The sequence below is a fragment of the Miscanthus floridulus genome, chromosome 9 (genome assembly GCF_019320115.1).
Source record: "Miscanthus floridulus cultivar M001 chromosome 9, ASM1932011v1, whole genome shotgun sequence".
NCBI lineage: Eukaryota > Viridiplantae > Streptophyta > Magnoliopsida > Poales > Poaceae > Miscanthus > Miscanthus floridulus.
Genome location: NC_089588.1, coordinates 10,853,854 through 10,925,942, shown reverse-complemented (window position 1 = coordinate 10,925,942; position 72,089 = coordinate 10,853,854). Strand labels below are relative to the sequence as shown.

Sequence of the window (72,089 nt, the reverse complement as noted above, 5' to 3'; positions counted from 1 at the left end):
CCTGGCATACTCCACCCCTCCTTCCGAGCGAAAAGGATGCGTGAGGGCCGCACAAAAAAGACAGGGAAACTCCTGACCATCCTCTTGCTCCGAGCAGAGGCTCGAGGGCTCTTCCTGCGACCAAGCTGAGGCCAGCGACCCAAACTCGCACTTAGGAGCTCGGCATAAGGAACTGGGCACCGAGCCCGTTACGGTACAGGGGTTCGAAGGCTGGGCCCCCGAGGGTCTCGACAGCCGCCCCAGGACAAACAGAGTCAAGGATGACTAAGGGCGAGCCCGTACATGGCCGAGGCCCAAGCAAGCAGTTGCTTGGGATGCCCTAAGTCACGTCCGAGACCGGCAGGGAGGTCTCTGAATGGGATCCCACCGTAGGGAGGCACCGAGCCCCCAAGGCCAATCGAACATCCCTGGGACCAACTAGAGAAGCCCTCTGGTACTTTTGGAGCACGTCTCTGGACCGCTAGCCAGCCCCTATCGAATGGGGCACGGGCCTCCACTTAGACTTACCCATTAATAGCTCACCAGAGGTGTCATTGCTCACCCACCGAGGGTAGCCTGGCATACTCCACCCCTCCTTCCGAGCGAAAAGGATGCATGAGGGCCGCGCAAAAAAGACAAGGAAACTCCTGACCGCCCTCTTGCTCTGAGAAGAGGCTCAGGGGCTCTTCCTATGACCAAGCTGAGGCCAGCGACCCAAACTCGCACTCAGGGGCTCGGCATAAGGAACTGGGCACCGAGCGCGTTACGGTCCAGGGGTTCGAAGGCTAGGCCCCCGAGGGTCTCGACAGCTGCCCTAGGACAAACAGAGTTAGGGATGACTAAGGGCAAGCCCGTACATGGCTAAGGCCCAAGAAAGCAGTTGCTTGGGATGCCCTAAGTCATGTCTGAGACCGGCAGGAAGGTCTCTGAATGGGATCCCACCATAGGGAGGCACCGAGCCCCCAGGGCTAATCGAACGGCCCTGGGACCCACTAGAGAAGCCTTCTGGTACTTTTGGAGTGCGTCTCTGGACTGCTAGCCGACCCCTATTGAATGGGGCATGGGCCTCCACTTGGACTTACCCATTAACAGCTCACCAGAGGTGTCACTGCTCGCCCGCCGAGGGTAGCCTAGCATACTCCACCCCTCCTTCCGAGCGAAAAGGATGTGCGAGGGCCACACAAAAAAGACAAGGAAACTCCTGACCGCCCTCTTGCTCTGAGCAGACGCTCGAGGGCTCTTCCTACGACCAAACCGAGGCCAGCGACCCGAACTCGCACTCGGGGGCTCGACATAAGGAACTAGGCACCGAGCCCATTACGGTCCAGGGGTTCGAAGGCTGGGCCCCCAAGGGTCTCGACAGCCACCCTAGGACAAACAGAGTCAGGGATGACTAAGGGCAAGACCGTACATGGCCGAGGCCCAAGCAAGCAGTTGCTTGGGATGCCCTAAGTCGTGTCTGAGACCGACATGGAGGTCTCTGAATGGGATCCCACCGTAGGGAGGCACTGAGCCCCCAGGGCCCATCGAACAGCCCTAGGACCCACTAGAGAAGCCCTCTGGTACTTTTGGTGCGTGTCTTTGGACCGCTAGCCGACCCCTATCGAATGGGGCATGGGCCTCCACTTGGACTTACCCATTAACAGTTCACTAGAGGTGTCACTGCTCGCCCGCCGAGGGTAGCCTAGCATACTCCAACCCTCCTTTTGAGCAAAAAGGATGCACGAGGGCTGCGCAAAAAAGACAGGGAAACTCCTGACCGCCCTCTTGCTCCGAGCAGAGTCTCGGGGGCTCTTCCTGCGACCAAGCCAAGGCCCAGCGACCCAAACTCGCACTCGGGGGCTCGGCAAATGCAACAAACCCCCCCACTCAACAGGGAAAAAGCCCCTAGAGGAATAAATCCACTCCTCCAGGGCCTCGGGGGCTACACCCGACGGGTGCACTCGCGCGCACCCACCGGAGCCTCGAGCACAAAACACAATCCCAACGGGAGCTGCTGCGAGCCAAGTCTCATCAAAACCTCAGAGAGAGTGCTCACACTCCCCCCACGGCTCGGGGGCTACTGTCGGATACCATAAAAAGGGGTACCCTAAGCAAGAACCCAAAAAATTGCTTAGACCTTGTAAATAACAAAACGAAATTACAACCGCAGGCAAACCCACCACATCCGAGGCCCGGCTGGACCGCCCGGCCCACCTCAAACAAATATCCGGGCTCGACTAAGGCCCCACATCGCAAGGCCTCGGACGAGGTACTGGCTCGCCCGAGGCCCCACGCCGCAAGGCCTCGGACGAGGTATCGATTCTCCGACTCGCCCGAGGCCCCGCGCCACGAGGCCTCGGACGAGCACCCAGTTACCGACTCACTTGAGGCTGCCTCGGCATCAACCCCGTCACCACCGCCTTGATCGACTTCTCTGACGAGACGTCACATCCAACTAACATGTTCAACCACTCCCGCAACGTCAGCCACACGATGGCATGGTACAGCGGAGTGGCCGATGAGACGGAAGTCACATCGACCCCATGCTATTCGAGACAGGACGGGGCAGGGGTTACTGGCCGCTGTGCTCAGTGCTGTGCCCACGATGGACACCCATGCCATGTTGTGCTGCCTAATCCCTGCCTAGGCATGGAAAGTCACGTCCGGGTCCCTGTAGCCTCAGAAACGACATGCAAGGCCAACTGCTCCCTCCGAGCCTCGACTACCCGCTTTCGGGCTCCTATAGCCTCGGGACTCACGCCGGCCGAGCCCCCCACGATGGTCCAGCCTCTGCATCGAACTGGGCCTCATCTCTCTACGTTGTCAGCGCTCTGGGACCGGCACGTCGCCCGCAGTACGTGCCATGCTCTGCATCGGGCTGTAGGAGTTCCCACGTCATGCACAGGGCCTAGCTCCTGTAGCCTTGGAATCAGCATACCCACGCCATCGCATCAACCTGGTCTCGGCACTCCGCGCTGGTCAAACATACAGTGACCAGCACGCCTCCAACAGAAGAAGGCACGCCTGCCACCATAGGAGCTCCCACGTCACACAGGATCAGGCATGACCGGTGCATCGCTCTAGTGCACGAAGGACAAGACCGCTCCACCGACCGCGCCGCCACAGTGACAAGCTACAGGGCTCGAACATGCCGCCCCTGCCGAAGAACGCCACATAGCAAATATATGTACCGCCCCCGTGCCTCCCCTTGACTATAAAAGGGAGTGACTCGGGACGCTTCTAGGGAGGAGAAAACCAGGGCAAGCCACGCACAACACTCTGTAACACACACACTCCTTCACTGCAAGAGATCAACATCTCAAGCAACACACACTGCAATTTACAGAGACCTGGGGCTAGCTCCCTCTCTCGCCCAGCTTGTAAGCCCCTACTACAAGCACCTCGGTGCAAGGAATATAAGATCGCTCCCTCAGACTGGACGTAGGGCACCTATTGCCTGAACCAGTATAAACCTTGTGTCTCTTTGCATCACCATCCGGGATTAGGAACACGCAGTACACTTTCACTAGTCGGTTGAGGACCCCCCGGTCCAAAACACCGACATACTTGCTGTCAAAAAATGATATTGCTAGCTAGTATTTCTACTAGCCTAGAAATTGCAGATTAAAATCAAGTTTAGCTCAAAAACTTAGAAAATTTCCAAGTTTGTCAACAGCTAGACATTGCTATGTTTAGCAAATTATTTTGAGAGATTGAGCTAAGGGGTGGTGTAGTGTTATAGCTCAATTTGGTAGTCTCATATGCCCTCTTGAGCATGGTGATGATGGTTTGGCTCCTGAAGCAACTGTTTAGTTTTTATAGGTGCTTTAAAATTCATGCACGACTCGGTCTCGGGCTGGTTGGCCGCGTGGGCGCGGTCACCATGCTCGGGAGCTCGGCGTCATCACGTTGGTCGCGCATGCATGGGCTGCCACACACGGCCGACCGTTGCTGCATCTGGCCTAGCTGTGGCTCGGCTGCCGCTAGGCTCGCCATGCAGAGCCGATGCCGCCCGCCCGCACCACGACGAAGCCACTATCGGCGCTATCACCTCGCCGTCGCATCCGCCCACTACTGCCTCACGTCATGATGCTGCCGCTGCTGTCGCATCGTCATCACGTCTGCGCCTGTCCATTGTACCCTCTGCACCGCTGTCGGCCTAGTTCAAGGCTACCACTGTCGTGCGCACGTGGCCGAGCTCGCTGTCGCCTTGTCATTTAAGACATTGCGGCCGCACAGGCCATGCCGGTCGAAAGCCTACGCACGTGGGCCTCCATGATCTCACCGACCGCATCCCACCAAGGTGAGGATGAGCCAAGCCACCTGCCTTGCCCCATCTCTTTCTTTCTATCTTCCTCCCTCTGCTGCCACTACTGAGCCGCGCCATCAATTTCCCTACGAGCGATCACTTCCATTCAATTCAGCGCATCCACGTCTTCACCATCATGTCCTCTTGCTGCCTAACCCCACCTAGCTTTGAAGAGAGCATGACCAAGCTCCAATTTATAGTTTCTTCTGCCACCATGCCGATAAGGCCGTGTCCGGCCGCAGATGTGGGCAGCCCTCCCACCGTCCCTCCCGAGCCAATTCACCTGCACCACTAGCGTTGCCTTGACTCCCTCTTCACCCTGCGTGCCTTAGCCGAACCGCTACCGCCTCCCCTTCATCACTAACACGACCGTGCCGCCACGGTCCGCCACATGGCTCGGCCCCACATGGCCAGCCTTCCTCCGTCATCCTCTGCCCCAACCGTCACCTTGGACTAGTCCAAGGTAGCCTCCTGATGCTCATAAGCTAACCAATTAGGCTTGTAGCTACCCCATCCCACCGAAACAGTGGCGCTGCCATCATGGATGGCCATGCGCCGCTGCACCCTTCCCTAGCCAGTCGTGTCACACTACACTACCGCTTAGCGTAGCCGCTCGGGTCAGAGATGGTGATCGACCCATTAGGTGGGCCCGCGCAGGTCCCGGGTGGTCGGCGTAAGCGCCCAGTGCCGTCGCTCACCGTGTCGCCATGCACTGAGTCACCGGGGGTGCATGTGGGTGAATTAGGGAAAGGCCAGGAGGTTAAGTGAGAAGTTCTGTCGGTGCGAAAAGTGACCAACAAGTAAATATTTGTAGTTTTGCCTTGCATTGTGATCTGATGTGGCCTAACACGCGATGACACATGATTTATATTGGTTCAGGCAACGTGCCCTACATCCAGTTTTGGTCAGTCGATGACTTTATTCCTAAGCCCAGGTGCTCAAAGTTTGCTGTGGGGTTATAAACGAGTAGGAATGAGAAGGGGGTGTTAAAGGATCGGTCAGACTCTGAACCAAATGACTGAGAGTGATAGGTGCTCTAACGTGCGCTAAGTATTGGAGAGTATGCTCTGTGTAGCTGTTGAGTTCTAGGGCTATTGAGGTGTTTGAGTCCACAGGTCGTCGAGTCCTCGAGTCATCTAGCCTCTTTTCTTTCTGAGAGAGAGCTTTTAGGAGAGAGCTAATCCCCTTTTATAGTTGAAGGAGATGGCCTTACAAGTCAGAGAGAGAGAGAGAGTATACATGTGTGACCTAGTCTTGTTGCCCACGCTGTCGGGTACGAGACGGTTATCAGCGCTCACAATACTGTTTATGTTCAAACGCATCTAGCAGGCTCTACCATGTTCTCCTGGTACGGCAAACGTCGGTGCCTACAATATTGTTTGTGCTCTGACATGTCTGGAAGGTTGTATAGTGCATGTCTAGCATGGCCTGGTGGCACCATCCTATAGGTGCGCAGGGCATGGTAGGGTATGGTCCTCGATATTGTGGTTGACTTGAGTGCCTTACCTTATCTACTCCGCCTGATCCTCAAGCCCTCACTAAGCGGGCGTCCCCGGTCGGTCGTTCCTAGTCTGGCCCGACCATGTCGATCGGAAAAGAGCAGTGAGTAGAGGTCTAGTGTATCCTTGGTCGAAGAAGGAGGTCGAAGCTAGACTGTGGTCCCACCTTGGCTAAGCCTTCCAGTCGGTGACCGGATCATTGTCCTAGCCTATCATTATGTATCTGGGCCAGCCCAGGCGTGCATTGTCGTTGCGCCGCCTGTTGGGATGGGTTTTGTAGGGAAGCGGGTCCATTGGGGACCTCGGGTTTACGAACCTAACAGGAGCCCCCAAGCCCCTTTGGGACTTCTATGAAGTCGTGAAGGGGTTGTTTACATTTGTTCCATGAGTGCACCCGATAGGTGTAAGGTTGCAGGTCGCCATCGGACGTGACGGAGCGTGAACCCAAGGCGTCGGGCGAGACGGAGCCCACAGCGTAGCCGGCTGTGGGGTCAGGCAAGATGGAGTGCGAACCCAAGGCTTAGGCATGGCCAAGGGGTCAGGCGCGATGAAGCCCCCGGCCTAACGAAGTGCAAACCCAAGGGTCAAGCACGACTGAGGGGGTTAGGCGAGATAGAGCGTGAACCCAAGGGTCAGGCATGGCCGAGGGGAGCGTAGCCTCCAAGCCTACAGCTGGCTAGAGAGTCGGTCGGAGGCTGAGCACCTTGGAACTCTTTTCTAGGGCTACAAACTCTTGTGTTCCTTCCGGTCGGGGTGTTCGCCTGTGTCCGTTCTGACCGCAACCTGTGCGGTCGGTCGGGTTCCTAAGTAGGGACTGTTGACACAGAATTTCGTCCCGTGCCGAGGTCACACGCAGCAAGCCAGAAGGGTCCGCTCGATGGAGCAGATCCGTCTAGCTTCAGCGCAAGGGTGGTCGATCCTGCGCAATCCTCCTGAGACGTGCCAGTCAATTTGACCCTACAATTGACAAGGAGAGAAACTCTATCAGTAATTAAGGGTAGAACATGCCGGTGTTGCCAGACAGTCCCGAATGTGTGGCTCTGAGAGCCGATATGAGAGGAGATCGACTAAATAGTCGATTCCAGCATATTCATAAGAATAAATCGGTTAAAGCTTATGGGGTTGTGTAAGAAGAATCGGTTATTATTCAGAACAAATATTATTTAAGCAATCATTAATCAATGGCAATAAGATATCAATGATAATTGGTTTGTACTGAGCCAATGATTACAAGTAACCGAACTCCTATTTATGTAAAGATACAATTCAACACCACTTAACCATCTAATAAAGATAAATCTAATGAACATGTTAGATGTCATCTATCGCCATGACCAGTGGGGCATGAGGCAGAATCATGCAGGCCGTAGAAACAACAATAGATTCGACGACCCTAACTCATTACTAATATCAGTGGGGCATGAGGCAGAATCATGCAGGCCGTAATACAATAACAAGATCATGGAGCTAAGATATCTTTCAACTTATCTCTACTTCAATGGTCTCGTAATGTGATATGTTCGTGAGAGCGCTCGATATCGGCTAAATAGCCGATTCAGGCATAGCGCACAGTTAAGGTCATGCCTTCTCAGGAACGGATCTATCAACTAACGATCCCCACTCCATGGTGCTAACAGTGGGGTGAGAGGCAGAATCCCACAGGCCGTGATAACGGGCCATGGAATAGTTCTCGCTAACCAATAGATCTACTCAAGATCGAACATGCCTTAACCGCACACTATGCATAATTAAGATTGATATAAAACAACCGATAAAAACATAACTCATCGTTTAAGATGTAGGTTAGATCAATTTTAGATTAGCAAATGATGGGTTAAATAAGATATAAGGCCGATCCAGATCAATCTCAATTGGGCAGAGTGATATTGCTGTAATTAGATAAACAATGAAAGTAATAAGCAATATCGGTAACTTAATGAATCTACCAAAGACTGCCATTCAAAGGTAGCACCGATAACTTGACCTTGATCTAGTTCAAGCAGTGGGGTGTGAGGCAGAATCACACAGGCCATACTTGAACTAGGCAAGAGTCGATAACTAGCCTATACCAGAGTCACGGTGGGGGTCGACCGGATCGATGCAGCCATACGAACAGAGGTATAAACCATGATGGTACTTACAGACAAGCAGTGGAGGTAGACCGGATCGATGCAGCCGTACTTGCTGAAGAACTCGCCGAGATCTACTCTACTCCTACTCCTAAGGGGTGGCCGGAGCCAAAAAAGTAAATTGACTTGTATTTGATTGATTATTGTCCCTTACAATAGCCGGGGTTTGATATTTATACCCGGAGTCTAGACATGAATCCTATTCGAGCACGATTTGTTACAATTTTTGGCATAAAACAAAAACATTCCTAATTTAAGATAACTTGGACTCTAATCTTTCCCTTTTTGTAGAGTCCAACATGTCTCGTCCCAGCGCCGATCATAGCCTCTGTCGTTATCTGCTGGCGCTATCTGGGGAAAGCCGATTCTAGTGCTGCATCCGAATCAACAGGTTTTGATTTACACGCAATTGATCCCTTGCTGACATGACTTTGGGAGCTCTCGAGCCTCTAAAATCCTTGTTCCAAATTCTGGTGTAAACACATGCCCCCCAATTTTGGGATAAAGGTGATTTTATTCCAAAATTATCATGTCTTCATCTTCGATGGGTTTGCAGTCACGAGCAGAGAATCTTGATTTGGGGTCTACTATTTATCGCCGCCTATGTCAGCTCACGAGCCCATGCTGTACAACTTTTACGAGAGCATCATTGCTTCACGGGCACCTGGATTCATCTTCCCGGGCTGGCTATAAAACACTTATCCGACCCTAGTGAGAGCAACTCACTACTTCAGTCATGTTTCTCTTCCATCCGTCTTTCCGAGTGCTCCCAACTCCGCTGGACCCTCCATGGCCTATCTCTTTGCAATAAAGATATTGAGCGGTTAGAAGAACTCTTGTGCATAGGGTGATCGTGTCGCTCATTCTAGCACCTTGTCGAGCAAGAGAATCAGCTATTGCGGCTAGAAGAAGTCTTGTGATACCACCTGAGTCTTCTCTCCATGCTCGCAAAGCTATTCTGGTGTTTGCAAGGGCTAAAATGTGTGGACACCTTTCCCTCGTTTGCTTCATCAAACGCCCACTTGGAGAGCCATAGGCTTCTTTCCCACAGTTGCCAGTCACTGAGAAACTAGTTAGGCGTCTGTTAAGCGGGCGGCCTTTCCCCTTCTTCTGATATTAGTTTGTTAATTGGCTGATGTGACTTAATTCATGATAACCTTTGGCCTCGTGGGGATCTAGACTCCCTTCAATCCAAAGAAGTCTTGGGGGGTTAATTTCTGGTCAATGTAAATTCTTTGTACCCATCCCACGACATTTCGTAATCTAGGGAAGCAATAAGTCCGAATCTGTTATCTCTTTGTTATCTATCCCCTAAAATCCCAGAGTGCCGATTTGTTTCCGTATCTGTTTTCAGTTTTCACACCCTCGGTGAAATCCATCTCCTTGCCTCCCTGGGCTATATATACAGACCACGACTAGGGCTCATAAAGCTACCCGTCTCGTCCCAAACCTTCTGTGGCCTTAGTATAGTTCCTGCTCTTCTGTAGGTTCAAGATCATGGAGAACAGCAAGAGGCCTACTGAGGAGGCTCTTAACGGGCCTGCATCATCACGCCAACGCCTTCATCGCTAGGAAGGTGCCACTCGAGATGTCCCCATTGCTTCAGAGCATAGGGCCACCCTGGCTCAGCCTTCGGGACCATCCTCAACACTGATTCGTCATCAGCTCCCTAATTATGCGAGGATGCAGATTGATAATGTCGATCTAATCGCTTCCATCAATTGGACTGATCAGAGCCTATCCGACTGCCTTTCCCTCGTGGAATCGGCTCTGGCCATGATTCAAATCCGGTCGTCCTTCGAGGCTAACCTAAGGGAATGGTTGGCCAGGGCTAAAGCCAGAATCATATGTGAGACGGCTACCACAATCTCCTTAGCTTTTCTTAACTTTGCTTTCGAGATTTTCTGATCATCCCTTCCTTTGAATTTTTAGATCTAACTGCTCAGTTGGAAAGCCTTCGATCAGCCGTAGATCACACGGCGGGATTTGTCAATGCCAGGGGCGCTGTTTTGGTAGTCCGTTTACATGACATTCCAAACCGCGTCAGGGAGGTTGCTCTCCATGGTGTTCACCATGGCGCTGCCACAGCGTTGGCCACTACGCAAGCTCGCTCTGGCCACAATCTTTAGCTTCTTCCTCACGGTTTCCCGGATGCAGTGCCCCTCGGGGATCATGAGTGTTTGGTTGAGGAATTCTTTAGCGCCGCCAACTCCGTAGCTTTCAATACTCTAGCCGATGATGTAGTGAGCAAATTGTTCTCCAACCCGTAGCTTGTAATAAGTGATTTTTTAGCAAACAAATCCCTCGTCCTGAATGATATTTCTTTGTTTTGCGCTTCATATTATGCGTGTTACTTCATCCATGTTTGCTTTCCCCCTATAGGCGATACGCATCGTACCGGCCTTTGTCCCTTTGGGTTCATTTTTGCACTAAAGGCGATACCTTTCTGATATCGGCTATTAGAGCTGTCAACCGAACAAATCGGCTATTTAAGTGTTAATCCAAATGCTGGGATAATATTTCTTCAGATATTTCCCATTGATTGCTTGGACAAACTCTTCTTCTCCTCCTAGTGTCTCCATAATATACGCATTACCAGGAGCACAACGTTTGATCCGATAAGGCCCTTCCCAATTGGGTGACCATTTGCCGAACTTACTGTCCTTTGACCTGATCGGCAATTTAACTTTCTAGACCAAATCTCCTTCAAAAAATTGCTTATTCTTGACTTTTTTATTGTAATATTTTGCGACTCTCAGTTTATTGGCTTCAATATTTTCAAGAGCGCGCATCCGAAGGCAACTTAAATCTTCTAAGCCATCCATCATAAGATTTTTGTAGACTTCGGCTGTCAAATCATTCTGTAACATAACACGCCTCGATCCAGTCTGAACTTCCCAAGGAAGGACTGCGTTATGGCCATACACAAGTTCATAAGGTGACGTTTTAATTGATCCATGGTAGGCCATCCGGTATGCACATAATGCCTCATTAAGCATCGAATGCCACTTGGCTGTTCCTCAATTTTCTTTTTGATCAGCTTAATCATAATTTGATTGGATGCCTCTGCCTGACCATTAGCCTGAGCATAGTAAGGAGACGAATTTAGCAGTTTGATCCCCATACTGGTAGCAAAATCTTTGAATTCCTCTGATGTGAACATGGTTCCTTGATCAGTAGTGATGGTTTGAGGAATCCCAAAACGATACACGATATGCTCCTTGACAAAATCAACCATATTTTTTGAAGTTATCGTTTTTAGGGGAACTACCTCAACCCACTTGGTGAAGTAGTCTGTTGCTAACAATATGAACTTATGTCCTTTGCTCGAGGGTGGAAAGATCTGGCCAATCAAATCAATTCCCCAGCGCCGAAACGGCCATGGCTTGATTATTGGGTTCATGGATGATGTAGGCGATTTCTGGACATTACCAAAACGTTGACAATCTTGGCATCCTTTGTAGTATTCAAAACAGTCTTCTAATATTGTTGGTCAGAAATATCCAGTTCTACGAATAATCCATTTCATCTTATAAGCCGATTGATGAGCCCCACATATCCCTTCATGCACTTCGCCTATCAAAACCTTGGATTCTTCTTGATTCAGGCATTTGAGTAATACCCCATTGATTGTTTTGTAATACAGCTGATCATCCAGTAAAGCATACTTAGTCGATTTATACCTTAGCTTTCGGGTAACCTTTTGTGATGGATTTCTAAGGTAGTCGACTATCTCAATTCTCCAATCATTATCCGAGGCTTCATTATTTAGGATTTCTTGAATCACTCGATAACCTGATGCACTTTGAGCCAAACGGTTAGCTTCTTGATTCTGCGCCCTCGGAATATGTTGAAATGAGACATGGGAAAATTACCTGAGCAACCTTTGGCACTCGTCATAATATCTCCTCGGAGTATCCTCTTTGCACACATACAGGCCGATCAACTGATTAATAATTAACTGTGAGTCTCCAAATATTTCAATCACTTTGGCCTTTACCTCATGAAGAAGTTGAATCCCTTTGAGAACAGCCTCATATTCTGCTTGATTGTTGGTAACCATTGGTTTGGTCGGAAAAGCAAACTCAAAATTTGCCCCCCAAGGCGAAATAATAACAACACCAATGCCACCACCTTGCTTACATGATGACCCATCGAAAAACAACGTCTAGGGAACTGGCTCCACATGATTCATGCTTGACTTGTGATGCTGGGTGATGAAATCAGCTATTACCTGCCCTTTAACTGCTTTAGCCGATTTGTACCTCAAGTCAAATTCTAATAACGCAAGAATCCATTTTCCTACTCTCCCATTTAGTATCGGCATCGATAACATGTGCTTGATCACATCAGCCTTGGAAATAACCGTGCACTCAGCCGATAATAAGTAATGCCGTAACTTGGTGCAAGAGAAGTATAAGCACAAGCATAACTTTTCGGTGGGAGAATATCTTGTTTTCGGATCTAGAAGCCTCCTACTTAGAAAGAAAACCACTCGCTCTTTTCCTTCAAACTCTTGTATCAAGGCCGACCCAATCATTTTGTCATCGGCTGATATATACAACCTGAAAGGCTTACCCTGCTGAGGAGGGACCAACACGGGCAGACGCTTCATATATTCTTTTATCTCCTCAAACGCCTTCTGTTGTACGTCACCCCATTTAAATTCTTAATCATTCTTTAATTTCAACAAGGGAGAAAACGGCAGAACCCTTTATGACAAATTCTAAATAAACCTTCTGATGAAATTAATCTTGCCAAGCAAAGATTGCAACTCTGTCTTAGTAGTTGGGGGCACTGCGTCATCAATTGCTTTCATGCTCTTCTGACCAACTTCGACTCCTCTCTCATGGACCATAAAACCCAAGAATTGTCCAGCTGACACTCGAAAAGCACACTTATTAGGATTCATCTTCAGACCATGTTTTCTTGTGCATTCCAGAGTCTCCCGCAAATCAGCTAGATGCTCTTTGTATCCTTTTGATTTTACCATCACATCATCAATGTAGATCTCAACAATCCTGTCGATCAACTTATGAAAGATATAATTCATTGCCCTTTGATAAGTGGCACCAGCATTCTTTAGACCGAAGGTCATCACAACCCACTCGAACAAGCCGATTGCGCCGGGGCACCTGAAGGCGATTTTCGCTATGTCCTCCTCAGCCATGAAAATTTGATTATACCCTGCGTTGCCATCCATGAAGCTAATAACCTTGTGTCCGGCTGCTGTATCTACTAACATATTGGCTATCGGCATCGGATAACCATCCATGGGTGTGGCTTTATTCAGACCCCTGAAATCAATGCAGACCCTTAGTTTTCCATTCTTTTTGTATACAGCGACAACATTCGATATCCATTCTGCATATCGGCATGGTCGGATAAACTTTGCCTCCAGTAGCCTTTCAGTCTCCTTTTTAATATCGTCAAGCACATTCGGATTGAATCTCCTTGGAGCTTGCTTAAATGGCCGATATCCAGGTTTGATTGGCAACCGATGTTCAACAATTGACCGGTCCAAACCAGGCATCTCGTAGTATTCCCAAGCAAAGCAGTCTTTAAATTCTTTTAATAAATCAATTAATTCTCGCTTATACTTCGGATCCAATTTAGCACTTACGTACGTCGGCCTAGGCCTGTCTCCAGAACCAATATCCACTTCTTCCAATTCATCGACCGACATGAAGCCATGTCCTAGTTTACCATCTATACCACCTATTGGATTATTTATTAAACCACATTTTCAAAGCCGACTGCTTGGATCGGCTATTGGCTTTCGCCATCGATTCTGAATTCTGATGGCAACAGAAAAGCCATTTGAACATTAGCCGATGGTTGCTTTCTATCGGCTATTTGCTTGGTACGCCACACTTGAGTTTTACTGGATGACTGAGCTAGTTCCATCTCTTTATTCCTTAGGCGTTGCACCCTTCTTTTTGGCTTCTTGTCAATCCTCCGGGGCACCATTGGCCTTCCTACCATACATGCTCCCTTTGGTTGCTTCCTTCTTCATGATCGGCCCAGTCTTGGTCAATAACTCTTTTTCCCAGCCGATCATGAATACTTTTATTTTTTAAGCGCCGATCCATGTTATTATGATGATATGCATCCTAGGCATGGATAGACCAGCAGTTGATCTGAGATTGCCTAAACTCCCAATATTGATTGCTGCATTTTGGACAGTCATGTCTAGTGGGCAATTTCAAACCTTCATTCCAGCAGTATCTGAAGAAAGGATAATTCCAATGCGATTTGGCTTGCCTCCTTTCATACCTCTCTTCTTCTAGTTGACGCTGGTATTCTTGATCCTCTAACCATCGCTGATAATCTTTTTCCTTCTATCGCTGCCACTTATTCAACAAAATTCGAGATGTAACTTGCGGCTTTGTCGCTCCATCATTTAATGCTTCCCCCTGTTCATATCGGCTCTTTTGCTGATCATGACGTTTTCTAATCTCTCTGTATTCATCAGTCGATATTTGCATCTTGGGATCAACTGTTCCAGCTTCTCTTGATTTGGCCAATGTTAGAACCTTAGTTTTTCCTTTGAATAGCCCAACATCAACCATATTTTGATCTCCTGGGAAAGAATTATCATCAACTTTCATCTTCTGAGGCGTATTGAACTTGAGCATCCCTTGCTAAACTTGAGCATTATAAAACTTGTAGAACTTCTTATTCTTTAATTGTTCAGGGGGCAACATAACATGATTGTCCGGCAATTTGATCTGGCCCTTCTCAAGTAAGAAGTCAAAGAGCTTGTCCGATTTTGTGACATCAAAGTCATAGCTCTCCTCGACTCCTCTTCCCCAAGGATTTGGCACCATCACTGTCTTTTTGCCCCAATTCTATTCAGCTACAGCAACCTCTTCCTCTTCATCTTCATAGCCATCATCAATCGAATATGGATTATAAGCTTCGGCTACTGTGGTACTTTTCTGGAATCGGGTATCCTGGCGCATACTCTGGAATTAGCTATTGAGCACTGTCACTCGTTGAGCCAACTGACCCAAGTTGTCAAACTCTTGCCCTAGCAACTTTTCTTTCCACATTGGTAGCATTCCCTAGACGGCTAAAGCAGCTAACTGATCATCTGCCAAGCTCAATGAGAAGCACAGGTTCCTAGTCTCTCGGAATCTCTGAAGAAACTCAGTGTCCGATTCATTAGTCCTCTGTCTCATGGTTGTCAAATTGGTTGTCTTCTTTTCTCTAGTCCTAGTGTAAAAATATGTATGAAACTTCTTCTCTAGGTTAGCCCAATTGGCAATGGAGTTGACTGGTAGTGACGAGAACCAAGTGAAGGCTGGCCCTAACAGGGATAAGGAGAAGAAACGAACTCGATGGGCATCCTCAACTGATGCTTCGCCCAATTATGTAAGATACCGACTGACATGTTCTATTGTGCTTGTAATGTCTTGACCAATGAACTTGGCGAACTCTAGGAGCCTGTAATTTGTAGGAAGAGCAACCAAATCATACCACTCTGGATATGGGCATTTGTATGAAAAGGTCAGCCCTTTTGGCTTCAGGCCGAACTAATTTTTCATCATCTCGGTCACCTTCAGCAACAACTCGTTAGCTTGCGGATTTGGATTCCTCGGTATTTGCTGACCAATCTGTGGATTGAAATCCCATGTGCCTTGATACCCTAGATTCGGTATCATGTGGAGAGGTTTATAATCTGTGCCATAGTGATACCCTTGTGGAATCTCAGTCTGTTGGGTCCTCTGCTGGCTTGCTACTTGAAGTCTCTGATTGTAGACATAAGGATCTATATCTCTACGGATCCTTTGAACTGATGGTGCTATTTTTTGAGCCAATGATGGTATGTGGCCTGATGTGCCAAAATTGATCACTTGGTTCTGACTTTGCCCCGTCAGCTATTGCACATGCTGTACTGGTGGTCCAGAATTGTACTGTGTCTGATTCGCAGCAGTTCCTTGAGTTTGTTCAGGTGATCCCTGAACTGTCTGGACATCACCACTACCAGCTGGTACTGCTTCTTAATGGCTGGTACCGACTTGATTAGTCCCTTGGGTAGATAGATCTGGAATATTGTAATAAATCGGTCCACCTTGACCAACTGGGAATCCATGAATCGCTTCTTTCATTGCATTGTGGAATACGTCAATGAAAGCTTCATTGCGGCTTGATAGAGCATCACGAACAGATTTGTCTATGGCTTCCGTAAAGAAACGCCTGTCTTCAGCTTCGACTGTATCTGTCTGTCCATGTAGTAGAACTCTTGGTAGTGGAAATTTCCGAATAATTGTGTTGTCACGTGTTTTGGTGTAGGACAACAAACACTTCTTCTAAAACTCTTTCGTAGCTTTGTTGATGGTATCCTTATCTTCATCAGGTAGGTCTTCATAATGTACAATAAGGATGTTGTCATTGTTGTGAACCGCCATGACGATTGTTGTTGTCCCACCAGCCGTGCCAGAAACATGTGTCAACATAGAATTTTGTCTCATGCCGAGGACACATGCAGCAAGCCGGAAGGGTCCGCTCGATGGAGCAGTTCCACCTAGCTTCAGCGCAAGGGTGGTTGATCCTGCGCAATCATCCCGAAACGTGCCAGTCAATTTGACCCTGCAATTAACAAGGAGAGAAAGTTTATCAGTAATTAAGGGTGAAACATGCCGGTGTTGCCAGACAGTCCCGATTGTGCGGCTCTGAGAGCCGATATGAGAGGAGATCGACTAAATAGTCGATTCTAGCATATTCATAAGAATAAATCAGTTAAAGCTTATGGGGTTGTGTAAGAAGAATCGGTTATTATTCAGAACAAATATTATTTAAGCAATCATTAATCAATGGCAATAAGATATCAATGATAATCGGTTTGTACTGAGCCAATGATTACAAGTAACCGAACTCCTGTTTATGTAAAGAAACAATTCAACACCACTTAACCATCTAATAAAGATAAATATAATGAACATGTTAGATCTCATCTATCGCCATGACCAGTGGGGCATGAAGCAGAATCATGCAGGTCGTAGAAACAACAATAGACTCGACGACCCTAACTCATTACTAATATCAGTGGGGCATGAGGTAGAATCATGCAGGCCATAATACAATAACAAGATCATGGGGCTAACATATCTTTCAACTTATCTCTACTTCAATGGTCTCGTAATGTGATCTGTTCGTGAGAGCGCTCGATATCGGCTAAACAGCCGATTCAGGCATAGCGCACAGTTAAGGTCATGCCTTCTCAGGAACGGATCTATCAACTAACTATCCCCACTCCATAGTGCTAACAGTGGGGTGAGAGGCAGAATCCCACAGGCCGTGATAACAGGCCATGGAACGATTTTCATTAGTCAATAGATCTATTCGAGACCAGACATGCCTTAACTGCACACTATGCAGATCAAGATTGACATAAAACAACCGATAAAACATAACTCATCGTTCAAGATGTAGATTAGATCAGTTTAGATTAAAAAACGATGGGTTAAATAGGATATAAGGCCGATCTAGATCAATCCCAATCGGGCGAAGTGATATTGTTGTAATTAAATAAATAATGAAAGCAATAAGCAATATTGGTAACTTGATGAATCTATCCGAAGGACGCCACCCTTAGATAGAGCCGATAACTTAACCTTAATCTAGTTCGAGCAGTGAAGGTCGACCGGATCGATGCAGCCGTGCGAACAGAAGTATAGGCCATGATGGTACTTACAGACAAGCTGGAGGTCGACTGGACCAATGCAGCCCTGCTCACTAAAGAACTCGCCGAGATCTACTCTACTCCTACTCCTAAGGGGTGGCCGGAGCCAAAAAAAGTAAGGAACTTGTATTTCATTGATTGTGTGTCCTCTTACAATAGCCGGGGTCCAATATTTAAACCCGGAGCCTAAACATGAATCCTACTCGAGCACAACTCATTACAATCTTCGGCATAGAAGAAAACATTCCTAATTAAGATAACTTGGACCCTAATCTTTCCCTTTTTGTAGAGTCCGATATGTAGTTTCCTGGCGCCAATCGTAGCTCATCATCGCTATCTGTTGACGTCATCCAAAGAGATCCGATTCTAGAGTCGTATCTTAATCAGTTGATATCGATCCTTATGCAATCGATTCCTTGATCGACACAATTTTGGAAGCCTCAAGTTCCCGCGTTTTTCTCTCCAAATTTTGGTGTAAACACATGCCCCCAATTTTGGGATAAAAGTGATTTTATTCCAAAATTCCTATTTATTTGTTTACCACGCTGCACCAGTTTTGCTCCGAGATATACGCGCGACTCCTGACTTCCCAGGCTAAGTCTTATATAATGTCCCAATAGTATCTTTTTTGACTCACTCGGCCTGTTTACTTTCCCCTTCTTTCTGAGCAAATCTCAACAGCCGACGCCGCTATCGCCAAAGCTTCAACTCTAGCAAATCTTCTGCCCCATCAAGCTCTTATTCAAGCGGTCTTCTTTAGATTCACATCTGTCTCAATGGTAATGGTGACCAGCGACCATGTTCCCGAGGTATGCTTTCAAGCTTCTATTCCCCAAGTACCGGCTGCTACCCTGAATTTCCTTCCCTCTTAAATTTATTTCATCCGATTTCTAGGAAATGAAGAATGAAATCTTGATTCCATCAACTGTCGCTTCTAATGCCTATTTTCTTGGACCTATGGGTGACCCTGATCCATCTAATTTCATTCATCAAGAAACCAACCAAATCCCCTTCAAATAGTCTGTAGTGGACTCATCCTCCTGGAATATCAAAACCCCCTTCAGAAACTGGCCTAAAATGCCCAAGGGTTGGAGAAATTGGTTTCGTAGAGTATTTAAGAAAAAGGGTGGAGATTGGGAGGTGTATGATTTGAATCAATGTTTGACACTCTCATTGTCCGAGATGGAGAGGAATGATTCACTCTTCATTTCCGCATCCTATTTCTGGTCCAATGCCCTGAATGCTTTTGTCTTTGGTCATGGCCTGATGACTATTACCCTGACCGATGTTTACATGTTGACTGGCCTTAGGATAACTGGGTCAGTGCATCCTTATGAGTACTTGAGTGTTGGCTCCAAGAAATTAGCCAAAATATCAGACAACACAGGATGGGCAAGTTATATTCTAAACCATATCGGAGACGAATCGACTCTTAGTGAAAGGGAATATATGACCTTTCTGAATATGTGGTTAGAGAGATTCGTCTTCTGTGGGTCATCTTATGGTCCAACTTATAATCACAAACTCATGGCAGACAATCTAGTAGTAGGCAAGGACATCCCTCTTGGAAAGTATCTGCTAGGAGCTGCTTATCATCTTATGTACCAGGTAGCCACACAATTACTGAAGAATGAGCCAGTGCATACCATCAGTGGCCCTTGGTGGTTGATACAAATGTGGCACAACTTGTATATGCATAAGATTGTAAGGTCTAATCTTAGAAGCCTGAGTTTCCCTTCCTCAAACTTTGATGAGGAATATAGAGGTGAAGAAGGAAGAACTCAGCAATGCATGAGCTATGGTGAGGCTGCATCGGCCATAACAATTGATATCGATATTGGCCATCTTTTCAAGAAGTTTTACAGAGGGTTTGATGTAGACATCCTAACTTGGCTACCATATGATGATAATGAGAATGATGAGCTGATCTTCCCATTCAAATTTTGATTTGAGTCAGGCTGTTCGGATGAGGCGGCGACTGCAATTTTTTATTCCTTCATCAAGCCCTGCATCCTTCCTGCCGAATTTTGTCATGGTCGTGGCAAAATGGCTATAGGCCCTTCCCTTCTAGGCAACCTCCCAACTTATGAGTTCTACAATCCATCTTTCGTAGCCCGTCAGTTTGGCTTTGGCCAGCTCCCCCCTCAATTGTTCTTCAAAAACATATTGAAGCCAAGAGAAGACATCAGTGAGGTGATGGAGGCCTCCAAAGTTTTTCAATTGGGGTTAGATCTTCCTTCCCTCTGCTTGCATGACTGGGTTAGAGTCAGCTTCTCTTCCACTCTCTTTGACTCCTAGTGGCAAGAATGACACTCTCATCTTTTCTGTGGGTTGGTTCACCCTTTGTGTATAGCTCTGAATGGGGAATTTGCTTCTGACAAAGAGATAACTTGCCATTTCTTTTCAATAAAACTGCTTGACAAATTCCTTTGCCAACTATTCTAATTGACCTTTTCAGGATGCTGAATTTGATTACCAGCCACCATTCCCAGTTTTAGAATGGGATCGGCTGCGCCTTCACTGAAGAAATTGATGAAAACTCTTGCTGCCTCCACTATTGTAACATATCATTCTTCAAAGCACAAGGCAACTCAAGGAACAACCCAGAAAACCATTACTGGGAAGAGGCTCTGCAGAACGAGACCATCAGCTGCTCAGGTAAACAATTCATTTCCTTCTCAAAATGTTGTTCAACTGCTGATCCCGTTCCTTCATAGTTATCGAGCATTGCGTCCCAACCTGCTCTAGGTGCGGGACTGCTATCCCAGGCATTTGACTTAGCACCAACAGAACCCCCATTGGCTGATCCTCAAAAGGAGCCGATTTTGGTTGAAATAACCGATGCTTCCATAACAGCAGAAAATGTGAGTTTAATCCTTGATGCTTGTCAGAGTATTTTCTTTGACTTTTTGATTTACTCGTTCTCCATCCTTCACCTGGCTTCTTACCATGCCAGATACTTCCTGAGGAAACACCCACGCAAGAGCAGAAGCCTGATAGTCCACTTAATGATCCAGTCAGCGTCGAAGGTGATCCTATTGATTCCCCAGCTCAGCATGCAACTGACGGTAAGGAAGTTATACATCCCTTTTATTCTTCTGCAATAATTATGAACTAAAATTTGACATGGCAGATACCAATGTTGAAAGCTCAGAGCCAATTCAACCAGATGCTATTGGTGCATCATCAGTTGTTCCTTCTTTTCAGATAGAGGCTACTGCAGAGAAGGTATTGTATCCTCTTTGACATCCATTTGTTATAAACTGATTTAAACCTCCTAATCAAGATTTCCTTATACACAGGCACTCAATCTTCTAGCCCTGAGTTACTCTTTCAATCTTGAGGAGTATCTTGATAAGGATGAAATCAGTTCATCAGCCACCTCCTCCGAGGAAACCTTGCTAGAAGAGACCAAGAATTAGCTAAGAGATGTTCTACCAATGTTTGAAAAGAATATAGCCGATTTGGTCCAAGACAATGATCCAATACACAGAGTTTCCTTGGCCATTAAGGGTAATCCATCCCTAGCCCTCTCCAGAGTCTTGTCTCCTTTATCTATCTTTGAAGATCAGGTCCTGAAGGTGAAACAGGCTCAGAGGAATCTGTTTGATCATGAAACTTTGTTGGCCAAGGGGAACTCTAACAGGCAAGAGGCTAAAGAGCTGACACGATCGATTGATCATTTGAAGAATTCCTCTCTCAGCATTGACCCAAAATTGTCTCAACTGGAAGCCAGGTGTGCAGAACTTGAGAAGGAGCCAGAAAACATGAAAGCTGCCATTGATCGTCATAAGTCCACCCTGGCTCAAATACCCGATGCCATCAAGCAAAAGAAACAAGAACTGCTGGCCAAAGTCAGAGAAGGCAGTGCCATCCGAAGTAGCCTCGAGAACATTCCTAGGTCAGCCGAAGGAGATAAGCAACAGATCGCAGAAGCTAATGCTATCCGGCTAGAAGTACTGAAAGCAATCTAGGATGTTCTAGATTTGTAATTCAAGTATCATATATCTTGTGTAGAATCAATGACAGCCACATTCTCTGTTGTCTCATTATATTTCTTGTTTCGGCTAAAGAGCCGATTTGAAAATAGCCGATTCTAGACTTCCATCCTTAATCCAAACAAGTCTAAAAACATAGCCTTTTTTATTAAGAGAACCCTTCGATCTTCCATCCTTAGTCACCCAGCGTCGTATTCTCTTCGGTATTAGTGAGGTGGCGCTTCGCCTTCTATTAATTGCGGTTGCCTTTTGCACGTCCCGAGGCATCCACCCCTTCGCTCCGTGGCTTCAAATACCAGCCGAGGGCTCCGGCCTCGAACACATCTATACTTGCAACTACTCCTGTTCCTTTGCACTTCTTCGCGCTCGCAGAACTCTGTAGTGGCCTTCCTCCCTTCTCATAGATTCGATCAATTTCATGGCCTGCGAGGACAACCGCGGCAAGCGTGCGGCAGAGGAGGTCCTGGTGGAGAATATGCCGGTGAACCAGCGCCTTCGACGCATGAGGTGAGATCGACATCTTCTACTTGTGACAACGAACTCTTCTGATTTGTCTATAGATTCATTTTGAATGACAGTCTCCGTCCTCTTCCAAGGGCTGGTGAGCCCTCAGACACTGCATCTTCCACGCCGGCCTTGTCATCGGATTCTTCTGACTCGTACAACGGCGACGATGCCCAGAGCTTCTTTTGAGAGCGGAGGGCGGCCTAGGATCGCTATTCTGAGGCGACTCAGAAAAACGGCCAGCTTGAGATCCGTCTTGAGGTTTTCCAAGTAGCCCTTCATGCGGCTGAGGAGGAAGCTAGTGCCGTTTGAGCGCGGCTAGCCGAGTTTGATGCCATGGTGGTGGGTAAGACGAGCTCCATGAATGCTTCTATTCTGATTTTCACTGCCTTTATCTTGATAGTTTTTCTATTTCTATGATTGCCAGCCCTGATGGTGCAGTTGGAGTCTCTCCAACTGGCGGCGAATGCGATCGTGGACGCTGTCAATGCTCGGGGTTCCTTCTTCAACGCTCGCCTCCAAGACATCCCAGCCCACGTTCAAGAGATCACCCTCCATGGTGTTTGTCATGGCACGTCGGTGGCGCTGACCGTGGTGCAAGTCCAGACAGGGTATGAGCTCCATGCCATGGAGACTAGCTTCCCGATAGGCGATGGCCCCGAGGAGCATGAGGACCTGATGGAAGAATTCATCGTAGCGGCGGAGGCCATCATGGACATCACATCTGCTCAGGATGTGGTGAACAAGGTCTTTGATTAGTCTGTACTTAGGGCAAACTAAGGATTGAAACCTTCTGTTCTTTCATGAATGTATCTCAGTGCAATGCCCTGTATGTCTCATGAATGTCTTTGTTTTTGTTTTTTTCTCTATAGGCGATACGTATCGTATCGGCTTTTTCACATCTTCAGGCTTATTTTGAACTAGAGGCGATACCCTTATGGTACCGGCTATTAGAGCCGATGACTAAACGAATCGACTATCAAGTGTTGATCAAATGTTAGGATAATATTCCTTCAAATATGTTTCGTCGATTGCTATTGTTAGGTTGCACCAGAACTTTTCATACCAAAGGTTAAACGATCGATCAATCCAGGCCAGGCATCTCAATAAGTGAAACAGAACTTCCTTTAATAGATCTATCCACTCTGAATTGCACTTATGACTCGACTTAGCATTCACATACATCGGCCTAAGCCCATCTCCAGGTCTAGCGCTTATTCTTCCTTAATCCAATGGCTAACGTGGAGCCATGACTATTTACTAAAACAAACTCTCAGAGCCGATTGCTTGCATCGGCTGTTGGCTGTCATTGCTGATTTTAATGAAGCCTCCTTCCCATAACTTTCTAGAAAAGCATTCAAAGTCTCCTAGTTCCCAAAAGACTGGATCGGCTGTTGCGATGCTCACAGACTCATCAGCATGAACCAGTTCGACATCATCTCCATGCCATTGAATCAAACACTGATGCATGGTCGATGGTACACAATAGTTCGCATGAATCCAATCACGACCAAGGAGCAAATAGTATGACCCTTTTCCATCGATGACGAAGAATGTGGTGAGCAGAGTCTTACTCCCGATTGTTAGCTCAACGTTCATTGCCCCCCGGGTCTTAGACGCATTACCCCCAAAGTCCTTAAGCATCATGTCAGTCTCAATCAGATCTCCTGGTCCCTTGCCAAGTTTGTGAAAAGTGGTGTAAGGCATGAGATTGACAGAAGTACCTCCATCTACCAACATCTTGTTCATCGGCTTCCCATCAACCAAACCTTTTACATATAAAGCCTTTAAGTGCCGATGCTTGACTGGTTTATCAAATATAGCTTACTGTATAACCGTCAGCTTGGCAACTATCTCTTCATACTCTAATTCATCGAAATCCGAATAAACTTCTTGATCTGCCGGAGCTCTGAATTCTGATGGCAACAGAAAAGCCATTTGAATATTAGCCGATGGATGCTTTCTATCGGCTGTTTGCTTAGTATGCCATACTTGAGGTTTACCGGATGCCTGAGCCTGTTCCAACTCTCTATTCCTTAGGCGTTGCACCCTTCTCTTTTGGCTTCTTGTCAAACCTCTTGGACACCATTGGCCTTCCTGCCAAACATATTTGTCTCGTTACTTTCTTCTTCATAATCTGCCCAGTCTTGATCAACAACTCTTTTTCCAAGCCGATTATGAACATTTCCATTTTTTAAGCGCCGATCTATGTTATTATGATGATACGCATCTTGAGCATGAATAGACCGGTGGTTGGCTTGAGATTGCCTAAACTCCCAATATTGATCGCTGCACTCTGGACAGTCATTCCTGGTAGGCAACTTCAAACCTTTGTTCCAGCAATGTCTGAAGAAAGGACAGTTCCAATGTGATTCAGCTTGCTTTCTTTCACACCTCTCTTTTTTCTGTTGACGCTGGTATTCTTGCTTTTCTAACCAAGCTGATAATCCTTTTCCTTCTATCACTGCCATTTATTCAACAGAATTCGAGATGTAACTCGCAGCTTTGTCGCCCCTTCTTTTGATGTTTCTCCCTGCTCATATCGGCTCTTTTGCTTGTCGCGACGTCTTTTAATTTCCCTATATTCGTCGGCTGATATTTGCCTCTCGGGATCGACTGTTCTAGCTTCTCTTGATTTGGTTGATGTTAGGACCTTAGTCTTTCCTCTGAGCAGCCTAGCATCGACCATATTTTGATCTCCTGGGAAAGGGTTATCATCAACTTTCATTTTCCGAGGTGTATCAAATTTGAGTCATCCTTGCTGAATAGCCCTCTGTATATGTTGCCAAAAAATTCTACATTCATTAATGGAATGAGAAGTAGCGTTATGGAACTTGTAGAACTTCTTATTCTTGAACTAATCAGGGGGCAACATAACATGATTATCGGGCAACTTAATATGTCCCTTCTCAAGCAAGAAATCGAAGAGCTTGTCTGATTTTGTGATGTCAAAGTCATAGCTCTCCTCGACTCCTCTTCCCCAAGGATTTGGCACCATTACTATCTTTTTGCCCCAATTCTATTCAGCCACAGCAACCTCTTCTTCTTCATCTTCATAGTCATCATCAACTGAGTATGGATTATAAGCTTCGGCCACTGTGGTACTCTTCTAGAATCGGGTACCTCTGTGCATACTCTAGAATTGGCTATTGAGCGCCGCCACTCGTTGAGCCAATTGACTCAGGTTGTCAAATTCTTGTCCCAGCAGCTTTTCTTTCCATGTTGGCAGCATTCCTTGAACGGCCAAAGCAGCTAGTTGATCATCAGCCAAGTTTAATGAGAAGCACAAATTCCTAGTTTCTCAGAATCTCTGAAGAAACTCAGTGCCCGATTCGTTAGTTTTCTGCCTTATAGTTGTCAAATCGGTAATCTTCTTTTCCCCAGTCCCAATATAAAAATATGTATGAAATTTCTTTTCTAGGTCAGCCCAATTAGCAATGGAGTTGACTGGCAGTGATGAAAACCAAGTGAAGGCTGGCCCTAACAGTGACAGGGAGAAGAAACGAACTCGATGGGCCTCCTCAACTGATGCCTTGCCCAATTGTGTAAAATACTAACTGACATGTTCTATTGTGCTTGTGCCATCTTGGCCAGTGAACTTAGCAAACTCTAGAAGCCTGTAATTTGCAGGAAGAGTGACCAAATCATACTATTTTGGATATGGGAGTTTGTACGAAAAGGTCAGCCCTTTTGGCTTCAGACCGAACTAATTCTTCATCATCTCGGTCACCTTTAGCAACAACTCATCAGATTTCTCTGCACCTACTGACCCATCTGTGGATTGAAATGCCGTGTGCCTTGATATCCTGGATTCAAAATCATGTGAAGGGTGTTATAATATGTGCCATAATGATACCCTTGTGGAATTTCTATCTGCTGGGTCCTTTACTGGTTTGTTGATTGAAGTCCCTGATTATAGACATGAGGATCTATATCTCTACGGATCCTTTGAATTGATGGTGCTATTTTTTGAGCCGACGACGTTATGTGGCCTGATGTGCCAAAATTAATCACCTGGTTCTAACCTTGCCCCGCTGGCTGTTGCACATGCTGCACTGATGATCTAGGATTATACTATATCTGATTCATAGTAGTACCTTGAGCTTGTTTAGATGAACTCTGAACTGCCTGAACATCATCATTACCAGCTGATGCTGCTTCTTGATGGCTGGTATAGACTTGATTAGTCCCTTGGGTCGACGAATGTGGAATGTTTTAATAAACCGGTCCAACCTGACCAACTGGAAACCCATGAAACACCTCTTTCATGGCGTTGTGGAATGTGTCCAAGAAAGGTTCGTTATGGCTTGATATGGCATCACGAACAGATTTGTTTACAGTTTCCGTGAAGAAATGCCTGTCTTCAACTTCATCTGCATCTGTCTGCCCGTGCAATAGAACTCTTGGTAGTGGATATTTTTGAACAACTGTATTGTCACATGTTTTGGTGTAGGACAACAAACACTTGTTCTAAAATTCTTCTATAGCTTTGCTGATGACATCTTTATCTCCATCAGGTAGGTCTTCGTAATGTACCATAACGATGTCGTTGTTGTTATGAATCGCCATGACGATTGTGGGGTCCCACCGGACATGCCAGAAACGTGTGTCGGCACAAAATTTCGTCCAGTGCCGAGGGCACACGAGCAAGCTAGAAGGGTCTGCTCGATGGAGCTATAGATCCGCCTGACTTCAACACAGGGGTGGTTGATCCTGCATACTCCTCTCGAGATGTGCCAGTCAATTTGACCCTGCAATTGACAAGGAGAGAAAGCTAATCAGTAATTTAAGGCGGAACATGCCCTATAAGGAATAGATCTACCAAATAACGATCCCCACTCCATGGTGCTAACAGTGGGGTGTGAGGTAGAATCACACAGGCCGTGATAACGGGCCATGGAACAGTTTTTGTTAGTTAATAGATCTATTCGAGACCAGACATGCCTTAACCGCACACTATGCACGATCCAGATTGACATAAAACAGTCGATAAAACATAACTCATCGTTCAAGATGCATATTAGATCAGTTTAGATTAACAAACGATGCGTTAAACAGGATATAAGGCCGATCTAGATCAATCCCAATCGGGCGAAGTGATATTGCTGTAATTAAATAAATAATAAAAGCAATAAGCAATATCGGTAACTTGATGAATCTATCCAAAGGACGCCACCCTTATATAGAGCCGATAACTTGATCTTAATCTAGTTCGAGCAGTGGAGGTCGACCGAATCGATGCAGCCGTACTTGAACTAAATAAGAGTCAATAACTAGCTTATACCAGAGTCGCAGTGGAGGTCGACTGGATCGATGTAGCCATACGAACAGAGGTATAAGCAACGACGGTACTTATAGACAAGCAGTGGAGGTCAACCGGATCGATGCAGTCGTTCTTGCTGAAGAACTCGCCAAGATCTACTCTACTCTTACTCCTAAGGGGTGGCCGGAGCCAAAAAAGTAAATAACTTGTATTGGATTGATTGTGTGTCTTTTACAATCGCCGGGGTTTGATATTTATACCCGGGACCTACGCATGACTCCTATCTAAGCACGATCGGATCGATGCAGCCATACGAACATACGTATAAGCCATGACGGTACTTACTGACAAGCCGGAGGTCGGTCGGACCGATGTAGCCCTGCTCGCTGAAGAACTCGTCGAGATCTACTCTACTCCTACTCCTAAGGGGTGGCTGGAGCCAAAAAAAAGTAAGGAACTTGTATTTAATTGATTGTGTGTCCTCTTACAATAGCCAGGGTCCAATATTTATACCCAGAGCCTAAACATGAATCCTACTCGAGCACGACTCGTTACAATCTTCGGCATAAACGAAAACATTCCTAATTTAAGATAACTTGGACCCTAATCTTTCCCTTTTTGAAGAGTCCGTTATGTAGTTTCCTAGTGCCAACCGTAGCTCATCATCGCTATCTGCTGATGTCATCCAAAGAGATCCAATTCCAAAGTCATATCTAAATCAGTTGATATCGATCCTTATGCAATCGATTCCTTGATCGACACAATTTTGGAAGCTTTGAGTTCGTGGGTTTTTCTCTCCAAATTTTGCTATAAACACTGTCTCGCCCGACGGAGGAGCACACGATTCGCCTGCCTGGTCAAAGCTAGAGGGGTCCGGAGGAGCCATGGCCAGGCTGGAGGTAGAGTAGCCGCCGACAAGCCATGGAATCCTGGTGGTGGACATCCCCTTCGTCGGTGAGGAAGACACCGGGGTGGAGCCACCAGCCGTCCCGCCGTCTTGGGAGTTGGTGATGATCCGGTTGTCGCACAATAATGCGATGGCTGGATCTTCCAGAGGGTCTAGGGTGACCCGTGAGCTGGTGTGGCCTTGCCTTGGTGAGCCGGGAAAGGCCCAGTTCATCCTTCATGATGTGGAGGAGGTGAAGCTCTGGCACCTGCTCGAGGAGAGAGGACTATTGATGGAGTCCAATCTCGCCCTTACCAAGGCGAGGCTCAAGGAGGCCTCGGAGAGGGTTGAGCTCGACCATTAGGCCATGATTGTTGACCTACCATGTGTTGCAGAGGTGAGTTTTATATGTTTTTGGTGTTGTTTTTGATTCTTTGGCTTTTAAATGGTTGTCTCAGCACGCCTGCTTCTTGTGTCACAGGACCTGGAGATGATGTCGATCCGTAAGTCCCGATTTCTTTGGGAGGAGCATGGTCGGATGGAGCAAGAAGCAGTGGCATTGTGGTGGGTCGATGAGCTCAGGCACCAGCTAGAGTTCGCCTGTCATGAGTCCTAAGATCGGGCGGCCGAGGTGACGGGAGCACGGGCGGCGGAACAGCGTGCGGTCGAGCAGGCGACTGCTGCCGAGCGGGAACTTGACGTGGCGAGGGTCCACTTGGTGGAGACCGAGGCGGTGCTCTAGAAGTCCTTGGAGGCTCTGGAGTCAGAGAGGAAGGCCCGGTCGGACGCCGAGCAAGAAGTGGTTGCGCTCCGGGGGCAGATGCTTAGGGCAGAGGAGTCGAACGCTCGACTACTCGAACGGATGACTCGGCAAGAGGAAGGGCTCTCCATTCTTGAAAGCGCCCGCCTTGGTACATACCTATTCTGCCTTCAGTTGATGCCTTGAACTTTTCTTTTTCTTGCTTCATAATTTGTCATCTGTTTCCAGAGCTAGGCGGAAAGATCGGCTCTCTGGAGCAAGAGCTGGAGACAGTCAAGGCAACGGTTGGTCGGGGCGCGGAGGTGCTAGCCTAGTTCCTTGAGGAGCGATGCACTCTTGAGGGAGAGCTTGAACAGATTCGCAATATTGTGCAGGTGGTGGTCTCCGAGGTGTACGGGTCGGGACTAAGCACGAGTACGCTTGTCATCCAGCTGGCGGAGGTCCCGAATGAAGTTCAGCACTCATCTTCGATGGCATGTTCTACAAGATGTCGGGGGTGCTAACTTTGGTGGTGACCCATCACCCTAATCTATACTTCATGGCCATCTGTAAAGGATACGTAGATAGGTGGATACGTAGATGGGTGATGCACAAATGGTCGCTGAGTAGGTCACCACCCAGTGGGTGAGGGAGGCTTGCCATTCGACCATGGCCGTAGACATGCGCCGGGAAGATGTCGTCCAGCTCGTGGAGGGAGTGGAGGCTGGGTCGGAGGCGAGCGTCGTCCCGACCATAGCCGTGCTGCCTTCGTCCTCGCCAACCGCACGATCAACCGACGCCACCGGGGGGCCACAATAGAGTTAGAGTAGAAATAGTCAGTTTATGTAAAACATGAATTCGTGGGGGAGCCCCTGTGAGAATAGTTTACATTCGTGAATACTTTAAGTTTGTTTTGTGATGAAATCACTCATGAGGGGAGGCTTGTCCTGTCCGCCCTTGTTTTTATCCTTGCGTAATTTTGTCTTTTGTCCTTTCTTTTTTGTACCTGCCCGTTGACCCGTAGGCTACAACCTTAAGAACCCAGGCGTGGCCCGCGAGGCTCAGCTGCTCATAACCGTAGGTCATGGCGTGGCATGATCGGTCGGGAAGTTAAAGCACAAGTTACATAGGATAATCAAAGGAATGGAATGCCCTTTCATTTGGGCGATGCCCTTTCATTTGGGCGAAAAGTATTACTACATGATAGTAAAGAAAGGATGGTGGTATCGCACCCCCATGGAGCCCCCGAGCGACCCAAGCCGAGAGTGCTCAGGCTGGGGCACCATAGGAGCAAACGTTGAATGGAAATAAGCGATAAGACCGAGCTTTAGGGAAAGAAACGACATAATGGTTCGATGTTCCATGTGTTGGTGAGAACATTGCCGTTGTCATCCTTTAAGCAGTAGGTGCCCTGTCGGATCACCTCGGCCACCACGTATGGTCCTTCCCATGGCAGAGAGAGCTTATGTTTGTCCTTGGTTGACTAGGTCCTCCTTAGTACAAGATCATCGACCTCGAGGGTTCTCCCCCTAATTTTTCTTTCATGGTACCTACGGAGAGTTTGCTGGTAACGAGCAGAGCATATGACGATCATCTCACGAGCCTCCTCGACTAGGTCGACCGCGTCCTGCTGAGCCTCCATGGCTCAGTCTCAGTCGAAGGCCTTTACTCTCAAGGCACCGTGATCGAGGTCGAATGGCAACACTGCTTTGGCTTTGTATGCCAGGAAGAAAGGGGTGAACCCCATGGATCGGTTTGGGGTCATTCTTAGGCTCTAGAGGATCACTAGGACCTCTACAACCCATCGCCCAGCATATTTTTTGAGTCAATTGAAGATGTGACTCTTGAGTCCTTGGAGGACCATGCCATAAGCCCGCTCGACATGACCGTTAGTACGTGGGTGACCAACCGAGGCCCAATCTATCCTGATGCCGTATCCATCATAGAAGTCCAGGAACTTCTTCTCGGTGAAGTTTGTTCCATGGTTGGTGATGATACAGTTAGGAACACCAAACCGATAGATGATGTCAAGGAAGAACTTGACCGCCTCTTCTGAGTGGATATTGGTAATGGGCTTCGCCTCTATCCACTTGGTGAACTTGTCCACCACCACGAGTAGGTGAGTGAAGCCACCCGGGGCCTTTTTGAGGGGTCCAACCATGCTGAGTCCCCAGACCACGAATGGCCAGGTGATGGGGATGGTCTGAAGTTCATGCGTCGATAGATGAGTATGCCGAGCGTAGAACTAGCATCCTTCACATCTGCGGACCACCTCCTCTGCATCTCGCAGCGCAGTGCGCCAGTAAAAACCTTAGTGAAAGGCTTTCCCGACCAGCGACCGTGGGGCCGCGTGATGTCCGTAGATTCTAGAATGGACTTCGAGGAGGAACTATTTCCCATGGTCTATTGGGATGCACTTCATGAGTACTCCCGACAGACTCCGTTTGTAAAGTTCATCACCGATGGCGATGAACGTCTTGGCACGTCGAGTGATTCATCGCCCTTCAGTCCTTTCTGGCGGGAGAACCTCCTCGAGGAAGTAGGCGAGCAGTGGTGCTCTCTAGTCGACCGGATCGAGTGCAATCACGGCGATGTCGGCAGGCGACATTGCCATGGAGGCACCAATGTTGGAGCCCCGAGCACTTGGTCAGGGTCGGGGCATGTCAGGGGGTCAGAGCCCCCGGGTACCATATTGGTGTTGGAGTGGGTCAGGGTCAAATCATATAGAACGTGGGTAGATGGCTCATGGAGATCGTTGATGAAGACCCCATCTAGAGACGGAACCCACCTGGCAGCCAATTTTGCAAGGAAGTCGGTGGCATTATTATCCTTTCGGGGGACATGATGTAGTTTGATCCCTCAGAATTTGTCCTCGAGCTTGCGCACCTCCTGGCAGTATGCTGCCATGAGAGGGATCTTGCAGGAGGACTCCTTCATGACTTGGTCGATGACCAACTCTGAGTCACTGCGGACATATAGCCACGTGCCACTGAGCTCGACAACGATGCGCAGTCTGTTGATGAGGGCTTCATACTCCGTGGCATTGTTCGAGGCTAAAAAATGGAGATGGATTGCGTAGCAGAGCCTACTCCCATCTAGGGAGATCAGAACCACTCCAGCCCCCGAGCCAGGTGCCATGACCGACCCATCGAAGTACATCGTTCAGTACTCGTGGGTGATGTCCTGGGTCATGAGCTGGACTTCCGTCCATTCGACGATGAAGTCGGTAAGAACTTGAGACTTAATAATGGTGTGGGGGACATACCTGATGTTGTGGCCCATGAGCTCCAGAGCCCACTTGGAGATTCGGCCAGCGGCATTGCTGTTACGGACGATCTCCCAGAGTGGGTACGAGGTGACGACCATGATCTCGTGGTCAGTGAAGTAGTGTAGGAGCTTCCAGGTCGCCATTAGCACAACATATAGAAGCTTCTAGACCTAGGGGTAGTGAACCTTAGCATTGGTGAGTACCTCACCAACAAAGTACACTGGTCATTGGATCTTCAGGGGGGGTCCTGGCTCCTCCCTCTCGACGACAAGGCCAGCGCTTACAACATGGTTGCTTGCCATGATGTAGAGGAGGAGGGATTCTCCCTGTTTGGGAGCGACGAGGAATGGGGCCGACGTCAGTGATGCTTTGAGGCTTTCCAAAGCCTGTTGTGCTTCTTCCTATCTAGATGAATGTGTCTGTCTTCTTGAGAAGTTTGTAAAGAGGTATCCCTCGTTCACCTAGTTGGGAGATGAACTGCCTCAGGGCAGCCAAACAGCCGGTGAGCCTCTGTATGCCCTTGATGTTGCGTATAGGGCCAATGTTGGAGATGGCTGTGATTTTTTTGGGGTTGGCTTCGATGCCGTGCTCGGACATGATGCATCCAAGCAGCTTCCCCTTCGAAACTCTGAAAACACATTTTTCGGGATTCAATTTAATGCTGAACCTTCGGAGGTTCACGAATGTGGCAGCCAAGTTTACGATTAGGTCGCTAGCATGAGCCATTTTCACCACTATGTCATCAACATAGATGGTGATTGTTGGTTTTGGCCGCTCGACTTGGTCAGGTTGGTCGGGCGGGTCGATTTGGTCGGCGAAGCATCGCTGCATGCATCGTTGATAGGTGGCACCAGCGTTCTTCAGACCGAAAGGCATGGTTATGTAGCAATATGAACCATATGGGGTGATGAATGAAGTCACGAGATGGTCAGACTTTTTCATTGTGATCTGGTGATAGCCTGAGTAGGCATCCAGGAAGGAGAGGATTTCACACCCTGAGGTAGTGTCGACTATCTGGTCTATGCGTGGTAAAGGAAAATGGTCCTTTGGACATGCCTTGTTGAGCCCAGTATAATCAACACACATTCTCCATTTCCTATTCTTCTTTTTCACAACAACAGGATTAGCTAGCCAGACGGAGTGGTATACCTCTTTGACGAATCCGGCTGCCAGAAGTTTGGTGATCTCCTCACCTACGGCCCTAAGCCTCTTGTCGTCAAAGCGACGCAGGCATTGCTTGGTGGGCTTTGAGCCTAGGACGACGTGTAGTGCATGCTCGGTGACTGCCCTTGGTATGCCCGGTATGTCAGAAGGTTTCCACGTGAAGACATCGTGATTGGCATGTAGGAAGTCGGCGAGCACGCTTTCCTATTTGGCCGGGAGCTTGGTCCCAACCCGAACCATCTTGGTCGGGTCGGTGGGGTGGATCTCCAGTGCCTTGGTTTCCTCGGTCGGATGGAAGAACTTGAGGAGGTCAGCTCATTGCAGTCGAGGACTATTGGAGTCATCGAATTCCTGAGCTCTGGGAGCTCGGTGGAGTTGATGACGGCAGTGGCGAGCTTGTAATGCTCGCGGTCACATGTGTAGGCGTGCGAAATGGTGCTACCCACGGTGATGACACCGTTCGGCCCCGGCATCTTTAGCTTGAGGTAGGTGTAGTTGGGGATCGCCATGAACTTGGCGTAGCATGGCCGCCCCAAGATGGTGTGGTAGGACCCCAGAAAGTCCACTACCTCGAAGGTTAGGACCTCCGAGCAGAAGTTAGTGCGGCCGCCAAACGTGATGGGCAGGTCGATCTGCCCGAGTGGATATGCCTGTGTCCCTGGGATCACGCCGTGGAAGGGAGAGCTCACTGGGCGAAGCTCCGACCGAGGGATGCGCATGGCGTCGAGGGTGTCAACGTAGAGAATGTTGAGGCCACTGCCTCCATCCATCAGCACCTTGGTGAGGCACTTCTTGTGGACGATGGGGTCGACGATGAGCGGGTAGCGACCCGATCGGGTGACGTGGGAAGGATGGTCTCTCTGATCAAAAGTGATCGGGGAGTCTAACTAGCTAAGGAAAGAGGGGATGGCTGATTCGGCGGCGCATGCCTCACTGTAGTGTACCTTGTGCTGGCGCTTGGAGTGGGTGGCGTTGGATCCCCCAAAGATCATGAGGCATTCCTCGAGGTCAGGGAAGCCGTCTTCATCCTTGCCCGCCGCACCTCCTTTCTTGGCCGCCTCCTCCTTACCTTTCCTTTCATTTGGCATGCCGGCTTGCCACAGAAAGCACTTGAGGAGCTCGCAGTCCTTATAGAGGTGTTTGATGGGATAGGCATGGTTGGTGCATGGACTCTCCATGAGCTTGTTGAAGTGATCAGGCTGGCCCTATTGGGGCCGCTTGCCCGCTCGGTCGGCCACAGCGACCAAAACTAGGTTGGTCGGTCGACGCCAATCCTTCTTGTTCTTTTTGCCCATTTGTGTGGAGGGGCCCTTGCCTTGGTCCTTGTGCTTGGCCTTGCCCCTGTCTCGACCACCGCTGAAGACTGCCCCGACCGCCTCCTCATTGGAGGTGTGGTTCATGGCGATGTCAATCAGGTCGCTGGTGGTACGGGGCTTCACACAGCCGAGCGTGTGGATCAAGGACTTGTAGGTTGTCTCGGAGAGGAACGCGCTGATGATGTCCACGTCAACGACATTAGGAAGGGAGTTGTACTGCTTTGAGAACCTATGGATGTAATCTCGCAGGGACTCATTGGGCTCCTGCTGGCAGCGCTTGAGGTCCTAGGAATTCCCAGGACAGACATACATCCCCTAGAAATTTCCGACGAACACCCTCTTGAGATCCGCCCAGTCACGGATGCTGTCGGGCGGAAGGAATTCGAGCCATGCTCGAACATGCTCCCCCACATAGATGGAGAGGTATTGGATGATGAAGTAATCATCATCCACTCCTCTGGCTCGATAGGCGAGCCGAAAGTCTTCGAGCCATATACCAGGGTTCATCTCCTCGGTGTACCTGGTGATATTGGTGGGCGGTCAGAAGCGCTATGGGAACAGCGCTTTGTGGATGCGATGACCAAAGGCCCATGGTCCCAGGCCATCCGAGCTGGGGCTCTAGTTGTTTGGTCGGCCACCATGCTTAGGGTGCGTGTCCCCGCACTCCTCGATGGTCAGGCCGGGGCCCGTGCCACCTGCTCTCGCCGCCACTCGAAAGATGTCATCATTGTGCCGGGCGTGCCATCGATTGTTGATGATGCTACGAGCGTCATGATTTAGTCTGAGCCGTTTGCGTACAGGTGGTCGACGTAGAGCGGGTGCCGGGTCAGGCTGCGGTGCAGTCGCGGCTTCCTGCCCCATGCCCGGCAATTGCAGTGGCAAGTGGACGGAGCGATTCAACTGGTGCGGCCCTAGTCCCCTAGTGGGGTAAGAGGCCATGAGCCAGTGTCGCGACGCAGAGCTCTCCGCCTGCTAAACGGTGGTGGTCTCCACCAGCGCCCGAAGGTTGCGGTGGATTGCCTATTCCTGGGGGTCGGCAGACTCGGGGAGGCCACGCAGAAGCATCGCCGCAGCAGCGATGTTTTGGCCAGCCCGAGCAAACTGAGGGGGTCGTTCCCTCCATCCAGAATGTTACGCTAGACCTGATGGGCATGACCCCGAGCACCGCTCGCTGGGTTACACGCATGTGGCGTAGCATGTTGTGCCAAACGCGCTAGCGCAGGTGATGGCTGGCTCTGCCGCCTTTGTTGTAACTCCTCGTCGTGCTCCTACGCACGCGCCAGGGCCCTCGCATAGAGGTCCAGAGGGGTGTGAGTCTGCAGAGAATCCACTACCACCAGTGGCTGTCCCGGGGCGTCCACCATAGCGCACTCCTAGGACAAAGGGTGGCCAGGTGGCACGACATCACCGATGCTGGAGCCATCGCTTTCAACCTCATTATCGATGAGGTTGTGGAAGGAGGCGGGAGCGTAGCCCGCCATTCACATGAACTCAAACATGAGAGGGGGTGGCATCAGCATCCTTCGGAGCCCCCACGCGCATGCATCCACGGGAGACGTGAAGCCGTAGGGGAATCGGTCGCACGACGGTCGCGACAGGGACAACGGGGTCCCTTCGAAGAGTCGACAGAAGGTGCTAAATGGTGAGTAAAGAACAAAATGTACATCATTCACCATGGGGTTTGAGCCCAGCATGGGCTCTAGGCTAAGCACAAGTGTCTCAACGTTGAGGTCATCGAGTGGCCCGAGGCCGGTGGAGGGCACTCCTCCTCCAGTGGACGCCAAGACAAGCGCCTCCTCGTGGAGGCAGAGTACGTCGAGCTGGTCAACGACGAAGTCTAGGCTTCCAAAGAGGAAAGTCTAGAGCGGCTCGAAGACAGGAGGAACCCACATCCCAATAGGTGGGAGTGTGGGAAACTCTAGCGAGCCGAAGCGAATCGTATCGTTCGAGACCACCATGCCAAAGATGGTGGAAAGGTGGGCCATCCGATGACCAAAAGCGTGAACGCATGGTGTCCTCCCCATAGACGGCGCCAACTGTCGGTGTGAAAAGTGACCAATAAGTAAATATTTGTAGTTTTGCCGTGCGTTGTGATCGGATGTTGCCTAGCACGTGATGACACGGGATTTATACTGGTTCAGGCAATATGCCCTACGTCCAGTTTCACTCGGTCGGTGACTTTATTCCTGAGCCCAGGTGCTCGAAGTTTGCTGTGGGGTTACGAACGAGTAGGAATGAGAAGGGGGGTGTTAAAGGCCCGGTCGAACTCTGAACCGAATGGCCGAGAGTGGCGGGTGCTCTAATGTGCATTAAGTATTGGAGCGTATACTCTATGTAGCTATCGAGTTCTAGGGCTATTGAGCTGTTTGAGTCCTCAGGTCATCGAGTCCTCGAGTCGTCTAGCCTCTTTTCTTTCCAAGAGAGAGCTTTTAGGAGAGAGCTCATCCCCTTTTATAGTTGAAGGGGATGGCCTTACAAGTCAGAGAAAGAGAGAGAGAGAGAGAGTGTGTGTGTACGTGTGCGACCTAGTCTTGTTGCTCACGCTGTTGGGTATGAGACGGTTATCGGTGCCCACAATACTGGTTATGTTCAGACGCATCTGGTAGGCTCTACCGTGTTCGCCTGGTACGGCAAACGTCGACGCCTACAATACTGTTTGGGATCTGACGCGTCTAGAAGGTTGTATAGTGCCCTTTTGGCATGGCCTGGTGGCACCGTCCTATAGGTGCGCAGGGCATGGCAGGGTACGGTCCTCAGTATTGTGGTTGACTTGAATGCCTTACCTTATCTGCTCCGCCTAATCCTCAAGCCCTCACTGAGCGGACGTCCTCGGTCGGTCGTTCCCAGTCAGTCCCGACCGTGTTGGTTGGAAAAGAGCAGCGAGCAGAGGTCTAGCGTATCCTGGGTCGGAGAAGGAGGTCAGAGCCGGACTGCGGTCCCACCTTGGCCAGGCCTTCCGGTCGGGAAATGGATCGTTGTCCCGTCCTGTCATTATTTATCTAGGTCGGCCTAGGCACGCGTTGTCGCTGCGCCACCTGCTGGGCCAGGTTATGTAGGGAAGCAGGTCCATTGGGGACCCCGAGTTTATGAACCTGACAAGTTCTGACAGAGAGGGAAATAATGTTAGTACTTAGTTGTAATTCGGGAGAAGTGTGAGGTCTATTTTGCAAAAATGTCAGCGCGTGCGGGATTTCCCCGCCGCGGGCCATCTCCACATGGGCCGGCGTTGAGTGGGTCGCACCGCGGGCCACCGCGTGCTCGCATGCGCATGCGCTGCGTCGCGTGGGCTACGTGTGTGGGCCACGCAGGAGAATTCGTTTTTCTTTTTCATAAAGAATTAGAAATAGTTTTCTAATTTAATTTTTGAGTTGATCTTTGGTAAATCATATAAAATCATATAGGTGTCCAAAAATTGTGAAACAAATTTTGTTAGGTTCCTAAAATAGTAGGAATAAAGATATATACTTTATTTGTAAAGCTAAGTGTTTGTTAGTTGAATCCAACACCTTGCTGGATGAAAATGATAGTTAGCTTAGTATCTTAGTCATTAGAGCTAGCTTAGTAGCTTAGTATGCGTATTCTTGGTTTAAGAATTGCTATTGTGTAAATGTTAAGTGTTGCATCATCATCGCATGCATGTAGAGAACGAGTTGGCGGAGATCGTGACCACCGGCGATCGCGAGTTCGAGGAGATCGTTGAGGAGTACGAGGAGGAGATTCTCGTGTAGGAGGAGGTCCCAGAGCTACCACTAACTGACTCAGCTGACACCGCACCTGCCCAAGGCAAGCCCCGGTGCATAACCCTTATTTTTTATAATCACTGACTATATATATGTGATATGCATTTACGTTACAGGAATTTTATGAAAACCACCTGCATAGATATAACTGTCCTATGAGTCCTAGTACAGGTTTGGGTAGTTGCTATGCTTAGGTTTTCGGTAGCGTGAGTAACCTGTCGTTACTCATAATAGATGATTATTATAATTACTCTCATGATAAAATGATGAAAGGAAAAATGGAGACAGGGCAGGGATATGGTATGGGTATTAGTAGGTATAACAGGTTGTGTCCCACGGCCAACGGGGCTTAGCTTGGTTACATTGTTTTCCCTGTTCATGTCGATTAAGGACCGTCCGTTGCTGTGGATGGTAGTCAGGTCACAGACTTATTATCCTAAGCACATACTTGCTTATGTGAGCGGGAAGGCTAATTACGCTCTTGTCGTGGGTTTCGGCTCTTTTCAGACCGACTAATTGGAGGCGGGGAAAGGTGGAGGTCTAAGCACCATACTGAGATCGGGTCTCAAGTGTGGGGGCTTGGAGTCCAAGTTTGGACGGGGACCTAGACCCCTTGACAGGAGTGGAATGGGCTGGTCTTGTTTGTGCCTATGGTACAAACGTGGCGTGTGTTTCGGGGTACCCAGCTGGAATACATTGGTTTGTGAATCGCCATTTCCATGAGATGGTATGACTTGGCTATGGTCTAGCACCGTAGTAAGAACTGAAAAATAAAAGATGGTGAAATGGTTCTGATTGCTCAACCCTTGCTTGAAAGTAGAACATGTGCTTACCTAGAATGGTTAGCTAATAAAGTAATCATGACTGCTAATAACATTTGACTGTAAGGATGAACTATTAGTAATGCTTTTCGCAAACAAAAAGAAAACAACAAATCCATATTGCCTATCATATTCCTTGAAGTCGGAAAACTATTCCCACTAGTTGGGTAAGTCTTGCGAGTACATTGTGTACTCAGGGTTTATTTTACCCCTGTTGCAGGTGCAGCTTGAGGAGTAGCTCTTATGTGGAGGATTCTTCTGGTGGTCACAGACGGATCCTTGTATCGTTTCCGCTAGATGCTTATTTTCATTCCGCTGCTTAATTATCATACTCTAAACTCTGGTATTGTAATAAATAATTTCTAATAACTCTTGTTGTGTGAAATAGAATAAGTATTGTAAGCTCGTACTCATTATTGAATTCTGAATGTAAAACGTGGATTGTTTCGAGTTCTCTCTTGGGTGTGCTTGACAGAACAGTCCGAGGTAGCTCACTTTCGAGGTGCTTAGTGTTTAGTGGAAGACGAGCGCCTCCGGAAGCGTGTTATTTCAGGCGGTTCTGCCACACCCCATGACTCTCTACCTCTGAAATATGAAACACTTGGATGCAACATACGTCTGGAAAGCAGATGAAATATTTAGAACATACACTTGAAACATTTGTGTGAAACATATGCAACATCCAGATAAAACACTTGCAACTTACAACATGAAAACACTTATTGCAATATAAGACTGAGGCAGTTGAAACATGTCAAACATACTCTTGCAACATATATGTCTGAAACATATGCAACATCCGGATCGAAGCGCTTGTAATATACGTCTGAAACAGATAAAACATTTTAAACAAACGCTTGCAACATGCCTTTGAAACACTTGCAGTATGCCTCCAAAACACTTGCAACATATGCAACATCCTGATCTAGTTTTACAACATCTGCATAAAACACTTGCAACATACCTCTGAAAGCATCTGAAACAATTGAAACATACACTTGCAACATGCGCTTTTAGCGCAATATCTCCTTGTTTTTTTGGAATGGAGGCTCGTCGACACGTGGAGATCACCGGTGTAGAGCTTGCCAGTGGCGCGGAGCTCGCCGCTCCGGTGGAGAAAGCCATGGCAGGTCTGGTGGAGAAGGCCGTGGTGGGTCCACGCGCTCTAGAACAAAAATAGAGGCAAAATTTTCGGCCATTTTTTCGTCCACCTCCCTCTAACTACCGGATGATAGAGAGTTTCTTCCATCCGCACTTATATATATAACCCGTGTTCATACAAGTTAGAATAGCTCTTGTCTAGTGTGATACGGAATCCGATTCCAAAACGTATTGGTCCTACTATTTTTTTGGATCCAGATACATGGATAATTACTGTCAAAGAGTTCAAATAGGAGTGCGCCTGCGGTGCTATTTGCTTTCCTATTCCTTCTTTCCCTGCCAGGCTAATCCGAATTTTTATTTATAATAACTCGTGCTCATATGAGTATGAGTTAGAACAGCTCGCGTCAAAAAATAATCAATATGGAGTTCGATTCTAAGACACAATAGATCATGTTCCAGACTCATGAATCGTCCCCATACGTGTTTGAACAGCTCACGTTAACTATAATATAGAGTTTAATTTTGATGTAGGTTTTTTTTATCCATGGCTTCCGTAGTTTTTTTTATCTATCCATTTCTACTTTGTTTGTCTCTTTTTTCCACGTTTCCGATCTTTATTAGCTGTCTGTTTCTATTTCATTTCTCTTCTTTTTCACGTTTTCTTTTTTGTTCGCACTTTTTTCCACATTTCTATTTATTTGCTCCTTCATTTTTCTTGGGTCGTTCGTTTTCGTTTCTTTTTTATGTTCTGTTTCTTAGTTTTTTGTTTTTACTCGTCTGTTTTGTATTTGTTTTTTTTCTCCAAAAGTTTTCCACTATTTGTGTTTCCAACTTTTTCTTCTCTTCGTTGGTGCATTTTACTCCATTCAGTGTTTTTGTTAAAATAAAAAACAAATACAAAATATAACATTATGCACCTTCGAACTATTTAGTTTTTCTTAGAAAGAAATATTTTCACTGTCAAAATATTGATATAAAATTTTAGTTATAAACAAAAATTATTCTTATTTTAAAAACCTCCTAATAAAATCGTAAACTAAAATCTCGAGTAGTGTGTTATCTAATCCGGTATAAATAAATGTATCTTTGCAATCCCAACGAGGGACGACATGTGAAAAATCAAAGGAGATCTTCCGTCATAATCATCAATAGACAGACCAATCCTTGACATTTGGCAATTGACTCATTGCAGACTTTAATCAGATATAAGAATTATTGATTTTTATGGGTCCTAGAAGAAAGACATGGATATTATAAAAATTAAAGTTATGATACATTTACATCTAAAAATTTCTATGGTTTGTAATAGGATAAAAAAAATCTTTTAAGCATACTATATTTTGATTGGATACAGGCTTAATTAATTGGACATTATCATATTAAACTTATATTATGGATGTCATAGTCATCATAAATTAATTATAGATTTTAAATTAAATTTTCTAAAGGGTAAAACACAAAAGATATATACTATTCTCATCATTTCCTATAAATGTTTGATAGTTTGATTTTTCCTGCTGCAACGCACCGGCACTTTTGCTAGTTAAATTAAATTGAAATGACAGTTTCAGCAGCCATCACATAAATGGCCCTGATTGATTCAGATATTATATTGGCAACAGCTAGTCTGCTATTTGCCACTCTATCACACCAGGTGCCCAACTCATGTCCAGCAACATAAACATACCTACCATTTCTAGCAATTAGCAAGCTCGCTCTTGTTCCGAAATTCGTCCAAGAAAATGCAACTGCCACCAGATGCTGGAACAAAGTATCAGAGTATGACCTTACTGTCTTTTGTTTCTACTCCTGCATCGTATTGTTAATAATACCATGCATGTCGCACATCACAACCTCTGTGCTTGTCGATGACAATGGCTTACCGGGGGGACAAGGCTTGCCGGGCTTAGGGTGGTTGTGCTCACCGCTGTACACAATTTCAACAATTTGTCCATCTATTGTTGTCTCCACCTTCCTCTTCGCAGGGCAGCTGGGGTGAGTACACTTGTAGTAGCTCCGTGGGAACTCGCTGCCTTTCACTTTTTTTTGCCCATATTTCCTCCAGTTGTACCCATCAAGAGACAAACGACCGCCCACACCATTCCTCCTGGCAATTTGGCATGCTGTTAAGTGGTCACAACAATGCTCTGCATATACTTCCTCCTCAGATATTGTATCTGACCCAGCATCCTGTAAAGTTAAGTTTACCATATTGTTGTTAATCAAATATATGACAGACAAATACTTGAATTTAGAAGGCTCCACTTAGCAGAAAATTGTCGTTATCAAACTACATGAAGCTTCTTTCCAAAGCAAAACCAGTGGGAGACTTACTATGGTTGCTGCTATCTGTGTTGGAAGATCACCCGGTAGCGATGCCAACCGAGTGGCTTTTGGCCTGATTAGATCTGTCTCCTCCTGGATGGTCATTGTCGGGGAACAGGTGGCATTGAAGTCTTGAAGAACCTTTGGAAAGGACCTTAAGCTGGAGAAAGGCCTGGAGGACACAGGCTTCAGAACAGCAACCTTCTCATGAGTTTGCATCTTCCCTGACCTGAAAACAGGGGACAATTTATGAATTTGTAATCAAAGCAGCAGCTAATGTCTAATGCAAAGGGGAATTATGGAACTTACAGAGAGTAGCAGACCAATATTTCAGATACAAACTGAACTATATTGTGGTGAAAATTGCAAAGTTCCACAATAAATCAACCAAATTATAGTAATCCAAGGAAGGGTATTCACATAGGCGATGAACTGAGCAAGTAAAGAGAGTAATGGAAAAACAGGGGGGTTCGCATAGGTGGTCACCTTAGTCCTCCACTCTGCTGCAGTTGCATAGACTGGTGGAACGAATGCAAGGGAGTTGAGCAGAGGACAAAGAGGGAGGGAGGTAGTGCACATGCATGTAAGACTGTTAGTGTTTACACCAAAATTTGGAAGAAGAGTCGCAGGGACTCGAAAGCTCCCAAGATTATGTCATCAAGAAATCAATCGCGTGCAGATCGAAACCAGCTGATTCGAATGCAACACTGGAATCGGTTTTCTTCAGGTAGCGCCAGCAGATAACGACAAAGGCTACGATCGGCGCCGGGACAAATCATGCTGGACTCTACAAAAAGGGAAAGATTAGAGTCCAAGTTATCTTAAATTAGGAATGTTTTCTCTAGGGCTAAAGATTGTGATGAGTCGTGCTTAGATAGGAGTCATGCGTAGGTCCTGAGTATAAATATCAAACCCCGGCGATTGTAAAAGACACACAATCAATCCAATACAAGTTATTTACTTTTTCGGCTTCGGCCACCCCTTAGGAGTAGTAGTAGAGTAGATCTCGGCGAGTTCTTCAGCAAGTACGGCTGCATCGATCCGGTCGACCTCCACTGCCTGTCTGTAAGTACCGTCATGGCTTATACCTCTGTTCGTACTGCTGCATCGATCCGGTCGACCTCCACTGCGACTCTGGTATAAGTTAGTTATCGACTCTTGTCTAGTTCAAGTAAGGCTGCATCGATCCGGTCGACCTCCACTGCTCGAACTAGATTAAGGTCAAGTTATCGGCTCTATCTAAGGGTGGCGTTCCTTCGGATAGATTCATTAAGTTGCCGATATTGCTTATTGCTTCCATTATTTATTTAATTACAGCAATATCACTTCGCCCGATTGGGATTGATCTAGATCGGCCTTATATCTTTTTAACCCATCGTTTGTTAATCTAAATTTGATCCAATCTATACTTTAAACGATGAGTTATACTTTATCGGTTGTTTTATATCAATCCTAATCATGCATAGCGTGCGGTTAAGACGTGTCTGATCTTGAGTAGATCTATTGGCTAGCGAAAACCGTTTCATGGCCCGTTATCACGGCCTGTGTGATTCTGCCTCACACCCCACTGTTAGCACCGTGGAGTGGGGATCGTTATTTGGTAGATCTGTTTCTGAGAGGACATGATCTTAACTGTGCGCTATGCCTGAATCGGCTGTTTTAGCCGATATCGAGTGCTTTCACGAACAGTTCACGTCACGAGACCGTTGAAGTAGCGATAGATTGAAAGATGTGTTAGCCCCATGATCTTATTATTGTATTACGGCCTGCATGATTCTGCCTCATGCCCCACTGATATTAGTAATAAGTTAGGGTCGTCGAGTCTATTGTTGTTTCTACAGCCTGCATGATTCTGCCTCATGCCCCACTGATCATAGCGATAGATGAGATCTAATATGTTCATTAGATCTATCTCTATTAAATGGTTGAATGATGATGAACTGTTTCTTTTATAAAGGGGTTCGGTTACTTGCAATCATTGGCTCAGTATAAACTAATTACTGTTAATATCTTATTGTCATTGACCAATATTTGTCTAAAGAATGATATTCATCCTGAACGATAACCGATTCTTCTTACACAACCCCATGAGCTTTAACCGATTTATTCTTATGAATATGCTGGAATCGACTATTTAGTCGATCTCCTTTCATATCGGCTCTCAGAGCCGCACATTCGAGACTGTCGGGCAACATCGGCATGTTCCGCCCTAAATTACTGATAAACTTTCTCTCCTTGTCAATTGTAGGGTCAAATTGACTGGCACGTCTCGGGAGGAGTGCGCAGGATTGACCATCTCTGCGCTGAAGCTAGGCGGATCTCCACCTCCATCGAGCGTACCCTTCCGGCTTGCTCATGTGCCCTCGGCACGGGATGAAAATTCCATGTCGACAGTTAGGTATGGGCACAAAACACGGGAGTAGATATATACCCATCTGCCTTCCTATGATCAGCATTTAGTGATGGGTCCCATCCTCCTGCTGCCTATCCTTGTTTGAGAAAAATTATGGCCAACAAACATATTTAGATGACCAAAGCATGCACTGGAAAACCAAAACTTACATTGGAGCACATTGACTATATTTGGAGGTTAATAAAAAATTATTAATAAACAGACAGTGAAAACCCAAGTTGAAAAAAAAAATCAAATTTCAGGTTTTCGGGGAAAAAAATCAAATTTCTTGTACTGAGTGAACTAAAGTTCATAGGCAGAAAGCAGCACAAATGCAGCTGACACCCCAAGCAGTCAAGCACCACAGACCATCAAAAGGAGACCTTGACAATAGGTCCTTGCAACTTGCATCAATACGCTAAGATTGACAAATCACAGTAAACAGATCTCGGTGCGATGGTAATGATAATGCATTTTTTAAACATAAATCCCATGCGGCATAAGACAACTGACCAAAATCAAGGATTAATGGAGCATATCAATTTTCATCAATTCTGGTGTTCTGAATGTTCTATCTTTCTATCACACTTACAAATACCACATCCTTGATACTGCACATAATGTATAAGAGGATCCATAAAGGACCATACAGTTTTACGGGAGAATAAAAAACTGGGTAATACCCCCAAAAGCTTTCTCCCTTTTTTTCTGTATAATTGGAAACTTAATGAAATAAAAAGATGATTCTAGCTTCTATTATATGATGATGATCAAGAGAGAGAGAAACCTCATATTTCAGATAACCTTCAAGAACATCTAAAAGCATGGGACCACTTTCAGCACTCCTGCTCCCTTCAGCTCCACTTTTGTTAGAAAAGTCCATCAGTTGATTCTTCCAGAAGTCCTTGGCCTAGTTTACAAATGAAACAGAGAAACATTAATTGATACTGATTTCTGCAATGCACAAACAAAATATCAGGAACAGTCACCAACTACCACGTTACACGACAGGTAAACTTTCTTCATGTGACTTAGTTGCGCCCACTCCAATATCCGCATACAAGTGCTGTTAATAACGTACCTGCAATGCAAGCAACAGAAAGTGTACGTTCCATGCTATGTGCAGCTTGCAAAACACATGGCTAAACTTAGTACTAAAGATGATTCAGGCTAGCACAGTAACCTTAAGATTTTGAGATATCCATGATGGGGCTTTAAACAACATAAACATTGACAACAAAATACATTCTGGAAATGCTTCTTTGTATTAAAAGCATTGAAGAAGCATTAAAATCTAAAGATTCGCACTTGTCATCAATCAGGAAAGATGTGTATCTTTCAGGTTTAGTCCTAAATTGCTTGCTAACAAATATATGTAACAAAATGTCACAGTTTCCAGCAGCGAAAAGATTTTCCAGAAACAAAATGTCAACCTCTATCCTTCTGGAATATTTAGAACATATAAAGTTTCTAGAGGTCAGTATATGAGACAAACGAAGGCGCACGTGTGTAGCAGCATTGGAAACAAGCTTTTGTTTATTTATTTATTTATTTATTTTGACAGGGTATCAGAGACAAGCTTTGGCTTCTGAGTAACAGACCGAGTCAGCACATTTAAAGGGCCAACCTGAAGGTAAGACGCAGTTGCGTAGCTTGATCATTGCAGGTACCAAGTAAAGCAGTATTCCCACAATTGTCATTCTCTATCACTCAATCCGCCACTTCAATGGCTTGAAGCACGCTTGCTCTTAGCTGGGACTAGTCATGCAGCCAGAAACATCATGGCGAAGCTAGTGAAACTGTGAAAGTATGTGGATTTGATGGACACAAACCAGGGAATATACAGATCTGCTTTCTGCAATGGAAGTCTGTTTCAGTTCAACAAAAAGAGCGCCGATTTGGATCATGTACCATCATGCAGCACTTTGCAGTTCAAATGTGGCTAACTGGCTATTAGATCAAAAAGACAGAAATCTACAGTCTGTGCGAACTCAGGTACCGCAATGTTCACTATAGTAAAATATTACAACACATTTGATAATAAACCATGCCAACAGAAAGGCAATATCTCAGTGGTGCTAGAGCTGCCGAGATAAGGAAAATAACAGGAAAGCTTAAACTACAATTGGACATAATAGATGTCAACTAGAACAGGTTCGAGATTACCTAGTTGAACAGCAGATGTTTCTTGGATGGTATACTAGAAACTTGCATGTTTTACAATAAAATATGCATATTCAGTGAAACATTTGAGTAAGAAACATATATGCATGTTTAACGTAGTTCTAAAATTCCAGTGAATAAAAGTTTCAGGAAACAACACTTGAACTGCTCAACCAACCATTTCGCTCTTATCAACTAATTCTCAATTAGTCAATTGTCATCCAAAATCCATATACACACACCAAAAAAAAAAAACATGTAGCAGCAGTAGCCTAATATCCAAACTCCAAAGGCATAGAACTTCAACACGAATCCATTCATACTCAACAAACTTGCAAGCATAAGGATGGTGAGATCGCAGCATTTTGATCATGATCAGTAATAGTCAATTTGCTACTGGGTTTTACCAAAAAATTACTCACATGGACAGATGTATTTTCCTAAGACTTCGCTACTTACACAAAGTGTGTATGCTCTACCAGTTCTTCTTCTTCACAAACAAGGCAACATAGCAAGAGAACCCTTGATTAAGATCAACAGGAAGTACCAGAAACTAAGCTACTGCCTATCAATCTGATGACCCTCGGTCAGTGTCTCCCTCAGATATGGAATTGAGCTTGGCCTTCTCTTGGATGAGGGTGTTGATTAGTTGCAGCAGGTCGGTCCTCATGGCCTTGACGCTGCGGGCGTCCACCTCCCTGCTCACCGCCTCGAGCCAATCCCCTCCCCGTCCCCGGTGGTCCTGGTTCCACCAGGCGCAGATGGCCCTGGCGATGGCCATGACGTAGACGCCGCAGTCGTAGCCGTTGGTCTGCCTCGGCGTGTGCCCCTGGACGAGCGGAACAGTGCCCGAATCACATTGCAGCAGGGGGCGGAGCGCGTCGGCGAGGCGGGCGGCGATGGGGAGGTTGGGCGCGCCGCGGAGGCTGTCGTGGTGGACGAAGCGGGGCGCGGAGGGGCTGGTGGCGCTGTCGAGGACGAGGAGGGTCCAGTGGGAGCCGCCCTCGGCGACGGAGGCGTCGGGGTTGTCGTTGACGGGGAGCAGGACGAGGCGGAGGGGGCGGCGACGGCGGCGCCAGAGGCCGGGTCGGGGAGGTTGGAGAGGAGGTAGGGGATGGAGGGCGGGAGCAGGAGGATGTCGTCGCTGTGGAGGCCGGCGGAGAGGTGCGCGAAGTAGAAGGCGATGATGCGGTCGTTGATGAAGCGGGGACCGCGGAGGATGGCGAGGTCGGAGCGGATGCGTGTTTGAGCACCCACTCGTGCCCCTCCTTGGAGCCGCAGGCGGAGGCGGAGGCGGAGCCCATCACGGCGGCCGCGGCGCCGACTGGTGGGATGGGGTTTCCTAGGCGGCGAAAATCGAATCGTTAATCGCGAATAGAGTAGAGACCGACGACGAGCGAGCGAGCGAGGAAGGATCGTGGGCCGGTGAGGCTGGGCCTTCTTCCTCTTTCTATCTATATATAGGCCTCTTGTCCATGGCCCGGCCTAGGCCCAAGGCAGGCACAGCCATCCGACCTTGAATCGAATTCTAGGATGCCATGCCTGCTTGTAATCTCATTTGACACATCATCTTGCAATTCATTCATTGAGGCGCCAGTAATCTCATTTTCACTCTACAGTTGGCTATGTCAAGTGTCAGAGTGACTTGGAGTTGTAGAAAAGGGTGCAGTGTCGGCCTTTGATAGAATTGTCAAAGCAGCTTATAGCTAGATCTATGTGCTGCGAGTTCATTGAAAATGTATCCTTTTGGTTCAGTAACAATGGGACAAAAGGAGAAATTCTGCACATTTTTGCACTTTGTTTTCAAATTATAATTATGTGCTCCCGCATTATATTGCTGAGGGGAAAACTTTCAACTCATCTAATTGCTAAAGAAAAGACAGCACCTTGTCTTATTGCATTGGTGTCGGTGCAGAAAATGACCAATACGTAAATATTTGTAATTTTGCCGTACGTTGTGATCGAAGGTGGCCTAGCACTCAATGACACAGGGTTTATACTGGTTCAGCCAACGTGCCCTACGTCCAGTTTGAGTCGGTCGGTGACTTTATTCCTGAGCCCAGGTGCTCGAAGTTTGCTGTGGGATTACAAACGAAAGGGAGAAAAATAGGGGTACAAGAGGTCCGGCCGGACTCTGGTCTGAAGGGCCGAGAGTGATGGGAGCTCCGCTATGTGGTAAGTGTTTGAGCGTGTGCTCGAGGTTTGAGCCTATTGGTTTTGCTGTTGTGTACTGGATTGATCTAAGTGAACTGATCTTCTTTTTTGAGAGAAAGCGCATCCCCTTTTATAGATGAAGGAGATGGTCTTACAAGAGAGAGTGTGTACGTGTGCTAAGTCTTGTTGCCCACGCCGTCGAGTACAAGATGATTGTAGGCGTCCACAATACTGTCGGTGATTGGATCGCCCTTCTGGCCTGTTAGTTTAGGTATTTGGGCCGGCCCAGGAGTTGCGCGCCGTTTCACAATATTATCTATTGGGCCGAGCCTTTGTTGAAAGGCCGATTCATAAGGGACCTCGGGTTTATGAACCCGACAATTAATCTAGCTACCATCATCACCAATTGCATGGCGTACTCATTCTTGGCACACTCGTTAGGAGGAAATGTGTCGTGTCACTGTAAATCTTGTTTTCCGTCTTTTGCTCTGACTATTGCACCTACAGTAGTACTCAGTGCTGCTTTCGTGTCTTGACTACAATGTTATGATGCCTGGGAATCTTACTGTAAGTTTCTCTAGAGTTTTTTGGATGAAAAAAATTCTCTGTGTCAAACATAGAGAAATATAGTTATCGTTGGTGACTATCTTTTTATCTGTTGAATGAAGCACACTACCGGCCTGTTCGGTTGGCTGGTTCGTATCGTTGTCGGTTCGTGAAGAAGTACTGCTGGCTGGTTTATGTGAGAGAAAAATACTGTTCCGGTTGAAAATTTACGATCGTTTACGACAAGCCACAGCCAAACGAACAGACCATACATTGCCCATGTTTATCACCCCAAAAAAAAACATGATGGGAAATATTATATATATATATATATATATATATATTTATTTATGGGCTAAAAAGCTAACAACAACGTACGAAGATTATTTATATATAGTATGCTCCAAATAAACAATAATGGCTGCGTTCAGCTAGTACTAAAAAAGTACCGTGCACGGCTGAAAAACACGGTTTACGGATGTTTTCTCTCACAAATTCCTTCAGATTCCTTCAAATTCCTCCAAGCGAACCAGGCCAATGCGTGCAAACTCAACCTGCCTTTGATACAAGAGTAGTATAGGCTATGCTTTATTCTTTTCAGATAATTCCCCCATCCAGCATGGTGTGTATAGGAAATGCATTTTCCATTTCAGGTATATTTATGGTGCCTAAATCTTGAACCTTTGAGCTGTTCAAATGATAAGCTATTGTCCTTGATTGTGATATGAAAAGGAAGGCAATCTCTTTGTAAGGATGAAATCCGAGGAAATGTATTAGATGGAGCCAGTTGTCTTTGGCCTTGGTTTGAGGGATGATACAACCATTGTCAAAATCCCATTCAGCAAACTCCCCCTCCCCTTCCTCCTCCTCCACTTGTGCACTAGGCTGTGTTTCCTTGTCCTTATTGGAATTCTTCTTATAGTTAATGATCCATGGTCCGTCATATTTTTCATTATCAACGTCAAAATTCACCACTGCTTCAAGGCTGACGTTACACTTGAGCACCCACTCTGTCTGACCAGCAGAAAATTCACTAAGCAACCAAACTCGAAATTGGGGGCCATCCAAATCAATTAATGCAAAGTAAACCACTTTCTCTGATTTTCCTAAGTAAGAGGAAACATAGCGATCACTGGTTTTAGTTTTGCTCCTTGCTGATGCTGGTGGTGGCTTAATCATTTAATTGGTACTTGTCGTCGGACAAGGATAGTCTGAAAATTAATTAATTAATTAATTAATTAATTAATTAATTAAAGATGAGATAGATCACCGTCACTGAATTAATTGAAGCTAATCATGCATACATGCAGGCCATAACATAACATACCTCATGACGGAATCATTTAGACAATGCACATAAAGTGATCTCCGGAAATAGACACCTTTGCGTTCGCTCCTAGATTCGATATGCGTCATATCGGCAATGGTCTCGGCAGCCTCCCCTCCTTAGCGGACAAAGGATCTCTCCTCCCACCTGCACTCCTTGGTGGAGGAGGAGAAGACGTATGCAGTGTATGGCGATGGCGGCCATTCTTGCTGAAGAATGCTTCTGTCATCATCATTGCAATTGCAACCAGGTGGCAGTAGGGGGATAAGAAACACCTCATAGTGATTAGACGACATCATGGGATCATACACAAGGGAAACACATAGGTTATACGACATAGACAAGCCATCCAGGTGTTGCGGTGAGGAAGGCCAGGTGGCCCATTGTCGTGTGGCAGGGTTAACCACCATCTGGTAATGCAAGAGGAGACCATTGCAGTGATCTTTGGCTACCGGAGAGGCGTCATCGTCGTCGAAGAAGTCGAGGTGACCGCCAGGGATTCGGCGTGCCGCCAGAGGGGCGTGCAAAGAGGACTGAGTTCTCAAATAGGATGTAGCTGTTGCAGAAGAAAGCTTCGACACGGAAAGGGAGGATGTTGGCGCGCAGCAGGCGTCGGGCGTCGATGATGGGACGCAGCGTGACACCACTAGGATGCTGGGCGGGAGGCGGCCCAGGATGTTGGCGAGCATGTCGTCAGGTAGTTGCTCCAACTCCATGTCGATCTCCATGCATCTTTCGATCGGATCGGCCGGAGGATATGATCATCGGCCGGATCGGAGCCTACCGGCGGCGGATGGATTAGGGCCGGGGTTAGGCGCAAACGTCGTTGGCAACTACTGTACTCGATCTCTTTGTACGTGTGTGTCGCCGGCCAACTCTCGATCGAGATCGATCTGCATGCGTTTCCTCGTACGTATTGGACCCGCCCCTAAATAATAATTAATTTATTTATGTCTTTATTATTTATAGAGTTAAATGCACCGTAAGTCCATTAACTTTAGGTGGTGTATTATCTAGGTCCATCAACTTTTAAACTGTATTTTTTATTCCATTAACTTTTGGTGGTGTGTCATCCAGGTCCATCAACTTTCAAACTGTATTTTTTGGTCTATTAACTTTTGATGATGTGTCATCCAGGTCCATCAACTTTTAAATTGCATTTTTTGTCCCTAAACTTTTTAACTGGTTCACCGTAGGTCCATATCCCTTCCGTTTAGCAAATAGATCTGATATGGCACGCCAAAAAAGCAGCCACCATGGAGTACAAGACAAGATCACCATCCAGAGATAATCTTCAATACGAAGAACCTGATGGGATCACCATCTAGGATTTCTCGAGTGGCGGCTCGACGGGGAATAAACTCCACAATAAAATCCAGTGTAATCTACCCGTACAAGGCTGAAGGCCACAGGTATAGGCACGTAGGTCATTTGACCCAAACAAAACTCGGACTTCACCTGCCCAACCAGGACCGATTCACCCTGAGTCCCTGATTTGCCTAACATGCATGGCACGTCCAAACACAGCCATCAATTTGATTCACGTATACAGGTGCACGCAGATACTAAAAGCTAGTTGCTAGATAAAAGATCGTGTATCACAACTGGATAGAAAAATAATGCATGAAAATAATAAAATACTACGGTAAGGATGCTAATCACGTTGGGAAAATTCCATTGATGATCTCCACCTCTTTAGAATTAGTACTGATGTATTTTGTTGGCTTCATTTTCTCCTCCTTTCCACGCAATAACAAGGCACCTCTATAAAATATCTTTGATGACAGTCCAGCGGTTGTAAATTTTTTCATATCCACAATATATTTATCCTTAAAAATAATAGTACCAAATTTAAGACTAGAGGATATTAACGAATTACTAGCTGCTACATTTGAATTATTGCTAGATAAATCTCTCTGAACATCTTGAGGAGCTATGGACTCATCACCTACTCCACGGTGGCTGCTTATTTGGCGTGCCATGTCAGATCTATTCGCTAAACGAATGGGTATGGACCTACGATGAACCAGTTAAAAAGTTTAGAGACCCAAAAATGTAATTTGAAAGTTGATGGACCTGGATGACACACCACCAAAAGTTAATGGACCTAAAAATATAGTTTGAAAGTTGATGGACCTAGATAACACGCCACCAGTTAATGGACCCAAAAATACAGTTTGAAAGTTGATGAAGCTAGATGACACACCACCAAAAGTTAATGGACCTATGGCGCATTTAACACTTATATATCCCGTTCACTGGTCTGAAACTTAGCTGAAACTGGCTGAAAAACACTGTTCCGACTGAATTGTTGTGAGAGAAAAACACTGTTCCGACTGAAAAAAGAAGCCGAACAAATCATTTTTAAGACAAGCGAACAGACCATATATGGATCCTTTTAATAAGGCATGCCATTTATAGCCAACTCACGAACCAAACCACCGTGCAGCGGCACAGATGCACCATGCAATGCATCCTCGGCCACCGCTTGTGCAAGCATCCTCTTGTCGCCGGCTGGCCCACACGTGTCCTACGCCTCCATCTATGATCTATCTCTCTTTTTTTTTGAACAATCTATGATCTATCTCTGCTTTCCCTCTCGGTTAGTTTATATACACCAGATGTTAGTTATGTTGGTTAACCTTTTGCTTAAAACATGTAGTACTATGCACGATAATGCTTACATACTCGAGAGTGATCCGATCTTTATGGATCAGAACCAACAAAGGTCTTGTTTGGATGTAGTTGGATTTATATCAATCCATATGTGTTGCGGTGGATTGAAGTGGAACTTTAACTAAATTTCACCCTAATCCACCACATCATATATGGATTAAGGTGAATCCGACGACATCCAAACAAGGGTAAAGTGCTTGTTGCTGCTGCGAGCAGGGAGACAGGAGTAAGGGTATGGCAAGGATCGAAGGCCATCTAGCTAGATAACCAAGATTTTCCATGATAAGAGTTGAAAACATATCACTAGAAACAAATATTTTGTGAGGATGGTTCAAAAAAACCCCATTAAAATATATTTTCGGGATGATAACCCATAAACCTTTATGAAATTTGTTAATTTGTGTGTAGGTGTTCACTAAACCGCCATGAAAATAACTTATTTTCATAATTTTCATGGGAGCTTAAAACCTTCACAAAATGTCTCTGACTCATCTAGCATGCAGGCTCTTTTCCTATTCCTTTTGCGTGCTTTGTTCGTGCTTGCGCAAAGTTGTGGTTTGGCCCATGCGATTTTTAGCAGCCTTCATTAATTTTTATCCCACCTGCACTATTAGACCCCCACAGGTCAGATAGCTCCACACCTAGTAACATAAGCAAACCTTAACTCATTCCTAGGCCCAACCCTCCCACCAACACTGCCCCTTGAGTCCCACTCCCCTCACATGTAAGCACACACCATCACCCTCCCTCATACATGCCACGCCACCCGCCATTGCACGTGTTGTCACCTTCCCTTAGCTAGGGAGTGTCGTCGCCCCTTGCTTCACCCGCCCTCGCACTTCTGTCTACAATCACCTCCCCAAATCCAAAAGTTGCCCCTGCGATCGCCTACCCTCGCACACAGTCTCAATCTCTCCTAAATCCAAACACCGCCCAGGGCCCTGACTCACATCTCCTCCACCAATGCAAGACTTGTCTCCACATCTTCCAATCTTCTCCTTCGCCAAGACCTAACTCCACACCCTCCAAGCTTTGGTGCCACTTCATTGACCTCGACGACCTCGCTGTACCGAGCTTGGATAAGCCTATGATGCCAAGATTGGAGAAACGCGCCATACCGATGTTGAAGGAGCCAGCCGCAAATACTCTAGGCAATTGTTAATCTCACTTTCCCTCCCTCTTTCGAATAAAACATATTGCTGTCAGGGCAATTCTAGGTCAATAGAGATTAGTTTATAGATATTTAGCAATGCTCATAATGTTCAGATACTTTTGGCATCTAGCAAGTAGTGTTCTCCGTAGCAGAATCAATAGGCAAGAAATCTGCGAAAGACTATCCATCCTGTGAGTATGCGAGTGTATACTGATGCATTAGTCGAATTTTGCGGCATCAAGAAGGATGTCAATAGGAGAATAGTCATAAGAATTAGGAGTAGAAACTTTCATCTCCGCTTCTTTTTAGATGTTGGTTTAGTGTTTCTTATTTCTAGACCTGCTACTTGAGACTTTTGGGGGCTGCGGCTTGTGTTATTTCCATTTGTAATTTTTTATGAAGAAATATGTTGTATGTTGTTCATTGTCCTTCTAGCTGATGTGATATACAAAAAAATATGGATAACTTTATTTTTTTGGACTAAATAACAATGCTTTTATCGAGGTAGAATATTCGAAGGTCCTTACTTCTTTTGTAGTGAATGGAGTTGCTGTTGTAGTCAAGCACACTGTCACCAGATGATACGCACGATGCACACAGACACACCGTATCATACGGTGAAGTCTAGTAACTTGGCCACTCAACACACAATCGAGGGAACCATCGTCATTGAATGAGCAGCCAAGTGCCCTTAATTTGATTGTGTGTCAAGTGGCCAACGTATAGGGGTTCACCGTATAATCCACTCATGAAAGGATCTTGAATGGCTAGTGGAGGGTGAAACCACAACACTAGGCCAAAAGATTAGAAACAAATTATTAGTCCCCAATAAAACTACCTCTAGCTAGAGTTTTGCAAGCCTAAGGTGAGCAACTACTAAACATCACTAAGCTATGTTACTAGAGAAGATACAACTAGTTAGTAGTTAGGCACCCAAATGATTGTGAGCCGTTCATTTAATTAGATCATATCGTTAGAAACATTACTTTCTAGGAGGTAATACATGAAATATGTATTTATTTAATTTTAATTTTGTAAAATAGGATAAATAAGAAAAAAAAAATATAAATAATTTCTAGATGTAACTAATGCATGCGTGATCTATTAGATGTAGTAGATCTTTTATTTTTGCAATTTTGGAACTGACATGATTTGATTAGCATAATGCACGTGCATGAATCCATGTACATGATGCGTATATGCATGTGAATCCACGTGTGTGATAGGATCATTGCTTGTAGCCGTGTATTCGTTCCCAAATTTACATGCATATGGTGTGTCGATCGGCATATATGCATCCTGTTGTGCAGGCGGCGGTATATATATCCTACCACTAAAAAGAATAAAAGTAAGACAATTTTTTGGTGTGATATTTTTTTGGGGTCGCCCTTCCCTCCCTTGCGATACCGCGGCTCAGATAGGAAGGCGTCGTACGCCGAGAAAGAAGGTGGGATCGTGGGTCGTCGTTCCCTTCCTTGCGCCTCCGCGGTTCCGTGCAAAGATAAGGAAGGTGGGATCGCAATCACCGGCGAGGCAATCACACACCATCACCATCGAGCGATCGGCCTCCGCGACTAAAACAAGTTTCCAGCGCACAATGGCCGTGAGACTACGCCGTCCGTGAGACCTCACCGCCATCCGCGACCATGTATGCACCATCACCTCTCAGCCCGGGCAGCACCTGACAACCAGCACCGACAACAGCATCGACACCGGGCGGTGCATCTGCCCGTAGCCGGCGACTGACGGCGCATCACATGGCGCCCAGTGACGCATCCCAGCGACCCAGGCTCCTTGGTGGCGATGGTGGGGCTTGGCTGCCCGACACGCAGATCCACTACGGTGTCTTGTCCTCGGCTCATCTCCGTCTCCGATCCTGGTGTGTGGTGTCTGCAGCGTCTTTATTTCTCCTCTGATTGTCCAGTAGTCCCACTCCCACGACCCCAAGGTGAGCCCATGGTTTTTTGTGTTCTTAATAAATCAACTCGAGTAATCCATCTCCTTCCTATATCTATGTATCTCTCCGTCCCCACCCTCTCTCTCTCTACGTACAGTAGTTCCTGTATCAAGATGGATATGTAATTAGCTAATCTGATGGGTAAAAGATTCTAATCTTAGGTTATGTTGTTATTCTTTTATTACTTGCAGATTGCAGATCACTGACAAATTATTCAGATAGTTTTTATTTTGTATCTATAATTTCTGAAAATTCATGTGGTCTGCGGTCTAAATATTCATTTTTTAGATAATAAAGTCTGAATATTCATGTGAGTTCAATTTGTTTCATGTGTGTGCAGTAGTCTGAAAGTAGTAGAGGTGCAGGCTTTTATTTCCATGGTCTCTTAAGGATGTCTTAGAACATGATTGATGATTATTGAATGGTTTTTTTCTATACTACTGCTGCTGCTATCTAGCTTTATTTCATCATCTCCATCAGGTGTGAAAATGTATGCTGTGCTACTTGCAAAGTTTATCACTACCTTGGGAATCATCTTATGGCTGATTTACATGGTGAATCTAACTCGCATAGATCACAGCCAGCTTCTAGATGCACATCTCTCAATCTACTCACTAGATACCAATCATTTAACTGGGGAGCTAACACAAATACCATAGAAAACTTTGTATCCTGCTATTGCTTTTCAAATTTTGGGATACATTATTTCTTTTCAAAACTAATAATAAGCAATAAAAAATGAGGTCATATTAGTTCTTTTTTTAGTGGCAACTTTTTTTATATTTCTAACTAAAGCTATATTATTGTTTATAGGGTAACATTATAGACTGCAGCTATGAAGACGAGGATGCATGATGATTATGACAATGGTGGAGAAAACTACAACCAAAGGGATTATGTCAATTATATGATGATAAATACTATGTCTATGGATTTCAAAAGTGTCCATGGCCTTTGGTGATGGATATACACTTTCCCAACAGATTATCAAATTGCTTGTTAACTGTTGTAACTTAGGTATGTTTAATTTGGTTATCAGGAACTCTTCACTTCCTAATTTTTTCCTTCTATCCATTCGTGTCTTCTCCTTCAAACGCTCGATTTTGGGTCGATAGTGCAGCAACCTGAATTTCCTCACCAGCGCGTGCTCCCTGGGACACAATACTGGTGCGTGCAAAGGTCGAGGTCAGGGAGGGAGTACGCGTCGCCGGAGAGGATTGGCGATGCTGCCATGCTGCTCCCCAATTGGTGCAAGGTTCGCCTCTTACGCCGCCTGCAACATGCAATCAAAGGACCACTTCTCTCTCCAGCAGCTAACATTCAGGTAATGTCCAATCATCCATATTTATTCGGCCTGTTCGCTGGTTGGATTCTGGACTGGTTTAGGCTGGCTGGTGCTGGTTTGTTGTGAGAGGAAAACACTGTTGGCTGGCTGGTTTGGGCTGGCTGAAACCACCAAGCGAACAGGCTGATTCTCTGTAGATGTCATATGCAAGCGCACAATAATTCTTACATGTATATATTTTTCAAACTATCTAGCACATTTAAGATGATCAGTTCATAATTCAAATTTTGGCAACATAGGTTTTATCCAAAGAAAGTGGCAATAAACTAAATTTTGCTTTATTATGATTCTCTCACTACAGAACACTCTGTTTTGTTTGTATGTTTACTGTAGTGTAATTACAAAATTAATCATTTGCATCCGTACCACAATAGTGTTGGTTACTCTAGATTGTTCAGGTTCATTTTGGTGTGCTTATGCTTAGGGATGCACTACTCAGGTCATTGCTATATATTATAATTTACTATTTATATATGCCCCCTTTCATGCTTACATCCAAATAGTCTGCTATCAACTACGATTTGTCTTATTTTTTTTTTGATGGAACAATATGTAGTTTTTCAACAGATGTTTGAGCATTTATTTTGTATCTCTTGTGAATTTATGGAGTTGCTCTACTGGCATTCTTTGGTTTCAAGCAGGGGCGGATTCAACGGTGGGGGGGGGGGGGGGGGGGGGGGGGGGGGGGCTCGAGCCCCCCTACCGATACCGGAGCAGTGGAGCCCCCATGAATTTTAGACAAAGTTCTATCGTGTAGTTGGGGCTGAGACTTAAGATCGAGAAGCAGTCGGAGGTATGTTGCTGTCGCACTTTTGTTCAGCCCCCCCTAAAAATTTTCCTGAATCCGCCGCTGGTTTCAAGTCAATAAAAGATGCATTGGCACTTCCTAAAAATGCCAATGAAAAACATTAGGGGAACACAAAAAGTGGGAAAATGGTTGAGGCGAGAAACTTGAAAAGTCAGGAGCTGGCTAAGGCTAAGAAGCTTGGCAAGGAAAAGGTTGTCCTTGTCTAGAAAGTGGTTATGTTCATTCTTTACACAAACTGTAATAATTGTTTACTTTAACAGATGTACTCGAATAAGTTTGCAACACCATACCATACATAGATTTTGTTGAATTGTGTTCCTCATAATCTACTGAATAATAATATATTGTATTTAATATTCACCTAAGGCAATCGTCAAATAGTGTCATATAAATAACTTTGTGCTTAGATGCTAAAAGGAAAGGTCTATAGAGTAGAGTTGGTGAGCCTGCGACGCCGCACTCTCTGTGTGACTGTGTTAATTTTACGAACTTTGCTTTTTGAATTAAATGTCACTTTAACGACGATATTTAATTTCACAGTATTGTTATCTTATCGTGCGATCCATGTGTTTTTAGTATAAAAGTTTAGCTGTCCCGTAACAACGCACGGGCACGAACCTAGTATCTCATAAGGGCAAAGGAATTACTCAAGGCAACCTGTTGTGCATGCATGCCTGCCTGTCCTCATCGCCGACCGAGCACACGTCCCACACCTACTCCTGGATCCGCCAATCCCAACTAAATTGACCAGGCCGCAGCACAAGGTTTTCATATTTTTACTGGCCTACTTTTGCAGCCCTTCCCTCAAGCAGCTCCACCTATCCACCATATCTATTTTGACCTTAAGACTCAAACTTACAATCATGTGTACAGCAACCTAAAAGAGCTACTGGAGGAAAACAATTGATTATCGGCAACAACGTCGCGATTTCCATGGCGAGACGCCTGGGTGGATCTACATCCATGTTGACGGGGTAGCACTAGATGACAAGGTGACACTAGCCATAACCATTGATGATCTATATCTTATTGGCTTCAGGAATGCCACTAACTATTGGTACAAGTTTAGTGGCGGATTCAAATGTTTACCGGGAGCATCCACATTGCCGGGGTAGCACCAGATGACAAGGTGACACCGGCAATAACCATTGATGATCTATATCTTATTGGCTTCAGGAATGCCACTAACTATTGGTACAAGTTTAGTGGCGGATTCAAATGTTTACCGGGAGCCATCGAGCTACTGATTAGAGAGAATTATAGACAAATGATTGACGGAAGTCATGAGAATCTTTGGAAGGTTCCTCTAGGAAAACAATCGGCCATACATGCCACCAAGTAACTTGCAAGGTACGACTCTGCCACAAAACGAATATCAACTCAAAGACAGGCTGGTTAGGTTTGTGGTGATGTTTTCCCCTCCCGCCTTCTCCCCTCGATCTGCCACCACATCTTGTGTTGTGCATGCCTGCAGGCCTGCCCTAGCTCGTCGTCGGCCGGCATGCCCCACACACTGCTCTAACGCTTACATACTTAATAATGATCCGCATGGAACCAACTTCAACTCAGAGAGTTGGAATGTTAATTACGCTAGATGGCGTCGGTCGTTGGCATGCCAAGGAGACATGGGTGTTTATTATCTGGTCTATCTAAAAGAAATCTAGTGGATCCTTCTAATAACAGCATGGCAAGGCGGCCTCTCTAGCTAGATAACAGAGATTTCCATGAATTGAAAATCCACCACTAGAAATAAATATTGATTTTTTCTATTCCTCTCTGCCATGAAATAAATGAATATATTTCTGGGACATTATTCCATAAATAAGCCTTCATAAAATTTGTTAATTTTCATGTAGGTGTTTAATAAAACAACTTGAAAAGAACCTATTTTCGTGGGAGTGAACTAAAAAATCTTCACGAAATATGCCTCAGACTCCGACTCATCCATCAGGCTACCGCTGCCTCTTTTCCTATTTTTTGCGTGCTCCATTTGCATTTGCACCCAATAGTGGCTCGGCCCGCGCAATATTTTAGCAGCCCACATCAATTTTTAGCCCATCTTTATGTCCGGTGGTTTATGCGGTCACCAAAAGTGATGCGCAAAGTGATTTTCCCAGTGGCTTGGCCTACTACCCAGCTATGAAGGGCGCACGAGTCAGGCTGATCTGCGAGCATTGGATCATCAAGCTGTCCAACGTGACGAGGACATGACACCCATACATATGACCATGTTTGGCGTATGATATGGAGGGGTAAGAGGCCATCAAGGGTGTCCAAGTCAAAAAGGAGGTCTAAGGCTAATTTGGTTCGAGTCCCCGAGGTGGAGGGCCAAAGCAACTCAAGTTCGAGTCTGTCTCGGCCTCCAGGACTAGTCTGCCTTAAACTGGTCACCCAGGACGCATCCGGACTCCGTTTTCGACGATCCACATATGGATGGAAAGCTAATTTAATAAGGAAGCCAATCCAAGTGGTTTTACATCAAAAGCTCTTTGGAACCAACGGGAATCATCGAAACAAGTCAGCATCCAGAATCTGCCAGGATGCCGCGACACCGTCTTTTGGTCCGTTGGACCGTGTATCATATTTGGGCCCATTAGGGAGCACGTCCAGGGGGGTGACGCCCAAGACTCTATAAATAACAGCCGTCACTCTTCTTAGGGTTTATGTTTTGTTTTGTTCTTCATTTCCTCATGAAACAGACATTGTTTTGCTGCAACTGTCGCCGCCAAGGCCGCTTGCTGTGAACCAGGGCCCCAGTTCTTGATCTTGTTCACCTATGGCGACTAGTCCCTTCGAATAAAGACTTGAACTACTTCTCGTTATCATAAACCTCATATTTATTTATAATTTCAGATTGCGTTCATCCCGTTCTTGCTTGTGTTCTCGATTCGCTTGCAGGAAAGCCTTCTCGGCGAGGTCAATCGTGTTCGCGTGGTTGATAACCAACGGAGCAGTGGTGTAACGGTTGTGGGGATCCAAATTAATCTTGGTTCGAAGCCTAGATCGTGAACGTCGAGTCTCCATCAATCGACTCTATCATACCTTTCGAAAGATCGGGCCTAGTCTACATCAAGTGGTATCAGAGACCTTGTTGTCCGTTAGGTATAACTTTGTTTTCCCCTTTAGATTGCTACTGTTTTTGTTTAACCTATAGTACACAAAAAGCCAAAAAATATACACTATCACATATCTCTAGTCCTATAGCCCCGTTGTGCCTTTGCAATTCTTTTTAATTTCAGTTTGCTTTATTGAACTGTCGTCCCTCACCGTGTCTTAGTGTTCGTTGTGTTCTGATCTTGTTCTTGGTATAGTGTCAAGTCTTCTTTCCTAGTGTGGCTTGCATCAGATTGATCTCCAGTTTTTCTTTGGATCTGAAATAGTCACGGAGTGGGTTGCATGATTGAGTTTGTTTTGTCTAGCAATTCCTTCTATGGCTTCCTCGGTTAAGTATTTTTCTTCTACGGTAGAAATATCTAAAGTCTAATCTCTTATGTGCGGCACTTTTGTGAGATAAAAAAAAACATAAAACAAAGAAAAAGGCAAAGAGGTGCAAAAACCAAAAGAAGGAAAAAAAGCCACACCTAAAAAAAGAGAGAAAAATAAAGAAGGAAAGAAAAAGAAAGTGAAAAAAAAAGTTCAGAAGTGCTTGCATCCTTTTAAGTCCTTGTGCTGAGTTGTATTGTATTGCTTGCTTAAACTAGGTTCAGGATGAGTTTAGGCCAGCGACATAGACTAGCTTGGGACTACTTTTCAATCTTGCAATTTCTGAATTAAATTATTGCTATTCCTTGCTACTATATTGTGCCAGTCCAAGCTCCACTTTCTTCTAATCAAGTACAGGTTCGCCTTGCAACTGTTACACTCAAGCTATAACGGTATTACAGTCACCGAACGATTGCACCGCATGTTGCTTTGGTAAGAACACTTGTAAGACCATGGTAAGACGCTTGAGAGTTGAGTGCCTTGTTTTTCCTTATCCACAACCTAAGTAGTTGATAGGGATAATTTTTTTGTGTTGTCTTTTGTTGTCTTCTAAAAATGACAGGCTGCTCGTATCCACCGACTTATGATGGTATAGGTGCTGATGAGTATATGGAGTGGGAAATTGCCATAGATAACATATTTGCTACTCGCTTTATGTGTCCAAGGAGGAAGGTAATAAATGCAGCTAGTGTTTTACGACATTCTGCTTTATCTTGGTGGGAGTCTTTAGATCCTTCTGATAAACCTCAAACTTAGAATGATATGAAACTCCTTATGCGCGAAACCTTTGTTAATCCACCTCCTGTTTTGACTTCATATGCTGAGTGCACCATTTAGATGAAGAGTCTGTTGTTATTCCTCTTGCTATGACTAACCTTCTGCAGGATAATGTACATAAGCGAGAGGATGACATGGAAGAAAGTGAGGAGCTCATAACCTCATATGCAAATTCAGAACCATCACTTCACAATGCACCTATTACTCCTACTGAGAACATAGGTAATGCCCATGGTGCTACACTCACGGAAGGTGAGAATTGTTTTAATGTGCTAAATTCTTCCACAAACCATGCTATCATAGAGCAATTGTTAGTGAAACCCTCTCTTGATTTATCTTTGTCACATGATAATTTGCTTGATGTTCCTTGTGATAAAGATGAATTGGTTGACGATACTTCAATTTTACATGTTTTGGAACCAACCACTTGTGGTAAAAATAAACATGTTATTCATATTGCTACTAAAACTGATGAGCTCAAACTGTTGTCTTCTTTACATACTTTGGGTTACATTGAATTTGTTGTTTTATGTAACCTAGATTGTTTGGAGGAGAGCCTTTTTAAATATGCTGATTTGCCTTGGTTTTCTAAACACACATATCATGTTATTAGCAAATATAACAACAAGGGACAATATATGATACATCGAGTATACATTCGTAGTAATATGAATTTTCCTTTTGTTGTACAAGATTATGATCGTTTAGAGGGCAGCCATAATAATACAAATATTTTCTCATGTTCCTCAAAGAAATATGTTCACTTCCAAGAAGGGGAGCATTGGTTGCTACCTATGTCTGCTAGACCATCTATTCCTGCATTGTCTTTGGTTAGTTCTAATCTTTTGTAGGATAGTGTTGACATACATCGTGTGCATTCGGATCATGGGGTCTACATGCTTACTGAAATATTTATGCGAGATGACATGATAGAAACTTGGACACATGGTCACATTCCTTCTCACATTTATTTCAGTTCCCTTTGTCTTCGCAACCCAGTTCTCCTTTATGTTGTGCAGGACCAGTTTCGAGCGCAATCGACGCCGAGGACGGCTTTTCGTCAAGAAAGGGAGGATGATGAGGACATGACACCCATGCATATGACCATGTTTGGCGCATGGTATGGAGGGGTAAGAGGCCATCAAGGGTGTCCAAGTCAAGAAGGAGGTCCGAGGCTAATTTGGTTCGAGTCTCCGAGGTGGAGGTCCAAAGCAACTCAAGTTTGAGTCTGTCTCGGCCTCCAGGATCAGTCTACCTTACACTAGTCACCCAGGATGCATCTAGACTCCGTTTTCAACGATCCACATATGGATGGAAAGCTAATTTGATAAGGAAGCCAATCCAAGTGGTTTTACATCAAAAGATCTTCGAAATCAACAGGAATCATCGAAACAAGTCAGCTTCTAGAATCTGCTAGGGTGCCGCGATATTGTCTTTTGGTCCGTTGGACCGTGTATCATATTTGGGCCCATTAGAGAGCGTGTCCAGGAGGGTGACGCCCAAGACTCTATAAATAACAGTCGTCGCTCTTCTTAGGGTTTGGGTTTTGTTTAGTTCTTGATTTCCTCGTGAAACAGACATCGTTTGCTGCAACTGTCACCGCCAAGGACGCTTGCTGTGAACCAGAGCCGCAGTTCTTGATCTTGTTCGCCTATGGCGACTAGTCCTTTCGAATAAAGACTTGAACTCCTTCTCATTATCATAAGCCTCATATTTATTTGCAATTTCAGATTGTGTTCATCCTGTTCTTGCTTATGTTCTCGATTCGCTTGCAGAAAAGCCTTCTCGACGAGGTCAATCGCGTTCGCGTGGTTGATAACCAACGGAGCAGTGGTGTAACGGTTGTGGGGATCCGAATCAATCTTGGTTCGAAGCCTAGATCGTGAACGTCGAGTCTCCACCAATCGACGCTATCATACCTTTTGAAAGATCGGGCCTAGTCTACATCACAACGTCTTGGCATAGAGGATGTTGAGGTTATTGCCTCCATCCATCAGGACCTTTGAGAGCTTCATGGTCTCTATGGTCAGGTCGACTATGAGGGGAATCAGCCTAGTTGAAAGACATACTTGGGGTGATCCGAGAGATCAAAGAAGATCACTGCCTCGGACTACTTCATGTAGGATGACATGGTCGGCTAGACCATGTTGACTTCATGAAGGGGTGAGCTTCTGTTGCCTCTTGTATTTGTAGGCATTGATGCCCTAGAATATCATGAGGAACCTTTAGGGTTGGGGAACCCGCCTCAGTCTCCCTTGTCATTTGTCGGTGTTGGTCGGAGGGTCTTTCTTCTTTGCGCCAAGGCTCTTGAGTTCCCCTTGACAGCGCTTCGTCAGATCGTCATAGTCCTTGTAGGCATGTTTGACTAGGCTACGTGTTTGACCAATCTATCATGGTTTCGGCACGAGCCCTCCACGAGCTTCTCGAACCGCCCCGGCTTGGGCTAGCCAAAACAATCGACTGCACCAACGAACTCGATCACCACCCTTGCACTTTCTTGTTCTTCCTTTTCTTCCTCTTAGGCGAGGAAGGGTCATTGTCATCATCACCATGGGCTTTGCCCTTTTCTGTGGTTGAAGTTGGTGAGGATAGATTCTTCACCCATGGTGTGGGTCATGGCAATGTCCATGAGCTCCTGTGTGGGGTTGAGCACCCAAGCTTATATTTTTGTTGGGATTTGGATCCGTGGATCATATAGTTCCGCTACCTTGTATCATAAAGCCTAGACAAAATTTTATCTTACTTCTATATCTTTTTCCCTTTTTCCTATTTTGTTTAACGTGACCAGGATTATATTTTCTCCTTTTTCTTTTTTTTCGATTCGGGTTAGAAAAAATCTTGTCTTACTTCTATATCTTTTTTTCCTTTTTTCTATTTTATTTAACGTGACCATGATTATGTTTCCTTTTTCTTTTTTGACTCAGTATATATTATGTTCCATCGTGCTCCTATTCTGTTTACCACGAGCTAGATTCTTTTTTTTTTGACTCGGTATTCTATACCCATTCTGTTCATCGTGAGCTATAGTCCATTTTTTCTTTCTCTTTTTCGACTCGGTATTCTATACCCTCGTGCACTTGGAACTCCAACTCCTACTCTTAGAGCACAATGTGTAGTAAAATAATATATAAAAAGATAATACCATATCAAATCAGACTTTGAACAAAGATCTCATGAACAAGATAAAACTTTCATACCATCACGTTAAGGCAATCCTCATGTTGTGTAATAAATCTTTTCCTACATAACAATATGGAAGATGTTTGGTTTGTCTATTTGAACCAGCTGTTGCAGTCATAATGTTTGTTTGCCCTTGGATGGCTCAGCTTGTAAAAAATCACACCATGGACTGATCTAGCCTTATAGAACACTGCTCCCCTATACCCCCTCTAAGCGCTATTAGATCCCTTCACGCTCGTGGAGTCGAGAAAAATCAAAGCACCAGTATTGACGCCCTATAGCATTGTCCCCTCATACGTCACCCCACCAACCAAACAAATATTTGTATCCCTAACTATTGGCACTGGCATTGTCATTGCCTGCCCTGATCAAAAGAGCACCTTACAACAGTGATCCAACACCATAACAATCTGTTAGTACATGAAGAGGAGGAGAATTAATGAAATTAACCATTAGCATGACATAGGCAACTTTTTCAAATGACTAGAAGGTCCTTAAGGTGGTAAACCGGCTGTGATAAGCACATCATGTGGCAATGCCATTGATGTCAACTATCATCCCCGGGAACATTCCTTGGAAGTTGACAATAATGGAAGAAATAGAAAATTTATTTGATTGGCATGTCAAGAAAGACATGCATACAATTTGGCTAGGAAGAACACTTCACTTGAGTTGTCATTTGAGATGTTCTCGCATGTCTTAGTACCCGTTTAAATTTTCTCCTGTTACAATGCACGGGCAAACATTTGCTAGTAGATGTAAAAAAGTCAATTGGATGTTGGTTCCCTCAAATGGCCCTGATCCTCTTGTTTATATAGATGGGGTGGTCCTATCTCAGTAGAAAACAAGTCCAAATCGTACCAAAAATAGATCCAAAACCGATTTGAAAACAAATTAGTTCGGGCCGGGATAAGAAAACCAGGCCAATTTTGTTAGGCCAGGCATAGGCGGTAGGGTAGCCTCGGCAGGAAGCCAGCCAGGCCGGTTTTCTAGGCCTGGGTGCTGCTCCTTTTCCCTTTTTGCTTTCCAAACTCCAAATTCAATTATCCAAATACCTTTTTCTATTGATTTACTACCAAGAACATTGCCATGAAGTCCTCTTCGTATTTTAGCTACTTTTGGTTGTCAACAATTTACCATTGGATCTAAGAGAGCCATCAAGGATCCAATAACAATCTCCAATCCAAATTCAATGATCCAAATACCTTTTTCTATTGCTTTACTACCAAGAACATTGCCATGAAGTCCTCCTTCGTATTTTAGCTACTTTTGGTCGTCAACAATTTACCATTGGATCTAAGAGAGCCATCAAGGATCCAATAACAATCTCCAATGTCAAGATATCATGATGCCAATAATCTCCATCCGAACATGTGTGGTCCTAACATCATCTTCTTCTTCGTCTTACCATATCTTCCAACTACCTAGGGCAAAGAGTCGCCATTGTTACCAGCTCTGCTCTCATGTGTCCTCTCCATTATATTTGGCATTGTATCTTTATCATCATGTTCATCTCGTTCATATATGAGCAAGATTTTAGTGGGCTTCGTCTTATGATCTACCATATCATTATGTTTGAATCAGTGTTAGGGCTTTGGATACAAGGGATAAGATAATTGCTAGCTAGCTAAAATTTAGCCAAAGTTAGCTTAGTCTTTCTAGCTAAGTTTTCAACTAATTGTTAGCAAACTAGCTATCGGATCATAGCTAATTTAGGCTAATTTTTAACTATAATAACAAGTAATAACCATGTGTATGGAATGTGACCATGTAAAAGAACTGTAGCGGAGGAAGGTGGAAGGATGAATGCGGTGGTGCACAGCGAAGGAAGGCCACAGAGGATCCCACCACGCAGGCGCAGCCCTGTGTCCCTCCCTCCCTTCTTCCTCCACACCCGGCAGGCGCAGGCAGAGGCAAAGGCAGTAGGCACACCGCATCGCCCCCCTCCTCCTCCGTGTCCACAGCGCCCGCGCACCCCAACCACAAGGAACAAGTCGGAGCCCAGCCATCCGACCTTGAATCCGCTCGCTCTCCTGCTTGATCCCGCCGCCGCCGCCGTCGCCATCTCAATCGCCCACTCCTCCCTCTCCCTCTAGGGTTCCCTGCCGCTCCCGCGAATCGTGCAATCGGAGACCCCCGGCCCGCCCTCCAATGTGAGTTCCTCTCCTTCCCGCTACTCCACTTCCTCTTTTTGGCTCGATTCACTACAATCTCATGGCGATTTCGCCGCCCCGTCCTCTTCTTCTGTAATCATCATTGCTGTTGTTAATATTACTCCGTCGTGTATCCCCGTAGCAGAGCAATCCGGTGGAATTTAGGACTGTCATATGTTTCTGCCGATAGATTTAAAGTTGGATGGCTGATTTGTTAGAATCGGGCAACGTTCGATGCCCTCTGTGTCTTCTACACTTCAATCAGTCTCCCATGTATCAGTTTATCCTGTGAAGTGCCCCGATATTTGGGATCTCAAGTTCCTGATACTGTACCTTAAGGATTGATTGATTCATGTCTTATCTGTTCGAGTCTGGGCCGTCTTCTTATTCTTCCACATGCATAATACTTGGGACTTGGGTGGTTGTTTCTCCTCACGCTGGCTGACTTCCAATCCACCAGGACGACCATGAGCGACGATGGCGACCGCACCTGCCCGCTCTGTGCCGAGGAGATGGACATCACTGACCAGCAGCTCAAGCCATGCAAATGCGGCTACGATGTATGTCTACGGATCCTCCTCCTATCGTATCCTATCCTATCATATCAATCAGATTGCAGCCCGCCTTGCCTGTGCTGTGCACCATCATCTAATAATAACTGCCACTTAACTCTGCAGATTTGTGTTTGGTGCTGGCACCACATCATAGACATGGCTGAGAAGGAGGAAACAGAGGGCCGCTGCCCTGCATGCCGCACACGCTATGACAAGGACAGGATCGTCAAGATGGCTGCCACTTGTGACAGGTCTGTCACAATGCTTCTCTTCTTAACAATCAATTTCTGTTTTACTTCAACATACTGACGACAATATTTGCGATTGATTACCCTTTTATATATCATGGGAAATAAGAATAGGTAGAGCCATCTGTGAAAGCTGACCTTGCCACTAGGTATCTCAAACTTACCTTTACATTGATGATGGAAGCAGGACAGTGGCAGAGAAAAATGCAGAGAAGAAGCACAAGACCCAAAAGGTTAAGCCAAAGGCAGCACCACCACCAACAGCAATGTCAACCGTAGAATCTAAGAAACATCTGGCTAGTGTCAGGGTTATCCAGAGAAATCTGGTGTACATAATTGGGCTACCTGCGCATTTATGCAACGAGAGCGTGAGTTCACATCCAGATTTGTCCAAGTTGTGTGTCATATGTTTAAATTTTACTTCTCATACCAACTCTACTATTATTTCTTGTTTAGGTACTTGAGCGCAGGGAATACTTTGGTCAATATGGGAAAGTTTTGAAGGTTTCAGTTTCCCGTCCGACTGGGCCTCCCTCTCAGGCATCAGCAAACAGCAATATTAGTGTGTATGTCTCTCTGAACCGTACGTTGTACATGCATGATGATGGGATAAGTCTCATGTGCTGGTCTTTGTGGGGCTGTGCTGGTCACATGGTCTTTGTGGCTGCATGGTCTGTTTTTAGGACAGCATAGGACAGCATCTAGGACAGCATCTTAGACTAGCATCTAGAGGACAACATCTTAGACTAGCATCTTGGCATATGCTTGGTTGACTAGCAGCCTATAAATATGTATCCCCAACCCCTCGGGTTGGCATGACATTTGTGTGAGTTTGTGTGAGAAATAAACCAGAAAATTGCCCCAACTCCTAGTGTCACCCTCTCTCGATGAGAGTAAGAATTCTGCTACTATCAAGATTGAGAATTCAGCGACTAACAAGTGGTATTAGAGCCGTATTATCTTGTAGCCTGGGCATCTCCTGCTCATCTTCTTTCCTAGCCTCGCAACAGCCCCAGCTAGGAGCAGCAGCAGCTCCGGCCTCTCCTGCTCACTCCTCTCCCTCTGCGCAAACGAGTAGTAGCTCGTCTGAAGTAGCCCTCTCCCCACGCAGCAGCCCCCTGGTAGCGCGTCATGTCCGCAGGGCAGTCTCAGCGCTCGGTCACCTCGAGCACGCGGCGTAGGCAGGAGGACGAACTTGCCGCGGCACGAGGAACGCGAGACGAGCGGCGGCACGCTAAGGGCCGTCGAGGCTGGCAGCAGCCAGAGACGGAGGCGGAAGCGGCGGCGGCGGCGGATGCATAGCGTGCGGCGGCAGCGGAGGTAGAGGCTGGTTCGCGGACAGCATCGTAGTCCGTTTTGCTGGACGACACGCCGACGATGACATCGAGCTGTTGGGAAGGGAGGCAGCGACGAGAACGGGGGCGAAGTGGGTAGCAGCGCACGCCCACGAGCGCTGGGCGGCAGCCCAGAAGGGCGGACGCGCGACGGCGCTCTGGAGAAGGCGCGCACGGCGTGGTGCTCCTGGAGGAGGCGCGCCACGGCGGTGCGCGCTCTGGAGGAGGCGCGCACTGCGGTGGCGGACGGGTCGATGGAGAGCGCGGCCTTCACAGGCAGCGTGGCTCTCTCCCCGGATCGGTACCGACGGGTCGATGGAGAGCATGGCCTTCACAGACAGCGCGGCTCTCTCTCCCCGGATCGGTACCGTGGTTACCACGGGCTCCAGGCTGTTGTCAGGGACGTCGGTCCCGGCGGTGGGTGGCCTACCCTCACCAAGACCAACTACGTCGAGTGGGCTGCGGTGATGAGGGTAAAGCTCCAGGTGCGACACATGTGGGAGGCAGTCCGGTACGGCGACGTCGACTACGATCTAGATCGACGGGCGCTGGATGCCCTCATCGCTGCAGTCCCGCCTGAGATGCAGTTCTCGCTTACCAGCAAGCGGACTGCCAAGGAGGCTTGGGACGCCATCGCTGCGGCACGCATCGGCAGCGACCGCGCCCGCAAGTCCACACTGCAGGCACTTCGCAAGGAGTGGGAGAACCTGGCCTTCAAGCCAGGTGAGGATGTTGATGACTTTGCTCTCCGTCTCAACACTGCTGCATAAGATGGTGCAGTTCGGCGATGACACCTACGGCGAGGAGAGAGCTGTCGAAAAGCTCTTCCGCTGCGTCCCCGAGAAGTACAAGCAGATGGCCCGCTCGATTGAGTCTCTGCTAGATCTCTCCACGATGTCAATCGAGGAGGCGATAGGTCGCCTCAAGGTCCTCGACAACGATGAGCCACGGTCTCTCGGGGCCCATCACCACTGGCGGGAAGCTCCTCACTCGAGAGCAGTGGGATGCCTGCCAAGGTGACCGGAAGAAGGGGGAGCCTTCTTCCGCGACAGGCGGCCGCAAGCGCGGCAAGCCACGCAAGGCGCGCAGAGACGCCCAGGCCGGGGCGCGAGGACGTGCCGAGGG

The 72,089-nt window shown here is 46.3% G+C and overlaps 1 protein-coding gene, 1 long non-coding RNA gene and 2 pseudogenes across 2 annotated transcripts; 2 read left to right on the top strand and 2 right to left on the bottom strand.

Annotated features, from left to right (window-relative positions):
* Window positions 1-42,163: 42,163 nt before the first annotated feature.
* LOC136479217 (uncharacterized) lies at window positions 42,164-48,573 on the bottom strand (annotated as a pseudogene).
* A 1,993-nt stretch (window positions 48,574-50,566) lies between these two features.
* LOC136479216 (uncharacterized) lies at window positions 50,567-52,012 on the bottom strand (annotated as a pseudogene).
* Window positions 52,013-56,578: 4,566 nt separating this feature from the next.
* Window positions 56,579-59,037, top strand: LOC136481339 (uncharacterized). Its single transcript, XR_010764673.1, has 3 exons — window positions 56,579-57,073; window positions 57,896-58,099; window positions 58,198-59,037. It is a non-coding gene; the product is annotated as an uncharacterized lncRNA (long non-coding RNA).
* Window positions 59,038-68,575: 9,538 nt separating this feature from the next.
* LOC136481338 (putative general negative regulator of transcription C16C9.04c) lies at window positions 68,576-70,505 on the top strand. The gene is made up of 5 exons (XM_066478695.1): window positions 68,576-68,828; window positions 69,289-69,388; window positions 69,506-69,633; window positions 69,818-69,998; window positions 70,087-70,505. Coding segments are annotated over exons 1-5 (648 nt in total). The 5' UTR covers window positions 68,576-68,826; the 3' UTR covers window positions 70,324-70,505.
* The last annotated feature ends 1,584 nt before the right edge of the window (window positions 70,506-72,089 follow it).

Bases quoted from the DNA above. Each gene is read 5' to 3' on its own strand.
- LOC136481338 (XM_066478695.1), top strand. The intron at 69,389-69,505 runs GTATGTCTACGG...TTAACTCTGCAG, and splicing joins CATGCAAATGCGGCTACGAT to ATTTGTGTTTGGTGCTGGCA. The intron at 69,999-70,086 runs GTGAGTTCACAT...TTTCTTGTTTAG, and splicing joins CGCATTTATGCAACGAGAGC to GTACTTGAGCGCAGGGAATA.